Consider the following 72,089-nt stretch of genomic DNA (forward strand, 5'->3'; position numbering starts at 1 on the left):
CAGAGCAGAACTCAAATTACTATAAAAAGACCAGACTTAATGGCCTGATAGAGACTGGAGAAACCTCTAAAACTATGGCCCCTAGACACTCTGTTTACCCAGAACTAAAACCATTCCTGAACCCCACACTTCAGAAAAAATTAGACTGGACTATAAAACAAAAATAATACTCCTGAGGCGTGTGCTTCTTAGTTCAATCAGATACTGGGGACCAAATGGGTGGCTTCTGTCTGGAGAAAGGATGAGAAGGTAGGAAGAGGCAGGAACTGGTTGAATGGACACAAGAAACCTGGGATGGAAAGGTGGAGTGTGCTGTCACATTGTGGGGATTGCAACTAATGTCACGTAACAATATGTGTATAAATTTTTGTATGAGAAGATAACTTGAGCTGTAAACTCTCACCTAAAGCATGATTAAAAAAGGAAAAGATGGTATGACTAAGAGAAGAACAAATGAGGAAATAGATAATAAAGACCTAAACACAAACATATTTACATGTATTTGTTAAATTTAAGTAATACTGAAAGAATACAAATTACAACAAAAGTTTATTTTTGCTTCAGAAAATATTTTTAAAAAACCAATTTTCACAATTGGCATAGAAAAAAGAGACATATATTTATTGGTGGGGTCAATTTGAATACAATTACCAATTTCATTAAAAATATTAATTGTTACTATTTATCCTCAGGGAGGAGCCCTGGTGGAGAAGTGGCTGCTAACCAAAAGGTCAGCAGTTCGAACCCACCAGCCACTTCACAGGAGAAAGATGTGGCAATTCTGTAAAGATTATAGCCTTGGAAATCCTATGCGGCAGTTCTGCTCTGTCCTATAGGTTCACTGTGAGTCAGTGGGTTTGGCTTTGGTCACCCTAAAGGAATAACCAAAGATGTACAAAAAGGGTTATGTACAAAGGTGTTCATCTCCAAAAGATAGAATAATATAAGAACTTAAGGAAGAGGGAAATGAAATCATTATATCTTATGTGAGAAGAAAGTACTTTGAAAAATACAAAAACACAGGAAAAAAGACTGAGAATTGCATCGTTAGCCGGAACCAACTCGAGGGCACCTAACAACAACAAGCATCCTGAAAAATAACTGATAACTTAAGAAGAGGTGTACAATACATATTTATTAAGTAAATAATAATGATATTAATTTTATCCGCTTTAATTTAAAGCAAAAACTCTTTTAATTTTATTCACTTTTTACCAAACACCGCCCAAGATAAAACAGGTCTCTAATTTCAGAAATTATCAAGAGATTATGGCAAATTACTGAAAGGTTCCTGAGAAAGAGATTAAAAGTCTTTTTTCAAAGATCAGGTTATGAAAATATAGTACTTTTATTTTTTCTATCTACTTTGAGTATTTGTGATTAACCTAATGTGGGTTCCACCTGGGCACCTCAGATTTCTTCTGACAATTGTACATGTAGAATGAGACCATCACTTACCTTTAAACTTAACTCCTTTTAAGCAAGCCTGATCTTTTAAACAGTGTATGAAGACAAAATTAACAAAAGGAGACAGTATGTGGTCCGCTAGAGCAAAGAAAAAAAAAAGTGTTTTCTCCTTTAGAGTCTTTAGCAGTCTTGTTTACGGCAACATGTTCACAAACTCTTTTTCTATTATGTATTCAGTTCTCACACCTGCCTCTTTGAAACATAAGCTGAAGGGACACTCTAATGGTTCCCCGAGCTATTTTTTACTGTTCTGTGGACACTTGTAAACATTCAAACATCGTTTTCCCTCAGAGCCACCCAATTAGAGTAACCTCACGAATAAGGTCGCTTACAACACCTGTGTCCTTCAAAAGCTTCTCAAGCAAGATTATTTCAAGAATTCCAAATAGTGGGACCATCACAGATACTTTCGTAAGTTGCCTTAATAAGATTTTTTTTTTTTTTTTTTTACCAGTGGCCCCTAGAATCCTCCTGGCGTGGTACCTACTCTTTGCTCTAAAAAGGAACTTCTGCTTGAAAATATATGCAGGTATTATCTAAACATACTTCTGGGACTGTTTAAAGTAAGTCTCCATATCATCAGATTTGATATGAAAACTTGAAAATGCTGTTTATAAATAGGTATGCTCTTCCCGTAATTAAGATTTTTCTTTATAATTAGAAAACGAGATACTGAAAACTATTTTCAATTACATTACAAACATGATAGAAGTGTTCTATTAAAAAAAAAAAAAGCTGGGATAAATTTAATTTTTAACTTAAATCAACTAGAAATTTGATTCATATATAATCATAGGCAGAAGTTCATTGCATAACATGACATAGAAGTTTTTCCAGAGATTATGAATCAGAGAGGTCCTTGGTTAAAATCATCATTCATTAATTTTATTTTCAATTTCTTTGATCAGAACATATAAGAAATTTCAAGATTTAGTGAGATGCTTAACTCGTTTAAAAGCCCATACTTTCGGCAGGTATTATAAGCAGAATATATTAAATGTCATACGATTTTGAGAAACAGTACATTTTGAGCAAAAGGTAGGTAAGTTTAAAAAAGTTTAGATTTAAGAAGTGGGAAATGTTTTCCCCTTTTAGACTTCTTACATTTCAGAAAATGTTAATTTTACTTGTTAATGCCAAAGGTGTCATAAGCTCCATTGCTAGTTTTTAAGAAAATAAACCATGATAATCCAAAATCTTCAAAACAGTTTCAAAGGCAAAAATTTCTCCATAACTCTAATGTAAAGATCTAAATATTTGCATAGATGTATGTAACTGTCCTAACTGAATGTATATACTGAGTGTATGTTAATATATACAACCAAAGAAATTGAAGTTGTCAATGATTTCATTCTACTTGGATCAATAACCAACATCCATGGAAGCAGCAGTCAAGAAATCAACCTAAGTATTGTTATTGGGAATATCTTCTGCAAAAAACCGTGAAGTGCTAAAAAGCAAAGATGTCGCTTTGATGACTAAGGTGTTCCTGACCAAGCCATGGTTTTTTCAATGGCCTCATGTGCATTTGAAAGTTAGACAATGAAAAGGAAAGACAGAAGAATTGATGCATTCAAATAGAATATAGAATATGCTGTGGACTGCCAGAGGAAGGAACAAATCAATCTTAGAGAACACAACCTGAATGCTCCTTAGAAATTAGGATGGCAAGACTTTAGCTCAAGTACTTCGGACATGTCACCAGGAAAGACTAATCTCTAGAAAAGGTTATCATGGTTGGTAAAGGAGAAGGTCAGTGAATATAAGAGAAAATCTCAATGAGAGGGATTGACATAACAGCTAAAAAAATGGACAGAAACATACCAATGATCACAAAGATGGCACCGGGCTGGACGACGTTTATTTCTCTTATACATAAGGTCACCATGAATAGGAGCCAACTCGAGGGCAACTAAAAACAACAAAAACAACAATCCGACTGTCCTAGGAAAGTATTGTTATAATAATGTGAAAGCAATAATCCTAAAATATTCTACAAATACAAAAATACCCAGATTAGAAGAAAGACTACAAATATTTGACATAAAGAAATCTAGAATTGTTGTTTTTCATTTTTTCCCTGAGAGGATTAAAACGGTCTTATGTATTTTCATTTTGAATGTGAGCTGTGAGGCCATAAACCGTAAAGCACAAACCAGGAGAGGGTCTAACTTGCACGAAGGAACTGGTTTTTAATTAAGATAAAATTTGATTCTGGATGTTTTATAGAATTATAGAGACTGTGAAAGTTTGTGGCATAGATGCGTTTCCACATACCCAAACATTTATTTAATGATGTCTTAAATCCCAGTAGAAATACTTCAGGAAACAGTGGCGGCCAGAGCCAAAATTGACTCTGCGGAGTAGCGATAAGAAGGTGTAAATATATGACTGTTCCCAAGACCTCCAACTTCGAAAAGAGGAATTAATAGCCAAAAAGGATGGATGACAGCAGAATTTCTCAAACATTTGGCACATTTTTTGTCCCAAACCACAAATTGATGTGTAAGCATTTCAAGAAAATCTCAGGAGTAAAAGAAAATGGTTTCTACTTGCTAAAAAAGGATTTCACAATTTGTCACCTTGGAATGGTTCCGTTTCAGTTTTTGTGAGATTTGTTTTTTATGTGTGAAGTGCAGAAATCTTCACCCTTCACGGTGCATACACCTCACCCCGTATTCTCAGAATATTCACAGGAGGATATATACCAGACACTACACAACCAATGCACAGGTAAAAGGGTTTACAAGATTTTCTTGTTATAATTTTATGTATTTCATTTTTACAGGTAGTCCCTGACTCATGACTCTTTTTGTTCTGACCACTCTGTTGTAAGTAGGTTCTGACATAACTAGAATACATCATTTTTTTTTTTTTAGTTTTCATTGCTATTGTCTTTTATTATTATGAGTATCTTTATAAATCCGGCAGTGTTTTGAACAGTAAATCATAAAATTGAACATCTGAGAATGATAAAAAAAATAATAATAATAACATTAGTAAATTACGAGCTACAACAAATTACTAATGATAAGATGTTCAAAAAATAACCCAAAAAATAGACGGTCCTAAGTGTGGTTCATCGTAACTCGTAAATTAGAGACTACTCATATTTAAAAATAGACAGTTTCTTTTAATAAGTAATAGAAATATGAGAAGCCTCTTTGATGCTGATGGCATGTTTTTTCTTGTCACCATGTAAAAGCAGTCTCTTACGCAGCTGGCCCAGATATTTAAATGCCCAAAATCCAATAATTGGTAATTGTGTGCAATCATATAGTATGCATTTTCTTGCATGCTAGCTATTTTTGGGCCACATCAAGGCAGGCTATGCTATTTGCTTTCACTCTGATTTGTAAACGTCTACTTTTCCCTTTTACTTACTGTCCGAGATTTGTTCCTATAAACTAATTCAAATTATATTTTAAACTATATGTATTATTGAAAAATAAAACAACTTACACATAGATATATTCATTCTTTCATAAAATCAAAAAAGGCTGTGCCAATATATTTTATATATATATATTTTGTTTTTATATAGATAATTTTTTATATATATGTTTTTCACATAATTATCTGAGTATAAGCCTCTTGCAGAGAGAAATTAAATCTCCCACTTCATTTTGTATTGTTCATAGTATCTAGAACACTAGCAGATAAAAAGTAGGTGCTCAATATTATCTGTGATTGCCTGACCTAATTAAGGTAGATATATGGCCCAGTGGTTAAGAACCTGGCTGCTAACTAAAAGGTCAGCAGTTCGAATCCACCACCCGCTCATTGAAAACCTATGGGGCAGTTCTACTCTGTCTTACATGGTTGCTGTGAGTCATAATCAACTTGACAGCAACAGGTTTTTCTTTTTTTTCTTTCTGATAGTCAGTAGAGCTAACTATGAATGCCTTTCCCTTTCAAAGGTTTGCTTGCATAATACTCCTCTACTTGTGCATTTTTATGATTTTCTTCCATTTTACAGTTATCTCAATAAGGGGGATGTTATTACTGAACCCTACCCCTCCTTCCCCTCTTCATCAATATATCCCAACACACACACACACTCACACACATAGAGACATATATATATGCATACACACACGGCAAACAACTATAGAAATATTCAAAGTGCCAATTTTTGCTTTATTATTTTGGTTACGTTTAAAAGCTTCCCCTTATGAATATTTTTCTAAACGGGGAGTTCAAAAATATGTCTGTTTTAATACTTCTAGATACAACCAAACACCTCATGGGATTGGTCTACTGGGTTTGAGGGCTTAGGACCGTAGTCTAATGGGGCAACTCAGTCATTTGGGATAATATAGTCCACAAAGACAATATTCTACATCCTAGTTTGGTGAGAAGTGTCTGGGGTCTTAAAAGCTTGCAAGTGCTCACACAGAGCTCACCAGGTGCTCCACAGGAGAAAGATGCGGTAGTCTGCTTCCATAAAGATTTACAGCCTTGGAGAAAGGGTCACATAATTCAGAGACTTCATCAGCCTGAGACTGGAAGAACAAGATGGTGCCCAGCTACAACAAATGACTGCCTGATAGGGAACACAACAAAGAATCCCTGATGGAGCAGGAGAACAGTGGGATGCAGACCTCAAATTCTCTTAAAAAAGACCAGACTTAATCATCTGACTGAGACTGAAAGGAGCCCGGAGGTCATGGTCCTTAGACCTTCTGTTAACCCAAGACTGGAACCATTCCCAAAGCCAACTCTTCAGACAGGAACTGGATTGGACTATAAGATAGAAAATGATACTGGTGAGGAGTGAGCTTCTTGGCTCAAGTAGACACATGAGACTATGTGGGCAGCTCCTGTCTGGAGGTGAGATGAGAAGGCAGAGGGGGACAGAAGCTGGCTGAATGGACACAGGGAATACAGGGTAGAGAGAAGGCGTGTGCTGACTCATTAGGGAGAGAGCAATTAGGAGTACATAGCAAGGTGTATATAAATTTTTGTATGACGGACTGACTTGATTTGTAAACTTTCACTTAAAGCACAATAAAAATTAAAATTAAAAATAAAATAAAAGCTTGCAAGTGGCCATCTAAGATTCCACTATAGGTCTCTACTTGTCCGGAGCTAAAGAGGAAGAAGGAAACCAAAGACTCAAAGAAGAAACAAGTCTACAGAAGCAATAGTCTACATGAACAATGACAGCACCTACCCTGACACCAGAAGAACAAGATGGTGCTCGGTTACTACTACTGACTGTTCTGACCAGTGACTCAATAGATGGTCCCAGGTAAAATGGGAAAAAAAAAATGTATAACAAAACTCAAATTCCTAAAAAAAAGCCACACTTACTGGACTGATAGAGACTATCACCTGAGACACTCTTTAAACTTGGAACTCAAACCACTCCCAGAGGACCCCTTTCAGCCAAATGACAGAGTGGCCCATAAAATAAATAATATCACCTGTGCATACTCTGCTTCTCAAAATATTTATCTAGACAAAAAAAGTAAATATTTACCCTGGACCAAAGATGAGAAGGCAAGGGGGGATAGGGGGAACAGGGGAGCTAGACTAATGGAAAAAGAACAACCAAAATGGAAGTAACTATAATGTCGACACATTGTGAAGAATGTAGCCAATGTCACTGAACAATATATACAGAAATTGTTAAATGAGAACCTAATCTCTTGTGTAAACTTTCACCAAAAATGCAATAAAATGTTTTTTTAAATATGCCTGTTTTGAATTAATAGATATTTTTTTAACAAAATCATGTACATCATAACCTTACCTCAATTTAAAAAAGCATTTAAGATCTGAGTGACTTGGTTGCCAACAAAAATCCATCTTTAGTTTAGGTTTTAAATGGTCATATGTTGGAGGCAATGCAAAATCATATGTGTTTTTCTTAGTTTTCTTTTGCATTTGAACTTAAGCTAGGATATCACTGAACCTCAGTAATCACCATCATAGTTCTTGTAGAACAACACATTTTTTGACAGTCATACAAGTGTGATTTGTACAAAGATGCACTCAGCATTTTCAAATTCTCTTTTAATTTTAGGAAAGAGAATTTTTCCATGGACTTTTTCCCCCAAATAATCTGTTTCACTGGCTTTTGTCAACCATATGATTGAAAGAAATAAAATTTCTATAGCATACATCAACATATAAAATATGTATGTATTATTTTACTTCAGTGGTGGTCAGCATAACCAACAGTTATGAAAGTATATTATTATTGTCTAACCAATCGTCTAACCGGTACAACCAATTGACCATGAAGGATTTAGCCAAACAGGACACACAAAGCCCTCATCTCTCTCTGGTCGCACATGGATTTGTTGTTTGTACCAGATATTGAACTGTGGCACTGTCACATATATGAAATCAAGATAATTATTCTCAGTTAATATACAAAACTAAAATAACCAGTTGATGGTCCTAGGGAAATTACAAATGTGGGAAAATGGTAAAGACAGAAATTTGACTCAGGTTATTCAAAACACACACACATGAAAACACCTGTTCACACACACACACAATCACACAGTTATCTTGGATATTGGTACATTCTCTCACTGAGACTCTTAACTCTAGATCTGCTTTGGCTAAAGAAAGTACCTTTGTTTTTAGGACAAAAATAAACTGGGTGTTTCAAGGACAGCAGAATATAAGGAAGAAGTGAATGGCATATTACAGTGTAAAACAAGAAACCCTCTGTCTGAGATTTCAAACAAAAACAGAAAAAACAATTGTCTTTTCTAAACAAGCTGAATACATATACTCTGAAAAAAATCACTGGAGTCACACCAAAATAGGAAATCACCAGGTAACCAAATTCTAAGCTATGATCTTACTACGAAGCTGAAATACGCTTGGTCACACAACCCAAACATATCCATGAAACAAAAAACACAACAAGCTGTGGAGCACCCACTCTCCCGGCAAATACTTTAACCTCCACTCTGTTCCTAGGCATATGTAAGGCAACAAATAAGAGGCAGAAATGTCCTTCTCTTTTTCACGTATATAAATGTACCAATAACCCATTGCCCTTAAGTCAATTCTGATTCATGGCAACTCTATAGGACACTCCTAGGCGTATACTCAAAAGACTTGAAAGCAGAGACTCAGAGACTTGCACGTAAATGTTCATTGCAGCACTGGTCACAATAACCAAAACATGGAAACAACCAAAAATAACTATCAACAGATGAATGGGTGAAGGAAATGTGGCACATATATGCAATGGACTACTACTCAGCCAGTGAGAAGTTGTGATACACAATGCAGTATGGATGGAACTTGAAGACATCATGCTTGTCAATCACAAAAGGACAAATACTGTATGATCTCATTTATATATAAAAAAACAAGAACAGGTAAATACTTTTTTTTTCAGCCACACAAACAATGACTATAAATGTTGACCTTGCTGCATAGGATACGCAGGAACCAAATAAACTACATCTGTGGAAAGAGATGATGGAGAAGCTCAATATCATTAGTCAAGGCAAGGCCAGGGTCTAACTTCAGAACAGACCTTCAATGCTCACATGCAAGTTCAAGTTGAAGCTTCCCAAAATTAAAACAAGTACATAAGAGCCAAAGTACAGCCTTAAATATATACCCCCTGAATTTAGAGATCATCTCAAGGATAGATTTGATGCACTGAACATTAATGGCCCAAGACCAGAAGATTTATGGATGACAGCAAGGACATCATACATGAAAAAAGGAAAAGCTCATTAAAAAAATAGGAAAGAAAGAAAATCCAAAATGAATGTCAGAAGACACTCTGAAACTTGCACTTAAATCAACTCCAAGTCCAAAATCTTATTTTCTGAATCATCTAAATCAAATATGGATGAGACATTAGGCACAGTCCATCATGGGACAAAATTCGCATTCATCTGTGAATCTGTGAAATCTACGGTACAGGTTATCTGCTTCCAAAATACAGTGGTGGAACAGGCACAAAGCATATATTTCCATTACAAACAGGAGAAATTGGAGGGAAAGAAGGGATGATGAGCACCAAGAAAGTCCAAAACCTAGAAGAACAATTTACATTAGCTTTCAAGGCTGGAAAATAATCCTCTGTTCTCTGAGACCACCTAAGCAATGCCCCCTCTCCCCAGATTCTGGGAGGTGGCCATGCTTTCTGAATTCTGGGTGAAGACTTCTTGGCCCTGAACTTCACTGCCTCCTTCCAGGCTCAGTGGGAAGCAACTCTGATCCCTCGACTTTGGGCGGCCCCATTCTTCCCGTTTATCCAAGTGGTGAAACCACCCTATCAGTCTTGGCAGGGTCTGTTCACCTACCTCTTGGGCATGGCAGTCTCACCTCCTCAGCTTTGGGCTGTGGGCTCATCCTCTTGAAGCACCTGAATGGGAGCCCCACCCTCCAGAATTGAGGAATGGAGTTGTTGGAGATCTGACTGTTTGAAATCTAGGAGGCCATGGCTCCACCCTTTGATACCCAGGAGGCCTTGGCCCCACTCTTTGAGTCCTAGGAGACTGTGGCTCTACCCTTTGAAACCTAGATGGCTCTGCTTCACATTCTCATTCCACCAGTTCTGCTGATCTCTTAGTTGCCCCAGGGCTGGTCTTTTTCTTTTCTTGGAGAACAAGAGATGTAACTCCTTTGGCCTGTTTCCTGCCTGTAGAATTTCCAGAGGCAGACAGCATTCTTTCCTGTTGTCCATCTCTGTCCCCTTCCATCCAAGCTGATGGGTTTTCTGCTGTGGTAGTTGGTTAGATCCATCATTCACAGGCTTAATCCCCCTAACAAAAGATTACGTAGCCATGTCCTTGGTGAAAATTCTAGGACACGTTTCCTTAGTTTGTACAACAGGATTTTCCAGATCTTTACATCTTTTGTTTCTCTTTTTTTTTTTTCATTTTTATTTTAAGTCCATCTCTTTCCTCTCACATTTTTCTATAAGCAGCAAGGAGAAACCATGTTTCCTCTTCAAGATCTTACTTAAAAGTCTCCTCAGCCACATACGCAAGCTCATCACTTAGAAGTTCTACCTTCCACCAAATCTTTGAACATAATTCAGACAAGTTCTTCACCACTGCATAAAAGGCATCACCCTTCCTCTACTGTCCAATCACATGTTTGCCATATTCTTTTAAAGCCTCACCAGAAGCACATTTGACATCCATAGTTCTAGCAACGTTCTGTTGCTGGTGGCATATGTCTTCTCTAAGACGATACAGACTTTCTCTATCACTCTCTTCACTTCCTTCTGAGCCCTCATCAGAATCATCTTCGATGGCCATAATTCTACCAACAATCTCTTCGAGGCAATCTAGGGTCTTACTGTGAAGTACCTCAAAATTTCCTCCATCCTCTACCCATTACGCAATTCCAAAACCACTTCCACATTTTAAGTGTCTGTTAGAGCAGCAATTCAATTCTCGGTACCAAATTCTGTCTTATTTATCTAGCACTGCTATAACAGAAATACCACAAGTGGGGGGCTTTAACAGACAGAAATTTATTTTCTCACAGTTTAGGAGGCTACAAGGCAAATTCAAGACACTGGCTGTTGAGGGAGGCTTTCTTTCTCTGTTGGCTCTGTGGGAATGCCCTTAGTTCCTTGGAGATCACCATAGAGCTTGGCATCTATTGTTCCCCATCTCAGCGTTCTTAATCTGCTCCTTTTATATCTCCAAAGAGATTGACTCAGAGCACACCCTGCACTAATACTGCCTTTCTAACATAATAAAGAAAACCCATTCCAAATGGGATGAAAACCAATATTTAGGGGGGGATGCAACTCAATCCAAAGCAATATCTCTAGGCCTTTTCAAAGTATCTTTATAAAGCACTCTTTAAAATATAATAAAAACTCAAAAATCATTAAAAACTAGAATTTTTAATCTTATCTTCCTGTATTTGCTTACATAAAATTTTAGCAATGAGTTATCATACTCTAGATGACATGTATGCCATCCCGTATCATCTCAAATTACCTTAAAATAATATTCATAACCAACAGTTTCTTTATCTTTATAATCGTGTCCACCCAGAGCCTGATTGTGGTGGTGAAATGATAAATACTGAACATCTCTACATGCTAATCTTTAGGCATTAAATAGAACAGCAAAGATCTATATAATGCAATAATTCTGTAATAAAATTAGGTGGAACTTCCAGAAAATTGTTGGTAAGTGTAGTTCAATGTGAGTGCGACTTTTCAGGTGTAATTAAAGAAGAAATCATTTATGGTTAGAGCCAAGAACTATGACAGCTACTGAAGAAATGCTGTTGTTGGTTGCCGTTGTATTGGACCCCAACTCGTGACTACCCCATGCACAACAAATCCAAATGCAATCTTGTCCTGTGCTAAACCCAAGATGATTTGGTACAGATAGGATCATTGCGGTCCATAGGGTTTTCACTGGCTCATTTTTAGAAGTAGATTAACAAGCCTTTCTTCCTAGTCCTTGTGAGTCTGGGAGCTCTGCTGAAACTTGTTCAACATCATAGCAACACTCAAGCCTCCGGTGACAGATGCCTGATGGCTACCCATGAGGTGGATTGACCGGGAATCAAACCCAGGTCTCCTGCACAGAAGCGTAGAATTCTCCTACTGAACCTCCAATTTCCCCTTCTTACTGAAGAAAAAAAAGTACAAAAGCTAAAGAATAGTTTCTTCAGGATGATTACACTTCTTTTTGATGTTTTGAAGGAAAAAGATCATTGTTCAATAGTGCCAGAGCTGGTTAAATGAACTTCAAGGAGCAAGCTACATGAAAAGGCAACTGTCATCGCCACTTACCTTGTATAAGTAGTTCAACTACTTTAAGCTGTTTTCCAAAGCGAAGGATGCAGTGAGTACAATTCTGTGTGTCTGCTGCTTTGAGCCTATTCCCTGTTAACCTTTCTCTGAAAAGACACACCAAACACTATTTTCAGACAATTGTTCTGCTCAAAGAAACACTAAGAACAAGTAAGCATTTGCACTTCAAGTGTGAAGAACATTTTAATGGCGTTAGAAATAATTTTGCTTTGCTAGCTGCAGGGCTAACAAAAATAACTAAAGAAAATCAGTCTCAAAATGTGGTGAAAAGGTATTTAGATCTATCACTGAACTTTGTTGGGTGTTTTTCAGACCTTTTCTTTCATCAGCTGATAATAAATGTCATGTATCCTTCATTGTCATGTCAGAAAAGAAGAAGTATCTCTTCATTGAGGTGTAAGGTTCTTCATCTTTTCAAACATGACAGACGTTCCAAATAAAAGATTTAAGGCCTAAGATGCTAATCCTTCAAACTCGAAAAAAAAAAAAAAAGTTTCTAAAACATGGATACTTTTTCACAATGACAAATTACCTTACTGTAAGGAAGAAAGATTATATCTTAGCCTCTCAAGTAATAAGTGAAATTACAAACAGCCTGCATTAAAACCAAAAAAAAAAAAAAAGAAAAGAAACCAAATCCACTGCCCAGCAGTCGAGTCAAATCTGACTCATAGTGGCCCTATAGGACAGAGTGGAACTGCCCCATAGGGTTTCTACCACACTGCTGTTGTTGTTGTTAGGTCCCCAGGAGTCGGTTCTGACTCAGAGCAACCCTATATACAACAGAACAAAAAATCGCCCCGTCCTGCACCATCCTCACAATCATTGCTATGTTTGAACCCATTGTTGTAGCCACTGTGTCAACCCATCTCATTGCGGGTCTCCTTTTTCATTGACCCTCTACTTTACCAAGCATGATGTGCTTCTCCAGGGATTGGTCACTTCTGATACCAAATCCATTGCAACTGAGTTGATTCCGAATTTTAACAACCCTATAGGACAGAATTGAGCTGCCCCATACGGTTTTCGAGGGTTCCAGCTGCCGACCTTTTTGGTTAGCAGCCTGAGCTCTTAAAACTTTGCCACCAGGGCTCCAAGCATATATTGAAAACAATCTAAATAGCTAGGTATTGTTTATGCTGTTTAAGTACATCTGCTATTAAGAAACCTAAATTTTGTGATCGAAAATACAAGCACACAAACATAAAACATCTGTCCAATGCACAATATGATTAAATGCCTTACTTGGGGCCATGTTCCACTCAGGGAGGCAGGTATAGCACAATAATACAGAATATGAGTTCTATGCTTAGTTATTCTGGATTTGAATATTTTTTTTCTCACCTGATTCTGACTTTTGGATTTGACCTCTCTTCTATGAATCTCAGCTTTCTTCTGAGCCGGGGATCTCAATTTCTTACAAAAAATAAGTTGGCTGAAAAAGTTTTGTCTAATCTGTAACCCTCCTGGTTTATCTCTTGGAATTACCTGACTTTCTTTTGGTTTGTTTGTTAGGGTACTTTCATTTTTATTATACGCTTATTTTTACTTTATTATAAAACTGTTGAGGCACACTAAAAGATACACAGAATGATAAAATAATACACAAGTACTCAGCGCCCACCTTAAGAAATACAACATTCCCACTTTACATGAAGTTCCTTCCCAGATCTAATCTTATTCCCTTCCCTCCTTACAACTAATCACTGTCCAACCAATGATTATCACTACCATTATTAAACCCCCATTGCCGTCAAGTCTATTCTGACTCATAGCGACCCCACAGGATAAAGTAAAACTGCCCATAGAGTTTCCGAGTAGCGGCTGGTGAATTCAAACTGCCGACCTTTGGGTTAGCAGCTGAGCTCTTAATCATTGCACCACCAGGGCTCCATGTGCATATGTATGTGTGTGTGTGTGTGTGTGTGTGTATAAAATCAGGCATGTCTTCTGCAAATTATTTTTTTTGCTGAATATTGGTTGCCAAGACTCATTCATACTTGTGTGTATAATAGGGTCGCTATGAGTCGGAATTGACTCGATGGCACTGGGTAGCTTGAGTTAGTTTATTCTCATTGTCTTATATAAAATTCAATTGTATTTATATCCATACTCGATCCATCCTCATTTCGATGAACATATTTGTGGCTTCCTCTTTTTTTGCAAACATTCTGCGAAGAATATTGATGTATGTGTATGTGTGTGTGTCTCCTTGGGTACAAAATTTGAGAGTTCCTCTAGCTTACAGTATCTACTTAGAAGTGAAATTTTGGGGAGACAAGTATTGCAATTTTTTCTCTACCATACAGAATTTTATTTACATTTTAAATACAAAAAAAAATATGGTCTTACAATTTGAGATTCTGTTTTTCTTTACATCTTTCAATAAATTAGTATAATTTTTTCACAAAGCCTATGCATAACTTGATTAAATCGACTGAGTCTTAAGTTCAGTATCTTTGTTGGAATTTAAGTGGCATCTTTATATTAAATTGCATTTTGTAAATTTCCATTTCCGAGATATAAATTGATGTTTTTATATGGATAAAGATATAACAAACTTGATCAACTTATTAATTTCATTAACTTTATTATTCAATATGAATATTTTGTCGAATTTTCAAAGTCAAAATTATATAGTCTGTGAAGATGGAATTCTTTTTTTTGTTTCTTGCCAAGTCTTACACACTTTATTGCATTTTTTTCTTTTCTTTTTCCCTGGCTAAGATCTCCAGAAGAATGTTGAAGACAAATGGTGATACCAGACATCCTTGTCTGGACCTGGATTTTAACCAGAATACTTTCAGGAGTTCAACGGTATGTATCATGTTAGCTTTAGGCTCTGGTTAACGTTAAGCTGTTTTCCAAAGTGAAGAATGCAGTGATTCTGGTTAGGAACTGCTTATCATTTTAAGAAATACTCCTTCAATTTCTAGTTTGATTAGAGCTGTTTTGATTTTTTTGAAACCATAAATATGTCACAGATGTTATGGAATCTATTGACATGATCAAGTGTTCTCTATCCTCTCATTTATAGATGTCATGAAGTACGTTAACAAACTTTCTAATGTTAATCTACCCTTGGACTTGTGGAGCAAACCTAAACTTATTCATGAGGAGTTTTTTGTTTCACACTTTGCCAGATTGTAAGTGTTAATATTTGTTTCAATATTTTACAAAGAATTTGCTGAGAATTGGGCACATCTGTGTCTTAATATCAGTGCAGGAGACACTCTAAAGCCAAAATAGCATTATGATGGGTGTTAGTTGCTGTGGAATTGATTCTGACTCATAGTAGTTTCAATCCACCTTAGAAACCCTATGGGGTAGTTCTACTCTGTCCTATAGGGTCACTATGATTTGGAATAGACTTGATGGCAACTTTTTTTTTTTTTTTTGGCTTTCTTGCTGACCCCGTGTGTGCAGAGTAGAACTGCTCCATAGGGTTTTCAAGGCTGTGACCTTTTGGAAGCAGAACACCAGGCTTATCTTTGGAAAAGTCTTTGGATGGGTTTGAACAGCCAATCTTTCAGCTCGTAGTTGAAAGCTTAACCATTTGCCCCACCCAGGGACCAGAATTAGAATTACCCAGCAGTATTACTATCAACACAGGTGCTTCTGCATTTTTTAGTTTCGCAGATTTTTCTGGCTCACTTGCCTTTCTACGGTCCTTAGCTAGAGCAATAAAGACACTTCCAGAGTGCAGAGTTCACGCAGAACACACTTCAGTGCAAGACTAGGAAACTTTATTTATTTTCTGTAAAGATCCTGATATTAAATATTTTGGGCTTTGCAGACCGTATGATCTCTATTGCACCCATTCAAACCTGCCATTGAAGCCTGTAAGCAACCATAGGCAATATGTAAATAAGTAAGCATGGCTGTGTTTCAGTAAAATATTATTTACAAAGGAGGCAGAGTGTCAGATTTGGCCCAAGGGTCATAGTTTGCCAACCTCAGCTTTAGTATGAACTTTACTCTCGGATCCTCACTTACGTCTATAGGCAAGCAAATTGGGAACCCACATATTTCTGTTAACTTCCAATTTCCTAACATTCTTCCTAGGTTTAAAACCTGAGTTTGACTTAGTCACCAGTGAGCAAAATGACATTCTAGAGCTATTGCCTCCCAGTGACTTCTTTAAAAAATGCATTTTTTGTGTCTAAGTGGTTAGGTTATTGGGGATTCTGTTTTGATCTTATCAATTGTTTGCTTGTTTGTTCTTATATTTATCTATTCATTTGAGTTAGCCTTTGTGATCAGGACGTTCAAGAAGAGAAACTTAGCGTAGAGAGCTCTGGCCATTGTGGCATATTCATCACACCTAGACCTTGAAGATAATATATAGTGCATGTGTGAAGACAGGCATTATTGCATAGTTGCAATGTGTCTCCATTGGGTGATAACTAGGTTTTATTATAAAAAACCAAAACCCAGTGCCATTGAGTTGATTCCAACTCATAGCAACCCTATTGGACAGAGTAGAACTGCCCCACAGAGTTTCCAAGGAGCGCCTGATGGATTCAAACTGCTGACCCTTTGGTTAGCAGCCGTAGGACTTAACCACTAAGCCACCAGGGTTTCCGGTTTTATTATATAACCCAATATATGCTATGAGTAAGAGTCTACTCAACTACAGTGGGTTTGGTTTTGGTTTCAGCGGTTATATAAAGTAGCAAGATAGTACTAGCAGTATTATTTAAAAGTGTACCCACAATCTGAATATTAAATCCAGTTGACTTGGTCTGCAAGTACATAAGGCCATGGTTCCCAAACTGTGTGCCAAGAGGCCTTGGGGTGTTGCAGCAAACTCACAAGGGCACAAGGGATGTTTCAAATTTTTAAAGAAAAAAACAATGGTACTCACCACCTATCTATTTATCTACGTATTTTTAATTCTATATTCCTGACTTATTATTTTGAACTCTTTTATAATAAAAACTTAAGTCTTAGTGCAAGGAGCCCTGGTTTCACAGCAGTTAGAGCACTCAGCTGCTAACCAAAAGGTCAGCAGTTGGAACCCACCAGCCGCTTTGTGGAGAAAGATGTGGCAGTCTGCTTACACAAATATTACAAAGATTACAGCATTGGAAACCCTGTGGGGCAGTTCTTCTCTGTCCTATAGGGTTGCTCGCTATGAGTCAGAATCGACTAGATGGCAGTGTGTTATTTAGCTCAGTAAGATTTTCTTTATTTATAGCTTCTCCATTCTAGATTCCTTTTTCTCAGTTTGGATTTCTTATTATTCAGGCCTACCTGTTCTAGAGCTATGTACAATTTCTCCTAAATTTTCTGTCTTCATGCCCACCCTTTGTTTGTCTGTTCTTTCTGAAATAAGTGATTGTGTTGCTCCTCTAAATAATTTCAGGCCTTTAGGCTCCTCCTAGGACCAGAACTTCAGGCAGAATTCCTTACAAGGGTAGGTAATAATCCTTTGGAAGTAACAGTCTAAAGTTCCACCGTCCAATCTATCTCTACGACACACCCAACTGCTAGAAAGTGCTCATAAACCACCATTTTATTACACCGTTACCCTCATCAATAGGTAAGTACTGACATACCGTGAATATGTTCAGATGGACTCTTACCCATGGCCCTGACTGGGATTCATATAACTTCACCTAATTAAACTGCATTTGTCTTTCAAATTGATTTCCGAATATATTTGGGAAAATACACAATATTCCTCCAACACAAAAAGCTCTACAAATAAAAAGTATGAATGAAAGCTAAATTCTAAATACACCCTTCCTGATACCAAATGCATTTGTTGAAAACTACATATGTGCAATCCTGTTATTCAACCTGTAAGGTATAATTTCTAAAAACCTACCTAGGTATAAAACAATCTAGCAACAGAAAAGAGAAGGCTGCATATCAACTGTGTTAATTGTAGAAAGGCAGTATAAGTTGTAGCTACAAAAATTGATGTTCATATTCTAGGATCTGCCTAATTTTTAAACTTTTTTTTTGAAGTTAATAAACTTTAGAGGTTTCCCGTAATGAAAGGGCACCTCTTCAAGAATATCCCTTTCCTTGAGAAAACTGGGGTGTTGTAAATTCCCTGAAGAGCAAATAAACTAGACCTGATCCTAGCCACTTTCGATTCATAACTCAAATATGTGCAGGGAAAAGAATTTTGCTAAACTTTCCAGCTTCATATCAGTCTAAACGCCGTCTTCAATGCCTTTACTGTGTATGTAGCATAGCTCTGCTTCAGTATTCAAGAAGCATAAATTCTCCATCTGGATTACATTGTAGGTGTGAAAGTTTGTAGTTGAAAGACATGTACTTGGCAAAAACTTAAAATTACAGGAAGCTTTTTGAGTAACTGAAAGGTGAGAAATTACTACAGTCAGATCTGAATATCTGATTTCTTCATTTTGAATTTTACGGTTTCCTTTGCAACACTTGAAAACTTAAATGAGTCTAAAATCACTATCATTTTGTATTTATTTTTAAAAAAAAGTCTTTAGAAACATTTTGAACGTTGATGTAGAAAATGATTTCTTTATAAGAGTGCTATAAAACGTACAGAAAAATTTGTGTTTTATAACTTGTAGCCTATTGAGAATCAAGGCCAAAGAAAGAAAAGGGGGGCAGAAGAAGAAGCAGCATTTGACAGAAATGTTTATCCCAATTACGTGAAGAAACATCTCTCTCTCCAATACTCCTCACAAAGCTACATTTCTTTAAATTGCAAAACTTTAAAGCAGAACGCCCAAGGTAAATCCATTCTTCATAGCAGGATTGAATGGTCTGTTTGAAGACGAGCTTCATTCAGGTTCTCCCACTCAGAATGTCCAAGGTAAATCTATCCTTCATAGCAGGATTGGATGGCCTGTTTGAAGACGAGCTTCATTCAGGTTCTCCCACTCCAAATGTCCAAGGTAAATCCATCCTTCATAGCAGGATTGGATGGTCTGTTTGAAGACGAGCTTCATTCAGATTCTCCCACTCATTCTGAGATACAGATACAGATCGATGAGCACCCAGTTGTGTCATTCTCTCCAGGTTTAAGTGTGATCTCATCCACTTCTATACTATGACTCAGCCTGTGACACCAGACCACATCACTCCTCCAACTTATATTTCTAATTCCCTGCTGTACATCTCCAACTGGATGTCTCCTACATAGACATGACCTACCTCATAATAGTCAGATCAAAGCTAATATCGGTACCAATTCCTGTCCAAATAAACCCGTTGCTGCTAGGTCAATTCTGACTCACAACAACCCCATGTATTTCAGAGTAGAACTGAGCCCCACAAGGTTTTCTTGACTGTAATTTTTATGGAAGCAGATTGCTAGGCCTTTCCTCCATGTTATCATTCCCTGGGTTCAAACTACCAACTTGCCAGTGAATAGTTAAACACAAACCATTTGTACCACCCGGAGACCTCGATTCCTGTCCAGGAAAATAGTCATTTGGAAATGATCCTCAACTCTTTTATTTCCTGTGTAAAATGTAAGATCCTGTCATCAAAAGCACTTCTGGGGATCATCCTAGCTCCTGTATATCTCTGAAGTATATGTCCTTTAATTTAAACCAATGATCACTCTATTGGTTTAACCCTAATTATTTCTTACCCTAATCTACAAAACTAACCTGCCAGTTGGTCTCCCTGCGTTCAGTTACCCCTTTCTATTCCCGTAGTGGCTGCCATTTTGTCTATCTAAAAAAAAAAAATCAGATCATGTCACTCGTCTTTTAAAATCTCTGCAGTGTGTCCCAGTTAATACAAGACTAAAAACAAACTCAGCACTGAATAATTAGAAGATCTTAAATGAATGATATTTATAAATATGTAATAATACAAGCAAAAACTGACTTATATAACAATAATGACATTGTTCACAAAGAATATAAACCAAAAATATTTTACAAAGGTGTATCATTTGAGAAAAATAATGTAATTTAAAAGGCAACAAAGATCCTTTTATTGTTTCTGAACAGTCATGTTATTATCTTTAAACCCACCAAAACCCACTGCCTTTGAGTCAACTCTGACTCATAGGGACCCTACAGGACACAGTAGAACTGCCCCATAGAGTTTCTAAGGACTGCCTGGTGGATTTGAACTGCCAGCCTGTTGGTTAGCAGCTGTAGCACTTGACCACTATGCTACCGGGGTTTCCATTATTACCAGGGTTTCCATTATTATCTTTAGTTCCATTAAATTATGTATGCACATTATAGTAACTAGGGAATCCACCAAAATTAGAGAACGTGACTAAAACCCAACCTAACAGGAGAAAGAAAGATAAAGAATGTCAGATTCGAGTGTACAAACAAAATCCTCTAAAGTAGCAAGGCATAGAAAGGTTTGAAGACAAAGGAAAAATAGATACCAAGCAAATGCTAACCAAGAGTCAGCTGATGTAGGTGTATTACTATGGGATAAGCTGGACATCAGAGTAAAATAATAGCAGAGATAAGGTGGGTCTATATAATGATGCAAAAATCCATTAATCATAAATATAACACGTTTAAACTTTTACATTTCTAATATTATTGTCTCAAAATATCTTAAGCAAGGGTTACATGAGGGTGTGCTGGGACACTGACTTCTGGGTGCTGGGGAAGCTTCCCCATGAGAAGGCACCATGTATGCTGGGCCACCCATGCTGCAGGATCCTGCAGAGATAGCTTCCCAAAACCAGAAAGGGCCCCTTTACATGCATTCCGTTAGAGAGGCTTCATGCCATGCAATTTGGCAAAGGGAAAAAAAAAAGTTCTAGGACCACAAGCAAGACTATACAGGGTGGATTTGGGACTCAGAGACAATATACTGTTAACTGGACAACAAACAACAAAACTAATCTAATGAATGTATGAGGAAAACTTCACCCAACACCTGAAGGATATACTTTCTTTGACTCTTTCGTGGAATATTTATGCAAATATAGTAACAAAAATTTCATAGATTTGGAAGCTAAAAGAAAACAAAACAAAACTCAGTCACTCATGAGGAAATTATGATGAACATTTAAAAAAGTTTAGAATTGACAGGGGGAATACTACATATTAAAACTTTAGAATGTAGGTAAAGTGGCTGTTAGAGTGAGATTAATAGTTTAGTTTAGAAAATAAGAAAGGGTTAAAATTAATGCAATATTCATCTAAATTATAAAATTAGAAAAATGTTATACAAATAAATCCAAAGAAAGTAATAGTGAAATAAAATAATAAAAACAAAGGCAGATATAAACTAAGTAATAAATAAAATGGTGAGTGAAATAGAAAACAATGCAAGTAAGGGTCAATAAAATGAAATTTTGCTTCTTTGAAAACGCAAACCTCTGACAACTTAGTAAAACCAATACTTTAAAGAGGGGGGGCAGTAATGTTAGAAACAACATTCTTGAAGAAGGAAGAGGTGGAAGGAGGAGAAGAAAGAAAGGGGGAAGGAGGGGAAGGGGAAGAAGAAAAAAAAGAAGAAGAAGAAGAAAAGAAGTTGAAGAAGAAGAAAGCAGAAACCTGCAATAATAATTTGCAGGGGTTTTCCTTTCCAAATATCAAAACTTACGATGAAATTCAAAAAACTGTGCTTAATATGAAATTGACATTAGAGATAGACAATTAACTTCATGGAATGGAATAAAGAGTTCAGAGACTAATCAAATATAGGTAAAACCTAGATTTATGACAGAGCACCACTTACAAATTGGTGGGGAAAGTGGTGGATTAATTAATAAAATTTTGTTGGGACAATTGTTTACATTCATAGAATAAAATGAAATTCTATTCCTCTTGTGACATCATAAGCAAAAATCAGATTTAGGAGAATTAAGTATTTAAATATGTAAGGAAAAATTATGATCTTGAGGTAGAGAGTGAGTTTTTATATTGCTATTTTAGAAAGCACATTAAAACTAAATTTTTCAAATAAAAAACCAAACCAAACTCATTGCCTTCGAGTCAGTTCCGACTCATACCGACCCTATAGGACAGAGTAGAACTGCCCCATAGAGTTTCCAAGGAGGGCCTGGTGGATTTGAACTGCCGAACTTTTGGTTAGCAGCCATAGCATTTAACCACTATGCCTCCGGGGTTTCCTTCAAATAAAAAAGACACCATAAAAGATATGATTGTGTTGTCTTTTTGTTGCTAAGTGGTAAGAGTTCTTTATGTATTGTGTATATAGGTGGTTTTCAAAAATTTCCCAATCTGTAGGTTGTCTCTTCATTTTCTTGATAAAGTACATTGATGAACAGAAGTTTTTATTTTTGAGAGGTTCCATTTATCTATCTTGTCTTTTGTTGTCCATGCTTTTGGTGTCATATCTAAGAATCCATTGGAGAGGATATGGGGAAATAAGAACCCTCATCCATCGCTGGTGGGACTGTAAAATGATGCAGCCATTGTGGAAAACAGTTTGGGGGTTCCTCCTAAATTACATAGAACTATCATATGATCCAGCAATTCCACTCCTAGGTACATACCAAAAAGAATTGAAAGCAGAAATGCAAATTGATACTTATAAACTGATTATCTATTGCAACACTATTCACAATAACCAAAAGGTGAAAACAACCTAGATGTTCATCAGCAGATGAATGGTTACACAAAATGTGATATACAAATACAATGAGATATTGCTCACCCATAAAGAGAAATGAAGTCCTGATACATGCTGCAACATGTATGAACATTAAAAACGTCATGCTGACTGAAATAACTGAATCAAAAAATGACAATTATTGTATGATTTCGCTTCTATGAAATAGCTACAATATGCAAGTACGTAAAGACTAAAGTTTACTGGTGGTTACCGGGGGTGAGTAGGAGGGGGGAGGAAAGGAAGAGTCAATGCTTAGAGTCATTAGCTTCTGTTAAGGTCAATGGAAAATTTTGGAACATATGCCCAAACCAAAAACCAGTTACCATCAAATTATTTTGACTCATGGAGACCACACATGTGTCAGAGTAAAACTGTGCTCCATAGTATTTTCAATGGGTGATTTTTCAGTAGATCACCACGCCTTTCTTTCAAGGTGCCTGCGGGTGGACTCAAACTGCCAAATTCATTATTATCACTTCTAGAAAAGGCACAAACTAGTTCTCAGTGACAAGAAGTGTAGCACAGGTTGACAGTAAACCATAAGGAAACTACATGGGATGATGGAAATAGTCTGACTTGATTTTCACAGTGATTGTCTGTAATATATTCATTTTTTTTAATTCCTCATACTCTTCTTTTAAAGCGGGTACATTTTGTTGTATGTAAATTTTATCCCAATAAGATTCTTTTAAAAAAGAAAACCATAAAATGCAAAGAAAACAAATTTTACATAAATTTCTTTGAGTTTTTTTATATCAAAAACATGAACTTGCTTAATCTGTTGAAGTAAAATAAAGAAAAATTGTATGCAAAACAGCCTGTATCCCAAATATCTGATATCGAGGGGGAAAAAAAACAAATAAAACTTGGAAAAACTTTTTGAAACTGTTTAAGAACAAATTAAAAATAAAACAAGCAACTTGTTTTTTTTGGAATCAAAAAACTTGATAATTTGAAAAATCAGAGTCACTTATTATTTCTAAAAACATCTATGTTGAATAAGGATGATGTTCAATACATGTAGCACCAAAAACTGGGAGTAATAAAATCATGTATATCTTCAAAAAGTCAAACATGATTTATTAACTTCATCGTTCAACTAACAATAATAATTAATGTAAAATGTAGTGAAAGTTATAATCTATTGTTTAAAAATAAAGCATTTAAAATATCAAAACTACAAAAAATTATGACAAAAAACACAATACAGGACCTTAATTTATGGGAGCTCGCACTTTTTAAAATTAAGACACTATGAGCATAAAATAATACCTGTGACAATGGATTGTGTCACATTGATTTAAAAACAAATCCAAAAAAAATTAAAAATAAACACTAATCCATGAGTATACAGTAGTATTCATAAAAATAGAAAAGAGGCAAAAGGGAAGGCCAACTAATATAGAGAGGAAATTTAAATTAAAATATTACTATATCACAAACCTAAAGTAATAATTGATTTAGACAAGGATTACCCACTGATGCTAGATTCAATGGATGAAAAGTAGTCGCATAATCTAGACTATTCACATGAACTGACATTATCACCCCTAGATAACTCACTGAGTACAAGGAATAAAGGAGAAAATGGAGTCTTACAATGGATTGATCTTGTGGTCATTACATTAAACAAGTGATCAAACTCCCTGCCACTGATAGGGATGATATCTCTACTAAAAAAAAAAAAAATATGTTTTATTTTGCTGCTAATATTTAGCATGTATCTATCACAAGGAAATAAATAGATCCAGAATGAGGGTCATTTTACAGAATAGATTCCAAGACAACTTGACTGGTCTTCCAAATAATTCAGTACAAGAAAAATATAAAAATGTGAGGAAACTGGTCATACTTCAAAGTGACTAACGAGAAAGTAATAATTTTTTTTTTTTTTTTTTTTTACAAGAAAGAACCAAATATAATATCTAAACCTTGACTTGGGGTAATTTCGTTGATTTGAAAATAGACTCTATATTAGATAATATTATATGTTTACTGCTGGTGATCTTAGGTATAATGACATCTGACTATGTAGAAGATAAATGTCATTCTTAGGTGTGTGTATGGGTGAAAAAGAGGGAAAGACAGAGAAAGAGAGAGAGGGAGAGATAAAATGTGGTAAAAGTTTAACAAACAGTTACTTTTTAAGAATTATATGCTGATTTCACTATTATTTCTACATTCCTGAAGTTTCAAAAATTTCAAGATTAAAAATATTTAAAATAAACAGAAATGAAGTAAAAATGCAGATAAAAAAGTAGATAAATTATTATCTGAATGTTAACACTCTGTATCTAACGCTGTAAATCAAGACACGAAATAGTTGAAGGAACTTAAAAAATGAAATAACATAGTTGTATTAGTGCCATATTAATTTATGTTTGCGCCGGTTTCAAAATATATATCTACTGAACCTAAAAAGCTAAAAAGCAAGTTTTTAGAAAACATATCAGTGAAGTAAAATTCCATTCATTATTTATGAACTCCTCTAAATAAAAATTTTAAATGAGAAACAGTTTGATGATACTTTAAAGTATTTTCTGTGGTGGTTGAAGATATCTGAAATAATATATCAAACTTTATTGTCAGTGTTTGGGAAAATAACTTCAATGAAAAATATTGATATTAAAATGTGTGTGTGTTTTTAAGATTGCAATCAGGGTAATGTTAATGAAAAAGTCTTATGTTTCAGCCAAAATTTTAAAATAATCTGGATGTTTTACTTTAGCACTATCTTTATCACAGTATTTAACTCTCCCTGAATAATGAAATAATAGGTAAAAGTTAATAACTCTCTTCTAATATTTACTTGATAAACTTTATATTTGCTACCCTACAACAGAAGCCCTGGTGGTGCAGTGGTTAAGTGTTTGGCTGCTAACCAAAAGGCTGGCAGTTTGAATCTACCAGCCAGTCCTTGGAAACCGTATGGGGCGGTTCTACTCTGCCCTATAGGGTGGCTATGGGTCAGAATCCACTCAATGGCAATGGGTTTGGTTTTGGTTACCATACATCAAATAATCAAATACAGAGAACTAAATAATATCTCTCAGGAGCTGGAAATTCAAATAATACAATTTGGAAGAGTATTTGCACTCAGATGGGCAGCTTGTAGTGCCACAGTTTGGAAATTATGCTCAGTCTCAAACATATACTTTCAGAAATTATCAAATGGTTAATAAATATTTGGGATCAGCTTCAATATATATTCTTTAGTAAAGGTTTTAATACTTTCTTTAGATTTACCAGAAAGTCATGTTTCATTCCTTAATGCTGACAGATAATTCAACTGCAATTAAGGGTACTTTAACATTTAAAATGAAAAGGAAACTGAAAGAAAAGTAATGACATGTCAAAATGGTCTATGGTGGTGGTGATGGTGGTGGTTGGTGGTGGTGGTTGGTGGTGGTGGTTGGTGGTGGTTGTGGTTGGTGGTGGTGGTGGTTGGTGGTGGTGATGGTGGTGTGGTGGTGTGGTGGTGGTGGTGGTGATGGTGGTGGTAGTTGGTGGTGGTGGTGGTTGGTGGTGGTGATCGTGGTGGTGGTTGGTGGTGGTGGTAATGTCAGAGCCTGTCTAACTTCAGGGGGGATTATGTGAATCAAGATCAGCCTAAGGCTGAGTCCGATGAGGTGGAAGTCAGACATACCTATATCCTCCAATCTTCTTTTCAGTATTGACACAGCTATTCTCCCCACAGCACTCTTTACTTCTTTGCTGAGTTTGGTAATTCATTGCAATAGTCACACAAAACTCACAGACCATACTTACAGTTAAGTGGTTTCTTAAGGAGCAGGGTACAACTCAGGATCAGGATCAAGAAGTAAGTAGGGAAAGTCTTCCTCTGTCAGAGCCGCACAGTTTACTCAGCTCCTCTCAGCCATGCAGACCTCCTCTGTCTTAAGAAGGGCTTCCTTTTGGCCCCCTCAGGACAGTCTTCTCTTGCTGTCTTCAGTATTACAGCCCCCGACCCGTGTTACAGCTCTTTGAGGCGGTTCCTTGCCTCCTCTCTCTCTGCTTCTTCTCTTTTGTCTCTTCTTTCTTCCTCTGCTTCTTCTTGCTGCTTCTCTTCCTGTTCCTTTCAGTCTGAAAAGCCAGTGTGGTGGTGGCTGCCTATGTACACAACTTCTTGTCAATTTCAAGGCATGGCCCCTCCCAGTGGGAGCCACAAAATGAACAATCCCCTCTCAGTAGACCACATGCTTCATTTACATAGTAGGCTATAGTCACCTCATTTGCATAGTACGTAGACACTTCATTTGCATGGATATATTGACCAATCCCTGCCTATCACAGGATAGGCTGCAGCCCAGGATCAAGCAAAAGTCAAGTTGTTTACAGCTTGCCCAGGAAATGTCAATCAACCTGGACAAAAGTAACAAACCCTCTAGGGTAGAAACCTAGGGCAAAGGTAACAACTCAGGGCTTATGGGAAAAATTTCTCAAGCAGTTTTCCCAAAGAACCAAGGTGAAAGCTACCTAAAGGAACTCATTTTATCACATGGCTGTGTTAGAAACTCATAGACTCTATGGCACTGGGTTTTTATATTAGAAAAGAAATAAGTGAATTCATAATTTGAGCTCTGGGTATCTATATGCCCCTTTTTTTGTTTAACAGCATGACGTTCTGCCTTAATCCTCTAAATCTGAAGATGCCGTAATTCTGGCATCACGAATAGCCTCCACTTCAAACAAATGAAGGTAACACTTATCTAATTTCAATTAAAACTTAACCTAGAGAGGTGGGACCAAGATGGCTGACTAGGTAGAAGCTACCTCGAATTCCTCCTGCAACTAAGACTCAGAAAAACAAGTGAATTGATCACATACATGACAATCTATGAACCCAGACCATCAAACACAAATCTAAAGAGTTGACCTGAGTGACAGAGGAGCAAAAAGCTGCACCTGAAGCAGTGACCGCTTCTGGAACTGGCGATCCGCGCCACAGCCTTGAGCCCTTGCAGTTCCCAGGAGCCAAGTGGCAGGGCTGATTGTGGCTTGTTGAGGTGGGGCAGGCATGGGGCACAGCCCTAACCCCTAGCCCCCTGGGGTAACCTCCATAGAGACTCAGCCAGTGCAAGAAGGCTGCACACTGATGCAGCTAATGAGAGAATGAGCAACCGTGGGGAAGCAGCGACTGTTTTCAGACCTGAAGCCAGAGACCCAGTCAGAAAACTTTGGCGCCGGGCTTTGGACTGGGTGCAGGGACGCTGAGCACAGCATCCTGAGATGGTGCAAACACGGGACGCAGCCCTAGCCCCCAGAAGTGACCTCAGGGGAAGCTCAGCCAGTGCACACAGGCAGCACAGCAACGTGGCTGAAAGGGGGAGAAGTCACCAGGAGGCAGCGACTGGTTTTGGAGCCTGGAGTACAGCATCCCAGCTGGGAAACCTTGGCACTGGGCTTTAGACTGGAAGTGGAGGAACCCACCACTGCTTCTGAGACAGCACAAGCACAGGATGCAGGCCTGACCCTTGGAGGCAATCTCAACCCAGCCAACACACACAGGCTACACACCCTTTGGGAATCTTAGATAAAACTGTCATAACCAAGCAAGATAAGTAACATTGTCTGTATTTCTGGGTGCTACTCTCTCCTATCTATCTGGTCCCTCCTCTTCCCTTCCCAGGTGGCTTCATTAACATTGAAATTTCTTGGGCCAGAAAGTGAAGTGCTCTGCGGTTCTTCTTTTTTTTTTTTTTTTGTCTTTTCCTAACCCATTCTCCTGCCCTGAGAGAAAAAAAAGAAGAAGAAGCAGCAGCTACAAAAGCCCAAGGCCAAAAAACCTTCCCTGACTTCCCGAAATTGGGTTAAAAATACAGAACCACCTCCAGCCAAGCATATGAGATCCACAGTCTTAGGCTTTCATCCCTACAGGCAACAAGGTGGCTATTATAATGCAAAGGCATTCTGATAGGGATCTGACTGCAATAGTGTTAGCCGATTACTGGAAAGACAAGTTTCCCAGGTCTGATATCTCTACCTATTAAACAGAGCCCTCACTGACCCACAACAGGGAACTGAGGGCTGAAGCTCCATCCAAACCACCTAGCCTCCTGCCATAGGGGTCTGAGGATAGTGACACCTACCAATCTGTAGAGGTACATCCATTGGGTGCCTCGAGTACAGCTGCTGAGCCCACCCACCAAACTGCTTAAGGAATAGAGACACACCTACCTCACTGGCACTTGGGGGAAACCTGTCAGCATCCTGCCCCCCCCCTTGAGTGTGACTCCCTGTTGCTACTAGAATCTGGTGCACAAACTATCACCAATACTCATCTAAGTGAATAGGTGACCATCTACACCACACACTTGGTGATCCAAAATCAGATTCCACTCAAGAATAGTGAAAGGACTCTTAGGCTTAAATATCTGGTAACAGCCCAAACCACCTGGTAATAGGACATAAGTGATTCAAAGGCTATAACAATCAAGACAGCACAATCTAGTAGCCCATCTACGTATATTGAAAGAAAACAACAAGATGAGACTCAATGAGCAAATATAAAATAAATCATTACAATATCTTATTGATGGCTCAGAGACACCAGTTGATGTCAAACCACATAAAGAAGCAGACCATGACTGCTTCTACAACTCCCCAAATTAAAGAATCAAAATCTTTCCCAAATGAAGATACAATCCTGGAATTGCCAGATACAGAATATAAAAAACTAATTTACAGAATGCTTCAAGACATCAGGGATGACCTCAAAAATGAAATAAGGCAATCTACAGAAAAAGCCAAGGAATACACTGATAAAGCAGTTGAAGAAATCAAAAAGATTATTCAAGAACATAGTGGAAAAATTAACAAACTGCAAGAATCCATAGAGAGACAGCATTCAGAAATCCAAAAGGTTAACAGTAAAATCACAGAATTAGACAACGCAATAGGAAGTCAGAGGAGCAGACTCGAGCAATTGGAATGCAGGGTGGGGGATCTGGAGGACAAGGGAATTGACACTAAAATAGCTGGAAAAAAATCAGATAAAAGAATTTAAAAAAATGAAGAAACCCTAAGAATCATGTGGGACTCTATCAAGAAGAATAACTTGCATGTGATTGGAGTCCCAGAACAGGGAGGGATAACAGAAAACACAGAGAGAATAGTTGAAGATCTGTTGGCAGAAAACTTCCCTGACATCATGAAAGATGAAAGAATATCTATCCAAGATGTTCATCGAACCCCGTTTAAGGTTGAGCCAAAAAGAAAATCACCAAGACATATTAGCATCAAACTTGCCAAAACCAAAGATAAAGAGAAAATTTTAAAAGCAGCCAGGGATAAAAGAAAGGTCTTCTACAATGGAGAATCAATAAGAATAAGTTCAGACTACTCAACAGAAACCATGCAGTCAAGAAGGCAATGGGATGACATATATAGAGCACTGAAGGAGAAAAACTGCCAGCCAAGGGTCATATGTCCAGCAAAACTCTCTCTCAAATATGAAGGTGAAATTAAAACATTTACAGATAAACACAAGCTTAGAGAATTTGCAAAAACCAAACCAAAGCTACAAGAAATACTAAAGGATATTGTTTGGTCAGAAAACCAATAATATCACATACCAACACAACACAAGGTCACAGAACAGAACATCCTGATATCAACTCAAATAGGCAAATCACAAAAACAAAATAAGATTAACTTTAAAAAGAAAAAAATGCTCAAAACAGGGAATCATTGAAGTCATTATGTAAAAGATCACAATAATCAAAAAGAAGGACTAAATACAGGAGGCATAGAACTGCCATATGGAGAGAGAAACAAGGTGATATAGGACAATACAAGTTAGGTTTTTACTTTGAAAAATTGGGATAGATAACCACAAAGAGGTCTAACAATTCCATAACTCAAAATAAAAACCAACAAAAACATAACGACTCAGCAAACATAAATTCAACTACTATGAAAATGAGGAACACACAATTTACAAAGAAAAACATCTCAGCACAAAAAAGTAAGTGGAAAAATGAAACTGTCAACAAGACACAGAAGAAGGCATCAAAATGACAGCACTAAACACACACTTATCTATAATTACGCTGAATGTAAATGGACTAAATGCACTAATAAAGACACAGAGAGTCTCAGACTGGATAAAGAAACATGATCCATCTATATGCTGCCTACAAGAGACACACCTTAGACTTAGAGACACAAACAAACTAAAACTCAAAGGATGGAAAAAAAAATATCAAGGAAAGAACAAGCAAAAAAGAGCAGGAGTAGCAATATTAATTTCTGACAAAATAGACTTTAAAGTTAAATCCACCACAAAGGATAAAGAAGGACACTACATAATGATTAAAGGGACAATTGACCAGGAAGATATAACCATATTAAATATTTATGCACCCAATGACAGGGCTGCAAGATACATAAAACAAACTTTAACAGAACTGAAAAGTGAGATAGACACCTCCACAATTATACTAGGAGACTTCAATACACCACTTTCGGAGAAGGACAGGACTTCCAGGAAGAAGCTCAATAGAGACGCGGAAGACCTAATTGCTACAATCAACCAACTTGACCTCATAGACTTATACAGAACACTTCACCCAACAGCTGCAAAGTATACTTTTTTTTCTAGTGCATATGGAACATTCTCTAGAATAGACCACATATTAGGTCATAAAACAAAACTTTGCAGAATCCAAAACATCGAAACATTACACAGCCTCTTCTCAGACCACAAGGCCATAAAAGTGGAAATCAATAACAGAAAAATTAGGGAAAAGAAATCAAATGCTTGGAAACTGAACAATACCCTGCTGAAAAAAGACTGGGTTATAGAAGACATTAAGGAGGGAAGAAAGAAATTCATAGAATGAAAACACTTCCTATGAAAACCTCTGGGACACAGCAAAAGCAGTGCTCAGAGGCCAATTTATATCGATAAATGCACACATACATAAAGAAGAAAGAGCCAAAATCAGAGAACTGTCCCTACAACTTGAACAAATAGAAAGCAAGCAACAAAAGAATCCATCAGGCACCAAAAGACAACAAATAATAAAAATTAGAGCTGAACTAAATGAATTAGAGAACAGAAAAACAATTGAAAGAATTAACAAAGCCAAAAGCTGGTTCTTTGAAAAAATTAACAAAATTCATAAACCATTGGCCAGACTGACTAAAGAAATACAGGAAAGGAAACAAATAACCCGAATAAGAAAGGAGATGGGCCATAACACAACAGACAAAACTGAAATTAAAAGAATCATATCAGATTATTATGAAAAATTGTAGTCTTAACAAATTTGCAAACCTAGAAGAAATGGATGAATTCCTAGAAAAACACTACCTACCTAAACTAACACAATCAGAAGTAGAACAACTAAATAGACCCGTAACAAAAAAAGAGATTGAAAAGGTAATCAAAAAACTCCCAACAAAAAAAAGCCGTGGCCTGGACGGCTTCACTGCAGAGTTCTACCAAACTTTCAGAGAAGAGTTAACACCACTACTGCTAAAGGTATTTCAAAGCATAGAAAATGATGGAATACTACCTAACTCATTCTATGAAGCCACCATATCCGTGATACCAAAACCAGGTAAAGACATTACAAAAAAAGAAAATTACAGACCTATTATACCCCTCATGAACACAGATGCAAAAATCCTCAACAAAATTCTAGCCAATAGAATTCAACAACATATCAAAAAAATAATCCACCACGACCAAGTGGGATTTATACCAAGTATGCAAGATTGGTTTTATATTAGAAAAACCATTAATGTAATCCACCATATAAATAAAACAAAAGACAAAAACCACACGATCTTATCAATTGATGCAGAAAAGGCATTTGACAAACTCCAACACCCATTCATGATAAAAACTCTTAGCAAAATAGGAATTGAAGGAAAATTCCTCAACATAATAAAGGGCATCTATGCAAAGCCAACAGCCAACATCATTCTAAATGGAGAGAGCCTGAAAGCATTTCCCTTGAGAACGGGAACCAAACAAGGACACCCTTTATCACCGCTCTTATTCAACATTGTGCTAGAGGTCCTAGCCAGAGCAATTAGGCTAGACAAAGAAATAAAGGGCATCCGAATTGGCAAGGAAGAAGTAAAATTATCTCTATTTGCAGATGACATGATCTTATACACAGAAAACCCTAAGGAATCCTCCAGAAAACTACTGAAACTAATAGAAGAGTTTGGCAGAGTCTCAGGTTATAAGAGAAACATACAAAAATCACTGGGATTCCTCTACATCAACAAAAAGAACATCAAAGAGGAAATCACCAAGTCAATACCATTCACAGTAGACCCAAAGAAGATAAAATACTTAGGAATAAGCTTACCAAAGATGTAAAAGACCTATACAAAGAAAACTACAAAGTACTAGTGCCAGAAACTAAAAAGGACATACTTAAGTGGAAAAACATACCTTGCTCATGGATAGGAAGACTTAACATAGTAAAAATGTCTATTCTACCAAAAGCCATCTATACATACAATGCACTTCAGATCCAAATTCCAATGTCATTTTTTAATGTGATGGGGAAACAAATCACCAACTTCATATGGAAGGGAAAGAAGCCTCGGATAAGTAAAGCATCACTGAAAAAGAAGAAGAAAGTGGGAGGCCTCGCTCTATCTGATTTTAGAACATATTCTACAGCCACAGTCGTCAAAACAGCCTGGTAGTGGTACAACAACAGGCACATAGAACAATGGAACAGAATTGAGAACCCAGATATAAATCCATCCACATATGAGCAGCTGATATTTGACAAAGGACCAGTGTCAGTTAATTGGGGAAAAGATAGCCTTTTTGACAAATGGTGCTGGCATAACTGGTTATGCATTTGATAAAAATGAAACAGGACCCATACCTCACACCATGCACAAAAACTAAATCTAAGTGGATCAAAGACCTAAACATAAAGACTAAAATGATAAAGATCATGGAAGAAAAAATAGGGACAACATTAGGAGCCCTAATACAAGGCACAAACAGAATACAAAACATTACTAAAAATGGCAAAGAGAAACCAGATAACTGGGAGCTCCTAAAAATCAAACACGTATGCTAAACTAAAGACTTCACCAAAAGAGTAAAAAGACCACCTACAGATTGGGAAAAAATTTTCAGCTATGACATCTCCAACCAGCGCCTGATCTCTAAAATCTATATGATTCTGTCAAAACTCAACCACAAAAAGACAAACAACCCAATCAAAAAGTGGGCAAAGGATATGAACACACACTTCACTAAAGAAGATATTGAGGCAGCTAACAGATACATGAGAAAATGCTCTCGATCATTAGCCATTAGAGAAATGCAAATTAAAACTACGATGAGATTCCATCTCACTCCAACAAGGCTGGCATTAATCCAAAAAACACAAAATAAGAAATGTTGAAGCGGCTGCGGAGAGATTGGAACTCTTATACGCTGCCGGTGGGAATGTAAAATGGTACAACCACTTTGGAAATCTATCTGGCGTTTTCTTAAAAAGTTAGAAATAGAACTACCATACAACCCAGAAATCCCACTCCTCGGAATATACCCTAGAGAAATAAGAGCCTTTACAAGAACAGATATATGCACACCCATGTTTATTGCAGCACTGTTTACAATAGCAAAAAGCTGGAAGCAACCCAGGTGTCCATCAAAGGACGAATGGTTAAATAAATTGTGGTATATTCACACAATGGAATACTACACATCGATAAAGAACAGTGACGAATCTGTGAAACATTTCATAACATGGAGGAACCTGGAAGGCATTATGCTGAGTGAAATTAGTCAGATGAAAAAGGACAAATATTGTTTAAGACCACTATTATAAAATCTTGAGAAATAGCATAAACTGAGAAGAACACATTCTTTTGTGGTTATGAGAGTGGGGAGGGAGGGAGGGAGGGTGGGAGTGGGTTATTTACTGATTAGTTAGTAGATAAGAACTACTTTAGGTGAAGGGAAGGACAATACTCAATACATGGAAGGTCAGCTCAACTGGACTGGACCAAAAGCAAAGAAGTTTCTGGGATAAACTGAATGCTTCGAAGGTCAGCGGAGCAAGGGCGGGGGTTTGGGGACTACGGCTTAAAGGGGACTTCCAAGTCAACTGGCAAAATAAATTCTATTAAGAAAACATTCTGCATCCCACTTTGAAGAGTGGCATCTGGCGTCTTAAACGCTAACAAGCAGCCATCTAAGATGCAGCAATTGGTCTCAACCCACCTGGATCAAAGGAGAATGAAGAGCACCAAGGTCACACGATAACTATGAGCCCAAGAGATAGAAAGGGCCACATGAACTAGAGACTTACATCATCCTGAGACCAGAAGAACTAGATGGTGCCTGGCCACAACCGATGACTGCCCTGACAGGTAGCACAACAGAGAACCCCTGAGGGAGCAGGAGAACAGTGGGATGCAGACCCCAAATTCTCATAAAAAGACCAGACTTAATGGTCTGACTGAGAGTAGAAGAATCCCGACGGTCATGGTCCCCAAACCTTCTGTTGGCCCAGGATAGGAACCATCCCCGAAGACAACTCATCAGACATGGAAGGGACCGCACAATGGTTTGGAGAGAGATGCTGATGAAGAGTGAGCTACTTGTATAGGGTGGACACTTAAGACTGTGTTGGCATCTCCTGTCTGGTGGGGAGATGGGAGGGTAGAGAGGGTTAGGAAGTGGCAAAATGGTCAGGAAAGGAGAGACTGGAGGGAGGGAGCGGGCTGACTCATAGCGGGAGAGTAAATGGGAGTGTGTAGTAAGGTGTATATAGGCTTATGTGTGACAGACTGACTGGATTTGTAAACTTTCACTTAAAGCACAATAAAAATTATTTAAAAAAAAAAAACTTAACGTAAAGCAACCCAGATTTATATGTCAAAGACATCAAAATGGTATACAAATAGGTCTTTGAACTGAATTTAATACATCAAGCTCTGGCAAGCTCAGGTATTAAACATGGAAAAAAAAAAAGAAAAAAAGTCTCAGATATTTTTCACTGTGGATCAGGATACATTTCTTTTTTATTCTATCTTGAGGTCCTCGGAGATTGAGAAAGCTAATATATGAATGGCAAGATGATAATAACATTTTTATATCTCCCGTCTCCAAGGAACTCAAATTCTTTATAGTAATAATCTTATTAGTTCTCACAGTATCCCTGCAAGGTAGATAGGTGAAAAAAATATAATAATCACTTTATAAAAGAAAATAGAGGGGAAATTTGCAGAGTCGAATGTAAATGAAAAAGAAATATTTTTACCTTTTGACTTTGATTATAGTAGTTTAACTTTCTGGCCTGCTACTTTATTAACTTTGAGCTTAATGTTTTGTTTGTTTGCTTTTCCTAATTGTTAAACTCATTGTGATGGTTAAGGTTGAGAGTCAATTGGCTGGGCCATGATTCTCAGTGATTTGGCAATTATGTAATGATGTAGTTTGGCAATTATGTAATGATGTAATTTGGCAGTTACATAATGATGTAGTCATCTCCCATTTTGTGATCTGATGTGAGCAGCCAATCAGTTGAAAAGGGAGTTTCCTTGGTGGTGTGGCCTGCACTCAATATACATGGACATTGTGTCAAAGCTTGCATGCTCTGGATCCTGTCTCCAACTCCTCGTCCTCTGACATCCAGTTCTTGGGACTTGAGCCAGCAGCCTTCCACCTGACCTGCAGATCTTTGGATCTGCCAGTTCCTGCAAAACTGTGAGCCAGCAGACTTCTGCCCGACCTGCCAACTTTGGGTTTATCAGCCCCCTCAAACACCTAAGTTAGGAGAAGCTTCCAACCTGACGCCTGACCCATGGATTTGGGATTTGTTGGCCTCCACAACTGTGTGAGCCATTTCCTTGAGATAACTCTCTCTCTATATATATGCTTCACTGGTTTTGCACTTCTAGAGAACCCAGCCTCACACACTCATTAAGCAACATCTTACTAAAACTACCCATCTACATTCCATTAAATTTATAGTCATCAATTATAATTACATTTAACTAAAACAATTACATTTGTAAGATTTTTCATTAGGCAGAACTATGAAATATTAAGACCTAAAAGTGTTCAACATTACCTCATGCACACAATCGAACATCAAAAATGGACATAATGAAAGAAATATTCCAATGAACAGAACACTTAACGAGAAATTCAGGTGGATTCACTACGTATACAATGTTTCATCTAAAAAAGAATGAGATAAGCATTTATACCACATGTCAAAATATGGAAATGTATCAGATATTTTATAATTATATTTTTGTTGGATTACTGAAAAAATAAATTTCATAGTGAAAATTTTAGAAAGCACTAAAAATTCCATGAAGAAATTATAATTATAAAAAGCATAAAAGTCTTTACATTTAAACAATTCTTGTAAAATATTGGCATATTAAAATTCAGGTTATTGTCCTTACCCAGACACATATTTTAAAATTTTATGCTGTACATATCTTGCAATCATCCTGAATATACAATTTTGAAAGCACATTTAACCCAACATTGTAAGTTCATTTAACTTTAGAATCTTCATTTCTTTTTATATTCTCTATTTTTTGAAATTTTAAAGTATTAGAATAATATTGTTTCCCTTACCTTATCAGGTTATTTTTGGAAAATACATTTTTGTCTTATTATCCATTCATTCATTTATCTATTTTTAATTTCATTTAAATTTATGCATATGCAATGTACACACACTTGTGCTTCTCTTCTATACTTGTCAAGAAAGGAAGTCTATATGTATATGTAGTGTGATCTACTGCTTCTGACAATCTCTGTATTATTAAAATATGAACTCTTTAGCATATTTATAGGTAATTGGGTTCCACATTCTCTTCATTCTATCTTATTAATGCTGTACCCTGTTGAACAAGATAGCTTATTCAACAGGATACAGCATTAAGGCACATGTACTGTTGATTTTTTTTACAAACAAATCTATAAGTAATTGTTTTGTGATATTTAAATTATTTTTAGCATTAAGAAATTCTTCAGCTTATTTTTCAAATATTGTTCTTGTTGTTGGGTGCTGTTGAGTCAATACTTGCTCATAGCAACCTTATGTACCACAGAATTAAACACTGCCCAGTCCGGTGCCATCTTTACAATCCTTGTTATGCTTGAGCCCATTGTTGTACCACTGTGTCAATCCACCTCATCAAGGGTCTTCTTCTTTTCTGCTGACCCTGTACTTTATCAAGCATGATGTCCTTCTCCAGGGACTGATCCTTCCTGACAATGTGTCCAAAGTATGTAAGACGCAGTCTCGCCACCCTTGCTTCTAAGGAGCATTCTGGTTGTACTTCTTCCAAGACAGATTTGTTTGTTCTTCTGGCAGTCCATGGTAGTATATTCAATATTCTTCACCAGCACCACAATTCAAAGGCATCAATTCTTCTTCGGTCTTCCTTAGTCATTGTCCAGCTTTCACGTTCATATGATGAGATTAAAAATACCATGGCTTTGGTCAGGCACACCTTAGTCTTCAAGGTGATATCTTTGCTTTTCAACACTTTAAAGAGGTCCTTTGCAGCAGATTTGCCCAATCTAATGTGTCTTTTGATTTCCTGACTGCTGCTTCCTTGGGTGTTGATAGTGTAGCCAAGTAAAATGAAGACCTTGACAACTTCAATCTTTTCTCCATTTCGTGATGTGGCTCATTGGTCCAGTTGTGAGGATTTTTGTTTTGCTTATGTTAAGGTCTAATCCATACTGAAGGCTGTGGTCTTTGCTTCAAGTCCTCTTCACTTTCAGCAAGCAAGGTTGTGTCATCTGCATAATGCAGATCGTTAATGAGTCTTGCGCCAATCCTGATGCCCCGTTCTTCATATAGTCCAGCTTCTCAGATTATTTGCTCAGTATACAGACTGAATAGGTATGGTGAAAGGATCCAACCCTGATGTACACTTTTCTTGACTTTAAACCAATCAGTATCCCCTTGTTCTGTCCGAACAACTGCCTCTTGATCTATGTAAAGGTTCCTCATGAGCACAATTAAGTGTTCTGGAATTCCCATTTTCCTCAATGTTATTCATAATTTGTTATGATCCACACAGTCGAATGCCTTAGCATAGTCAATAAAACACAAGTAAACACCCTTATGGTATTCTCTGCTTTTAGCCAGGGTTCATCTGACATCAGCAATGATATCCCTGGTTCCACGTCCTCCCCTGAATGCAGCCTGAATTTCTAGCAGTTACCTGTTGAGAAACTGCTGCAGCTACTTTTGAAAGATCTTCAGCAAAATTTTGCTTGCATGTGATACTAATGATACTGTTTGATAATTTCCACATTTACTAGGATCACTTTTCTTGGGAATAGGTATAAATAAGGATCTCTTCCAGACAGTTGGCCAGGCAGCTGTTTTCCAAATTTCTTGGCATAGATGACTGAGCACTTCCAGCACTGCATCTGATTGTTGAAACATCTTAATTGCTATTCCGTCAATTCCTGGAACCTTGTTTTTTGACAATGCCTTCAGTGCACTTTGGACTTCTTCCTTCGGTGCCATCAGTTCCTGATCATATGCTACCTCTTGAAATGGCTGAACATTGACTGATTCTTTTCGGTATAACAACTCCGTGTATTCTTTCCATCTTCTTTTGATGCTTTCTGCATCATTTAATATTTTCCCCGTAGAATCCTTCACTATTGCAACTCCAGGCTTGAGTTTTTTTCTTCAGTTCTTTCAGCTTGGGAAACACCAAGCATGTTCTTCCCTTTTGGTTTTCTATCTCCACTCTTTGCTCATATCATTATAGTACTTTACTTGACCTTCTCAAGCCACCCTTTGAAATCTTCTCTTCAGTTCTTTCCTGTCTTTTCAATGAAGTGTATGAAGTCCTCAATGTCATTCCACAACTTGTCTGGTCTTTGGTCATTAGAGCTCAACGCGTCAAATCTATTCTTCAGATGGTTTTTTAAATTCAGGTGGGATATACTCAAGGTCGTACTTTGGCTCTCGTGGACTTGCTTTGATTTTCTTCAGTTTTAACTTGAACTTGCATATGAGCAACTGATGGTCTGTTCCACAGTCAGCCCCTGGCCTTGTTCTGACTGATGATATTGAGCTTTTCCATCTTCTCTTTCCACAGACATAGTAGATTTGATTCCTGTATATTCCATCTGGCGAAGTCCATGTGTATAGTCGCCGTTTATGTTGGTGAAAAAAGATATTTGCAATGAAGAAGTCACTGCTCTTGCAAAATTCTATCATTCGATCTCCAGCTTTGTTTCCATCACCAAGGCCATATTTTCCGACTACCTGTCCTTCTTTGTTTCCAACTTTTGCATTCCAATGAATAGTAATTATCAATGTATCCTCATTGCATGTTCAATTTCAGACTGTAGAAGCTGATAAAAACCTTCAATTTCTTCATCTTTGGCCTTAGTGGTTGGTGCATAAATTTGAAAAATAGTCTTATTGATTGGTCTTCCTTGTAGGCTTATGGATATTGTCTTATCACTGACAGCGTTGTACTTCAGGATAGATCTTGAAATGTTCTTTTTGACGATAAATGCAACACCATTCCTCTTTAAGTTGTCATTCTCAGCAGAGTAGACTATATGATTGTCTCATTCAAAATGGCCAATACCACTCCATTTCAGCTCACTAATGCTTAGTATATTGATGTTTATGTGTTCCATTTCATTTTTGATGATTTCCAATTTTCCTAGATTCGTTCCTTGTACATTCCAGGTTCCGACTATTAATGGATATTTGTAGCTCTTTCTTTTCAATTTGAATCATAGCACATCAGCAAATGAAGTTCCCAAAAGCTTTACTCTATCTACATAATTAAGGTTGACTTTATTTATTTATTTTTTTTACTTTGAGGAGGCAGCTCTTCCCCAATCATCTTTTCAGTGCCTTCCAATCTGGGGGCTCATCTTCCAGCACTATATCAGACAGTGTCCTGCTGCTATTTATAAGGTTTTCACCGACTAATTCTTTTCAGAAGTAGACTGCAGGGTCCTTCTTATTAGTCTGTCATAGTCTGGAAGCTCGGCTGAAACCTGTCCTCCATGGGTGACTGTGCTGGTATCTGAATACTGGTGGCACAGCTTCCAGCATCACAGCAACATGCAAGCCCCCACAGTATGACAAACTAAGAGAAATATGGAGGTATCAAATAATAATTACCTGTTTTGTTAGAATGATATATGAAATTATCAAATAACACAGAAAATTTGAAGAACTTTTAAAAATCATCTAGTATTCTGCCTTTATTTAATGGAATTAAATTGTATTTTATTTAATAGAAGAAATGGAAGTTGGAATAAAACTGAAAATAATCAGATAAATGTTCTTCATAATAACATACAATAGCTCTAAAATTAATCTAATAAAAAAGACGCAAGAGTTTGTAAGTTTAGAAAGTTATTAGTTTTAAGAAACTGCATCCTTCAAATTTATAAATTATGTTTTAATCTTCGATTTTAAATTATAAGTAATTCACATTCTTACCCTCATCTCATTTCCTAATATTTGCTCCTCATAACGATGTTGTGTTCAATATGTCAATTTTAATAATATTTATGTTAAGCTTGCTAATTATAATTTTCAAAGCTTATAAGGGTCAAGTCTATATCTGTGTGGATTCTGAGATCACTGTTAGTCATTTCATATGGTTCCTCTCCATTTCTGGGTACCATTTTACTTTGGTATATCTCTGAGTGGAGCCGTGGTGGCACAGTGGTAAAGAACTTGGCTGCTAACCAAAAGGTTGGCATTTTGAATCCAATAGCCATTCCTTGGCAATCTTATGAGGCAATTCTACTCTGTCCTATAGGGTCACTATGAGTTGGAATCATACCTCTGAGTTGGTTAAAATTTCTTAGAAGTTAGATTTTTTTAATCTCCTGGATTATATATTCTTCAGGATTTTTGTATTTGAGAGACTATCTGTATTTTGATACTGTATTCAAAGGTTTAGTATAAAATTTGGGGGTCACAGTTTCTCCTAGAAATTTATAGACAGGATCAACTACAATCTGACATTGAATGTTGCTGTAGAGCATCTAAAGGCAGCTTGATATTTTCCTTGTCCGAGTCTTAGTTATCTAGTGCTGCTATAATAGAGATGTATTATGATTAAAATTATTATATTATTATTACCCTTATAGATTATTATTATGTACAACAATTATAATTATTAAGAATAAGTATAGAGATATAAGCAGGTAGCTTTAATGAACAGAAGTTTATTTTCTACAGTTTAAGAGGCTAGCAGTCCAAATTCAAGGTGCCATCTCTCAGTATATGCTGAGCAAATAATCCGGGAAGCTGGACTATATGAAGAAGAACGGGATATCAGGATTAGAGGAAGACTCATTAACAACCTGCATTATGCAGATGACACAACCTTGCTTGCTGAAAGTGAAGAGGACTTGAAGCACTTACTAATGAAGATCGAAAACCACAGCCTTCAGTATGGATTGCACCTCAGCATAAAGAAAACAAAAATCCTCACAACTGGACCAATGAGCAACATCACGATAAACAGAAAAAACATTGAAGTTGTCAAGAATTTCATTTTACTTAGATTCACTATCAACAGCCACAGAAGCAGCAGTCAAGAAATCAAAAGACGCGTTGCATTGGGTAAATCTGCTGCAAAGGACCTCTTTAAAGTGTTGAAGAGCAAAGATGTCACCTTGAGGACTAAGGTGCACCTAACCCAAGCCATGGTATTTTCAATCACATCATGTGCATGTGAAAGCTGGACAATGAATAAGGAAGACCGAAGAAGAATTGATGCATTTGAAAAGTGGTGTTGGTGAAGAATATTGAACATACCATGGACTGCCAAAAGAATGAACAAATCTGTCTTGGAAGAAGTTCAGCCAGAATGCTCCTTAGGGGCAAGTATGGCGAGACTGTGTCTTATATAATTTGGACATGTTGTTAGGAAGGATCAGTCCCTGGAGAAGGATATCATGCTTGGCAGAGTGTAGGGTCAGCGTAAAAGAGGAAGACCCTCAACAAGGTGGATTGACACAGTGGCTGCAACAATGAGCTCAAGCATAACAACAATTTTAAGGATAGCTCAGGACCGGGCAGTGTTTCGTTCTGTTGTGCATAGGGTCGCTATGAGTTGAAACCGACTTGAGGGCACCTAAGAACAACAACGTTTCTCAGTGAAGACTCTCTCTTTGTTCTGGGGGGAAGTTCCTTGTCTCTTTTCAACTTCTGTTCCTGGGTTTCTTTGTGGCCAGGTGGCCTGTATCTTTCCCTCCATTTGTGCTTACTTGCTTGCACAATTTCTTCTTTTACATCTCAAAAGAGATCAATTTAATACACACCCTACACTAATCCTTTCCCAAATGGGATTATAATGATAGGCATAGGGGACGGGATTCACAACACATATTTTGAAGAGGCACAATGCAATCCATAACAATTTGGCAACTAATCTTTCCTCGCTAAATATTTGTGGGTTCCTTTTTTCAGCAATGAACTCAGTTATTTTTTCAGTACACCTGCTAATGTTGTTAGGTGCCATCAGGCCAGTTTTCAATCAGAGTGACCCAATGTACATCGATGTACATTAGAATGAAACACTGTCTGGTCCTGTACAATCCTCATAATTGTTATGCTTGAACTCATGGCTGCAGCCACTGCATCAATCCATCTTGTTGAGGGTCTTCCACTTTATTTCTGACCCTCTTCTTCACCAGGCATGATGCCCTTCTCCAGGGACTGATTCCTCCAGATAGCATGTCCAAACTACGTGAGACAAATCTCTCCATCCTCACTTCTAAGAAGCATTCTGCCTGAGCTTTTCTTGCAAGACAGAATTGATCGTTCTTTTAGCAGTCCATGATACATGCAATGTTCTTTGCCAACATCTTTATTAAAAGGCATCAATTCTTTGGTCTTACTTATTCATTGCCCAGCTTTTGCATGCATTGAGGCAATTGAAAATATCATGGCTTGCATCAGGCACACCTAAGTCCTCAAAGTCACGTCTTTGCTTTTTAACACTTTAAGGAGGTCTAATATAATACAATGTAAATAAATAAAATTATTTTTGGTACAGTGACTCTGTATATCCCTTCCATCCTTTCATGCTGCTTGAGTCATTCAATATTTTCCCTGTAGAATCCTTCAATGTTGAAACTCAAGGATGAATTTTTTCTTCAGTTATTTCAGCTTAAGAAATGATGAGCACGTTCTTCCCTTTTGGCTTTCTAACTCCAGGTCTTTGCACATTTCTTTATAATACTTTGTCTTCTTGATCCACCCTTTGAAATCTTCTGTTCAGCTCTTTTACTTCATCATTTCTTTCATTTGCTTTAGCTACTTGAAGTTCAAGTTTCAGAGTCTTTTCTGACATCCATTTTGGTCTTTTCTTTCTTTCCTGTCTTTTTAATGATCTTTTCCTTTCTTCATGTATGATGTCCTTGATGTCATTCCACAACTTGTCTAGTCTTCAGTCATCAGTGTCCAATGCATCAAATCTATTCTAGAGATGGTCTACAAATTCAACTGGGATATACTCAAGGCCATATTTTGGATCTCTTGGACTTGCTCGAATTTCCTTCAGCTCCAACTTGAACTTAAAAAAAAAAAAATTATTTTATTTTTTATTTTTTTTTATGAGCAATTTATGTTCTGCTCCTCAGTCGGCCCCTGGCCTTGTTCTGACTGATGATATTGAGCTTCTCCATCACCTTTTTCCACAGATGTAGTCAAGTTGACTCCTGTGTATTCCATCTGACAAGGTCCATGTGTATAGTTGCTGTTTATGTTGGCAAAAAAAGATATTTGCAATGAAGAAGTTGTTGGTCTTGCAAAATTATATCATGCAATCTCCAGTGTCATTTATGTCACCAAGGACATATTTTCCAACTGCCAACCCTTCTTCTTTGCTTCCAAATTTCACATCCCAATCATTAGTAATTATCACTGCATCTTGATTGTATGTTTCATCAATTTCAGACTGCAGAAGTTGGTAAAAATCTTCGATTTCTTCATCTTTGGCGTTAGTGGTTGGTGCATAAATTTGAATAATAGTCATATTAACTGGTCTTCCTTGTAGGCGTATAGATATTATCCTACCACTGACACAGTTGTACTTCAGAATAGATCTTGAAATGTTCTTTTTGATGATGAATGTGATGCCATTCCTCTTCAATCTGTCATTTTCAGCATTGTAGGCCATATGATTGTCTGATCCAAAATGACCAGTACCAGTCCGTTTCAGCTACCTAAGGCCTAGGATATCGATCTTTATGCATTCCATTTCATTTTTGACAATTTCCAATTTTCTTAGATTCATACTTCGTACATTCCACATTCCAATTATTAATGGATATTTGCAGTCATTTCTTCTCATTTTGAGTTGTGCCACATCAGCAAATGAAGCTCCCAAAAGTGCGACTCCATCCACGTCATTAAGGTCTACTCTACTTTGAGGAGGTAGTTCTTCCCCAGTCGTATTTTGAGTGCCTTCCAACCTGAGGGGCTCATCTTCTGGCACAATACCAGACAATATTGTGCTGCTGTTCATAAGTTTTTCACTTGTCAGTTTTTTCAGAAGTAGACCACCATGTCGTTCTTCCTAGTCTGTCTTAGTCTGGAAGCTTCATTGAAACCTGTCCACCATGAGTGACCCTACTGGTGTTTGAAATATTGGTGACATAGCTTCCCATATCACAGCAACAGGCTAACCACCACAATACTACAAACTGACTGACTTATGGTGAGATGTGTGGTAGCAGTCGATTACAGCTTTTCCTGGGATCTGGAGGGCCATTTCAAACTGCAGTTTCAGGTCTTCCTACATTTCAGGTATTTTTTTCTACTTTAAATGTTTCTTTTTCGTTTACTGTCACATTTTTAAGTCATATGTAATGTACTATTGATTTTCTGGCTCTGTTATGTTTGTCCTATTATATATAAATTTCACATACATCATTTTCCAAACTTCTTTTACTCCAGCCTTTCCACCATGTATCTAATTGCTTTTTTGTTTTGTTTTATTTTGTTGTTGTTGTAGTTTTTGCTTCAAGTATGTTTTTTGTGTTTATAATACTTTCTTTCAATTCTGTTCTGAGATATGCGCATTTGCCTGTCATCATATTCTGTTATCATAATTCAGCATTTAATAAACCAAACCAAACCCACTACCATCGAGTCAATTCCGACTCATAACGACCCTATACGACAGAGTAGAACTGCCCCATAGAGTTTCCAAGGAGTGCCTGGCAAATTTGAACTGCCAGCCTCTTGGTTAGCAGCCATAGCACTTAACCACTAGAGAAACCAACATTTAATACCTTGTAACGTAAAATAAATAAATAAATAAATTTTTAACTATTATTTTATTTCTCTCTCCTTCTTACCTTTCTAAAGAGCAATTGTTGAATAGTTCCCTGATACAATGGACAGCAAGTTTTGGAAATCTTATCTGTCTTTGAAATTTTTTCTTCTGTTTAGGATCACTGAGAAATTTAAAAGTATATACATATTTTTCCCAGTATTGTTACATAGGCCCCATACTGCTTTCATTTTATTCTTTTTGTTGCTTTCAATGTGGACACAAGGGCAATGGACTAAGTATGTATTCCTTATATTATCTTTAAACAGAAACATTTTGGTGTTTTCTTAGGTTGAATTCTTACCTAGGTTTTATTTTGCCATGACAATATATTCAATATTTTCCACCTGGAATCACTTTTATGTAAAAATTAATTTTTTGTCTTGTCATGTAAATCTACTAGAATACTACTTTTATAAATTTTCAAAAGGTTTAAAAATTCAATTTATGAAAGAAGTATATTTCTGTTACAGGCCTTCTGCAGATGATATTAAAGACAGTCCATTTCTCTTCAATCTTTATTGTTCCCTATTGCAACTACTAAAATGTTACCTGAAATGTTTTCATGTTGAAAAATCCCTGTTGATATTTTATTGTAAGTATTCAAAAAACTTGTAAAGAGTTGATAACTGATATAAGAAGATCATTACTGAATAAAGAAAATGTGTGCTATATTACTGTTTAAATTCAACAATGAAAAGAAAACAGATCAGAGTGGATGAAGTAATTCTTATGAAGGAACTCTATCATGATACTAGAGTATTTTTTGATACAGTATTTTAAGATTTATCCTCATAGGAGCTATAATCAGAATGCCAAAAGAGGTAAGTTCCGTTTACATTTTTAGGTCATTTAGCTCCATTTTAGAGTATCATTAAAAATAGATGTTTATCATGACAACGAAACTTTTTTTGTAGGTGAAAATACAGTTAAGAGAAACCAGTTCTGATAAATTGGTCAATTCAAATTTTTCCTGATACCTGCTTTATTTATTTTTATTACCTCACTGAATTTTGTTTTTAGAATCTGAAATTAATTTTCTGGAGTTTACTTCCAATAATGTTTTCTAGGAATCTTAAAATTTTCTGAAATTTTTAAAATTAAAATGTATATATATGTATATACAATTCATGTTTAAATCCTGTAATGGACTTCCATAGGACTGGAAGGAAGTCAACAATCATAACAGTTCTCCTTTAACTCAGCATTATTCTGGACATCCAAGAGCTAAGTTTCAGAAGGCAATGGTGATGTGTTCTACTCCAGGGATTTTGGAACTCCAAAATATAGTGAAAGAAAATGCCTTTGTATTAATTATGAGTTTGACATTGCTCCAGATGTCCATAGTACTTGATGTGTAAGCCAGATGCCCTGAGTGTCCCTGCCTCCACCTGTAATCTACTGCTCCAGGAAATCAAAACCCCTACTGCTGCAGGTGGGCCATGGCAGACGGCCAAGCTCTCTCTCCTGATACTTTTGCTGCCCTCTGGGGAGATGCGTAGGATCATTACACAGAAACGTTTGTGATTTCATTAAAGAGTGAATCACCAAACTTCAATGGGGGCCTGTTAATTGATATTTAGAGATATAAATTTATTTTAACTGCCAATGAAGGTACTGCCATCCCCTTTTTACCTAACCCTTTACAAAAGCTGTACATCCTAGCAAAATTTTTTGATTAGGCTTGCCATTTTTAAAGTTTTCTGATGGTTTTCAACTTAATGAGGAAATATACTTCTACTAGGACATTTCTGAAAATTGTTTTAAGAAGAGTACAAACCCTTCAAATCTTTAATTATATATAGCTTCTATTGACTCTTCACCCAACAGCTCAGAAAGTTGTTTCATTATTACGCTGTCCTCCAAGAATTCTGGAACTCTGAAGTTTTGCAGAGTTTTGCAAACTAATATGTTCATTACAGAAAAACAATATTTGAATCTAAATGTGTTTTTCTGGATTTTATTTAAGAAAAAAATAGCTTTTTGTCTTAAACTCTGTTGTCTGTAATAAGTATTTCTGCAGTTATTTTCTAAATATTTATCACTACATCAATTAATAAATATTTATACATGAAATTTTTTGTTTCCATAAATATGGTTTTAGTTTTGGTAGAAGGGATTTTTATCTGACAGACTATAAATAAATAGAATATGCATAAAGAAATTCTCTGCTTAAAAAACAAACTCAAGAAAATATATCACTTCAACTTATCCTCCCTTTTGGCTGTATACAATTTTATAGCTGAAAACATATAGTTTTTTTTTTTTTTAGCTGATTAAGATTCTGTACTTTTGATGATTTTTTCATCGCAATGGCAACTATGATGAATAAACCAGCCTATAAATCCTGAAATGAATGTCTTCTTGAAAAACAAATCTGTGTTGGTAAAGACTATTCTTTTACAAATATAAATAAAGCAAATACATGTATTTCCCAATTTCTGTTTATTAACTAAATATATATCTATTTTAATGATACACTTATGACATAGTATTATTGTTGGCCTTATTTAATTGCATTCAGTAAGAGTTAAAAGAGCAAAAATTTTAAGCCACTAATGCCTCCAATTATTTCTTTAAAATTGTTACAAGTCACCTTTCATGTTTTTAGCTTGTGAAGAGTTGTTTCCAGTTATTCAAAATGCAACCTCCATTCACATACCACCAAACTTTACACGCATTAAAAAAAAAAAAAAAAATTAAGCAAAAATAAGAGTAGGTAAAATTTTCAAAAAATCAAATATTTTCTTATGAAATATGCTCTGGGAAATAAACTTCTCATTTACCACCACTGCTAAAACATAAATACTAGTATAGTTATGAAGTTACAGAATCATCTTCAGCTAGGCTCAATTTTCTTATTTATAATTTAGTTACTTAAAAAAATTGTTTTGTAAATGTACATTCTAAGGTCTTATGATTACAATTCATTTCTTTTAATATCTTTCTGAAAGATCTGGATCCATTTATTAGGAGAAATTTTTTTTATTTTTAATCATTTCTATCTCATTATTCTTCTGAAAGAAACCTACGTCACTGGGCATACAAAGTCTAAGGTCTAGAATTCAGTTTGTCTTTATTCTGTTTAATTGAATATACTGGTTATCCTAAAGTTAATAGATAAGTCAGACCCAGATTATCAGAGAATTAGAAAATTAACAAATTAGAGAATTATAATGCTTTTAACACTACAGTCAATGTAATGCAGAAGTCACTTTAGAAATGTGAAGCGTTGCAAAGTCATCACTATGAACAATTATTATTATAGCTATGTAGACATCAAAAAACCAAAACCAAACCCAGTGCCTTCGAGTCGATTCCAACTCATAGCGACCCTACAGGACAGAGTAGAACTGCCCCACAGAGTTTCCAAGGAACGCCTGGCGGATTTGAACTGCCAACCCTTTGGTTAGCAGCCCTAGCACTTAAACACTACACCAAAGATGTTATAATTAGTGGACTAAATTTAATCTGGCTATCTATCTTATTTCGAATGATGTATTTAACATTCTCTAAATCTGTATATTTGTTTGTTAGTGTTTTTTGTTTGCAAAACATACACTCCAGGAAAAAATCCAGTTTTGCTGCACTTGAATTACTATGTATGAGTTCACCATGATATCTTCTTTTTACTTGCATCTCTTCATAAACTGGCTTTATCTTTTTTTAAAAAAATGATTGTTAATGTATCTTCTAATGAAGAGGTTACACAATAAGCATGCCGTAATTTAGGAGAATCCAATCGCCATGAACTATGCCCAGGGAGTAGTTAAGTAGGGGCAATAAATATAATTACAGCACTCTTTACTACATTATATATAACTCAAGCTCATATTCCTTAATTAAATATTTTTCTAAGTTCATAGGATATTTGATCTTGTGTATCAAAGTTCAATTAACACTTTGCAGGAAAACATATACTACAAATAGTTGACGCATGTACCTACAATTCTTATGGCCTCTTTGGAAATTTGTGACCTGAGTGAAATACCACTGCTCAGGATGTAAAGTTTCGTTTGAACCCTGTATTCATAACCTATTTCAAATAATTGAACTTTATAACAATATGGTAATTTTCTATGAACTTGAGAGTTAAACATCTAAGTTCTGTTACTATCTCTACTTTTATGCTTCTGAATTTTCTTTCTAAAATTTCATTTTAGTATTAAGTCAAAATCACATTTATTTCCTTTATAAATGCCTCAGTATCAGATTCTCAAAGTATTTTAAATTGTATTAATACTTTATTTCCAAAGGAGAGATTTTACTTCATGTTTCAAAGTATTTTCATATCTTTTACTACTCTTGTCAGCTTTTGTTGCTGTTGTTGTGTGCTGTTGAGTCAATTCCAACTCAAGGCAACCCTACAGAACAGAGTAGAACTGCCCCACAGGGTTTCTTAGGCTATAATCTTTACAGGTGGAGATTGCCAGGTTTTTTCTTCCATAGATCTGCTGGCGGGTTCCAAACTCTGACCTTTCTGTTAGCAGCTGAGTGCTTAAGCATTGCACCTTCAGGGTTCCTTGTGTCAGTTTTAGACAATTTAAATAAGGAATTTTTTTCATTATCAGTGATACTAATCTTATCAGGACTTACTAAAATAATGTACAAAATTAGATTTTGCTAATAAAGGGAGGGCATGTGCATACATTTGTTTCTTTGTCAATACAGCTGATTTATAAACCCTGTACTTCATTGATTTATGTAGGCACGTCATGTCTCATGACCATCTGCTTCATGCTTCACACTGTGCTGTATTATGGTCTAAATAAAGATATCAGTAAGGGCCTGACCTTGAGGTTTTCACACAATCTGTTAAGAAATACAAGAATGAATAAATAAGTGCAATTTGAGGAACAAAATGCTACCGTAGAGTTATACTCACCTACAGAGAAGGTGTCCTTTGAGTTGGATCTTCTAGAATGAGTTGGACTTTGACAGGTAAAGAAGATGATAAAGGAAGTCCAAGTGGAGAGAATGTATGTGTAAACAGGCAGAAACATAAAGACCTTGGCCCATTAGAGAAATTGCAAGAAATATGGATGAGCTGGCTTGCAAGAAGACAGTAGGTGAAATAATACTAGGAATAATCATTTAGTTTTATGTCATATAATCTGTTAAAAAGTTTATACTATATTGTATAGAAAATGTGGTAAAACTTGAAAGGTTTTATGCCAAGAAAAAAATTACCAGATTTTTTTTTTTTTAAATGGGGGTGGAGGGTGGGGAATCAGTCTGGAAACGAATACAAGATGGTTTAAAAGGAGAAAAAGAAACTAAAAGTAAGCTACACAGATTATTGCAGGTACTATCTCTATTTTTCTAGATGATAGAGATAGTAACTTGGAATAATAGATGGTAATGAGAATGGAGGAGCCCTGGTGGCACAGTGGTTAAGAGCTCAGCTGTTAACCAAAAGGCTGGCAATTCAAATCCACCAGCTGCTCCTTGGAAACCCTATGGGGCAGTTCTACTCTGTCCTATAGGGTTGCTATGAGTCAGAATTGACTCAATGGCAAAAGGTTTGGTTTTTGGGTAATGAGAATGGAAGGGTGCTGATAGGTTTGGGAGATATTTTTTAAGTAGGATCTACTCATAAGAATCTTTTCTGTTCTTGTGTTGTCAATCAGACTGAGGAAGTTACGTTTAATCCTTGATCTGATAGCACAGAGATAGATGTTTTGGCAAATATTGACAATATTGAAATATCTTCCCAAGTTTCTTCTCATAAACATCCATAATATTATAAGGGATGGATAAAGAGTAAAGGGGAAGATAGAGATACTAGAGGATTTCATCTAGGGAGAAAAATTTCTGCTGCAAATTGAGGACCCATTTTATGCTTATTAACCCTTGGTATTTTATGATATTCAGTATCCATCCATTTTAGACACCTTTGCATGTTGTGACAAACTAAAAACATCTAGATTTCTGTCTTATTTGAAAATTTCCCACAAGAGGTGCTGAATCTAGAGGCACATTGATCCAACAGAGTATATTAAATGAATTAGTTAGGACAATTAGCAACAATGGTTCACCCTTCAAAGTCACCTCTTCTAAGTGTCATGGAATGAAAGAGGAGAAAATGTTGCTCCAATCTTAAACCTTCTGATAGTATTCTTATGAAAAAAAAAAAGAGAGAGAAACACGAAAATGGTTTGCTCGTCAAATGTGGACTGATTAGAAGTGGCAGGAGAACGTTTGCGATTGAAGTTTTTTCTCCTGTGTGGATAATAGATGGTTGTTCCATTAACTGGGATTGAAATTAAACAGAGGAAAATTGTTCTAGGGACAAATAAGTCCATCTAGATGTATATTTTGAGATGCTGAGATGTCTACAACATTCATATTGGTATATTGTTCAGTACGAAGTTACGTGTGTGTATGCATCTTAAGATAGTTTCATAGTTTTATAGTGTTATGTATTTGTGTCTGAGAATTTTGTATTTGTTTCTATTACCTGACTATACATGTCTATGATACCATGAGAGTAGATGGCCTTGCCCAAGGGGAATATGCAGATTCAAGAAAAAAGAATCACGGGAAAAAAAAAAAAAAAACACTTAAGAAGTAGTCAGATATAAAGTAAGTTAAAGGAATTGAGAAGAAACTGGTCAGAGAAGTACCAGTAAAAGAAAAATGAAGAAGCCTTAGAGCCTCTTTTAAGAAGACAAAATTTTTGTAAATACCTATTGATCTGAATAATATTGAAAAACAATTTTGAGCATTACTCTTGTGAGGCAAATGGTGCATCTATGGATGCAAAAATTCGTCTATATTTTCTGATATCCTTTCGAACACACAAATTTGCTTAACGAGATTTTTACATGCAAAATTCTTGACTGGTAATAAATTGAAGGCTATATCAATCTATATTTTTCTTGATCACTGAAATAACATTTTAACTAACTAATAGCTATAGCTAACCATCTGTTTAGGGCGAAGAGTAGACGCTTATGTGACAAAAAGTGAGTTTGTCAGCTTCACCAGTAATCAAATCTCAGAGATTGCTACAGTAATAATGATGGTTTATAAATCAAAAAATAAGTGGAATAAGTAGGAAAACTGGAACTGAGATGAAGAACTCTGTAGCATTTGATTAGCTGCCAGGAAATGACTGATTTTCTGTTAATCAAAATGGAAAAGGCAATCAGGTGGGCTTACAGTGTATACAACCACAGATTCTGTGATATGTGTTATTCATAATTTAATCTCCTTGTTGATAATTAGCATTGTGAACACTCAGCATATATTAATGGTTTACAAGTAAGAAATCACAAAAATGTTAGAGGTTCAAGTGATCTCAAAATAGCTTGAGGGACTAGCATAAAACATGGCACTTTTTAAAAATAGCATGCCTGTTACAATTAAAAAAAAAAAAAGTTACAATTAGAGCCTGTTAAAAGCAGTGATTGAAACAAATTGCACTAAGCTCTCTTATCGTTGGGCTTGGAGGACATCACTATTAGAGCTCTTAAATTTTTCCAATCTCTTTCTTCCAGTCAAAAATAAAATGAACGAATGAGAAACAGATCAAATACTCTCTGAAAGCGGACTCATAATTTCTAAATTGGTCCAGAAAGTTTGACAAACTAAAGACACATGGTTTTCTATCAAGATCTTGATTTTCACATTCATCAAAAGGGGAAATAAGGTATTTCTCCTTTTCTGAAGATGCACCTGTACCAATGTGGATTACAGAAATAATGACCATTCTTTGGTCAACCAGTGCTATGTAACCGCCTCAAATGTCTTTTTGTAAGGGTCTGATATCCTGAAATTCACAACTTACACGCAATCAGGACCCATTTGCATGGTTCACTACCGTGAAATTGAACTATTATAGTCAGCTGTGTACTCCATTCACATTAAAACCCCAAGTTCTAGTAATTTTTAGATACCTTCTTCATCAGGAGATGTTGGTGATATAGTGTTAAGAGCTCGGCTGCTAACCAAATGGTTGGCAGTTCAAGTCCAGCATGCACTCCTTGGAAACTACATGGGGCAGTTCTACTCTACAGGGTTGCTATGAGTGGGAATTAACTGGAAGACAGAGGGTTTTTTTTTTCTCTTCTTTTAATTCATCCTACCTTGACTAAGGCCACAAAATTTAGTTCTATTTCAGAAATTTGTTTTTTCTTTTCTTTTTAATTTATTAGACAAAATATAATTTTAATACTTTAATGCCTTTACTGTCATTGAAAAATTAAATATAATTATGTTTTGATTCAAAAAAAACACACTATAAATTTTGAATGCAAATCTTGTATTTTATTGATTATAATGCAAAAGGCAGAAGTGGCAAAATTTGAATCTGGTTCAGCTCACTCTCCTTATTTAGGAATAACAATCACTAACCTTGCTTCCGGAACTAAATGATTCCAGGAGTTATCAGCAAACTATATACGTGTAACTCATCACAAAACTTTTGAACCTTGTTGTAAGTGCATTATAGTTTCTTATCACCTCACATCAAGGATAACAATTACAAACAACTAATTCTTTAAAATACCCTTTCCTACATATCTTTTTTTTTTTTTTTCTTTTTCAACATATACCTGCATTTGCTAGATTGCCAGGATGCCACTGTATATTCGGTTCAGTCTTTGGGACTTTAATAGTGAAGTTTTTTCATCTTGGCACAAGAATAAGGAGAATGTGCCCTTTGACCCAGAACTCAAGAGTCTACGTTGGCATCCACACAAGAAGCTCTTCAAGATCTTTTAAGGTGACAGAAGCTACAGCAGCAGGAGACCTAGCATGAAAGTCTGATGAGATGCCTTTTGCACTCTGAAGCTAGCCGAAGTAGAGTCTTCTTTAAGAAGAGGCTGCTCCCTTGTAAGGCCTTTCAAAGTTAGGATGGAATCAAAACACAATTTGGTGCACAAAACTCTGCTTAGATAAATTCCCTGATATTTTTCATATTGCCTAGAAGATGAAAATAATGAATAGTAATTGTCTTTTACTAATTATATGTGTGTATGTTGTATGCTACACACACACATACATAATATTCCAACCAAATATCTAACCAGCTGCTGTATTATTATCCCTTTAATTTGAAATTTATTTACTGCTAACAGTTTATCTATCTGTTCATAAGGATAACTTCCATAAACATGAATAATTGATCATATATTAAATACATTACATTTGTATTCAAAAACTACAAGAAAAAAGCCCTCTTTCTTTCACATTTCATGTTGTATAAAAGAGACAGATTCCATAATTATCTCCTACATGACAATAGGACCCCCTGCTAAAGTTGCCAAGTGATTATTGATTTTTGAAGCCGTATTTAAATTTTAAATAGAGCCACTTAACTTCTATAGAGAATTTTGGTTTAACTTTTCTTATAAAAGCAACCATGATCAACTCTTTGAAGATGACACATAGTCCTGGGTCAGCCTTCACCACTTCTGTGGTTTGATTCACTGAACTGTGACCGTAACTTCAAAAGAGTAGGGACGACTTGGAGGCAGTTCAATAGACAGCAATAGAACCAGACAATTTTAGAGCTGGGAGAGACATTTGAGATCAATACAACCTCCAGCTGCACAGAAGAAAAATAGATAGGATGAAAGACTGGGGGAAAAAGCTAAAGAAAATATTTTTGAAGCAAAAATTATTGGTTGTGTTGAACGAGAAGACAAAAAGGCACCTTCCTATTACAAATATGTAGATAAAAATACAATATAAGGATACCTTTGCCACCACCAAACACTATGCACACACACAAACACAGAAGCCCACATAACAACAATGCAAACACCTTCATGTTCAATCAAGATGCATGGTTGTGTTTCCACACGCAAAATGGATGAGTCTTATGCAAATGATGAGTAATTGCCCATGATGTGAGCTGTTGCTCACACTATCTGAAAAGCTTTAACATCAAAATCTTTATATTTCAGGGGCAAGAAATACTGATTAATATTTGTATAGCACTATTTAGAATAGTCGGAATCGACTCGACGGCAGTGGGTTTTATTTAGAATTCAAAGCACTCTTTTATGTATCTCATTAAGTTGACATAATAATTCTAAGGAGTAAGTATTGATACCCACATTTGCCAGACACAGAAATTAAAGGTCAGAGAAGATATAATTTTACAAAAATCCTACAGGTAGGATTTTTAACAAAATCCATCTGACAGCATCAGAAATCAACTTAGGTTGCTCAGAAGATTCAAAATAAAAATAATTTCTTAGTGTCTAGTCAAATGAGTAGGAAACCCTGGTGGTGTAGTGTTTAAGTGCTACAGCTGCTAACCAAAAGGTCAGCAGTTCAAATCCACCAGGCTCTCTGTGGAAACTCTATGGGGCAGTTCTACACTGTCCTATAGGGTCACTATGAGTCGGAATCAACTCGATGGCAGTGGGTTTAGTCAAATGAGTACTTTTTTGCAAGTAGTGAAATGTGATGTAGCGTAAAGAAAGATAATTAAAAAAGTATATACAAATGTGGAAATATTTCTAAGATTCTTAAAGTAAAAAGCATGATATAGTGTGTTCAGTGTGCTAGATGAGTGTGTAAAAAAAGAAAATAAGAATATATACATGTAGATGTTTATACCTGTAAAAAAAATAACCTCCAGAAGAATACAGAAAACACTAATAATTATGGTTGCCCGTTTATTCTCACTCAGGGAAAGGACTGTACAGGTGGGTAATGAGAAAGTAAATTTTTATTCTATGCATTCATGTAACTTTTGATTTCTATTTGATTTTGCATTCAAATTCTTTGATTACTCGATTCCTTTCATAGTAACAAGAGTATCAGAGCAAGCAAGGGTAAAAAGAAAATACTTTCATTTATTCCAGAAATGTTGATTAAACGACTACGGTGGGGCAAGAACTGTACCAGGTACTGGAGAAAAAAAAAAAAGAATGACAATTCCTATACTTAAGGAGCATACAGTCTAGTGAAAGCCGCTGACGAGCAATCACGATTTAGATTTAAAACTTGAATGACTGAGAAAAGAAAGGTACGTAGATAGAAACGGCAAAGTCAAAAGGGAGAAACACTTTAAGAAATAATGCAGCTGATAGTTGATATTTGTAATTTGATGAGAAGGATTTATGTGAGTTGAAAATTCCTCCAATGAGTGGATAAAAGATTGATATTTAAAAAGAATTCCCAAAATGAACTAAGAGTGTTATTTTAAAGCTAAAAATCTAGTAGAGGAAACAAAAAAAGAAGGGAATCCAGAAAAAATCCTGGGAAATATTCGCATTTATTGAGCTTAAGACATTTTCACTTTTATCAAAAGTTTCTAATCAAAATTCTAGTCTATAGAAATAGTCTTGGTAAAGGTAAGATTAAAGTATTTTTCAAATATAGCTAAACAAAAGACTTAAAAAAAATCTCTGTCAAAACTTCCAGCATCTTTTTAAATAATAATAATGAAAAAGAAAGCACCATAGTATGATAACTACAGACCATGACAAGATATTCCTTGAGTTGTTTATCTGACATCTGTTGAGACGTCTGGTACCATTTTCTGATTTAGGAGACAGGAAATTTGAAGCTTCTTTGGATACAATTTTATTCAGGTAAAAATGACACTTTGATTCAAATCCATTTTCTTTTATTTTTGATCATTCAGAAAAATCATTTCACAATGAATATTAATACTTCCCAGAGCCAGCTGGTGGAACACTGCTCATGAGGCCAAAGTTCCCAGTTTAATCCCAGGACTATCATCAGGTTCCACACAGAGGAAGGCTGTCACCCGTGCACCTCTTATCATGTCCAGCTGTCTCCCAAATTTGACACTGGGCACAAAGGGACCTAGGCGGGAGAAGGTGAACGTCTGATGAGGACTCATCCTCCATTAAAAATGGCAGATATTTCTAACCTAGTTAATCTTACATCTCACAGCATGAGAGTCTGTGAGCTCCAGTAGCCACTTGTCCTTGAGGTTTTCCTTTTTTTTTTTTTTTCATATAAGACAAGATTATTCAAAATAAATATTTCACAAATGCTTCAGTCAACCAGGATAAAGGAAAAAACCAAGGTGATACATGATAAGCGGGGTTGAATTCTTCCCGTTCCTCCTAGCTGTTGCTCTTGTCAACCAAACAATGCTGTGTTGCTTCTGCTTTAAAGCTGAACATAAGTTTACCATGCAGGAAAAGACACCCACAAACACAAATTCATTTCAGACTCTATCACAGGTCCTGCCAAGCATAGAGCTTACAAGTGTAACAATGGCAGCTGTTCCCACTAGTCAGAACAGCTGGGGAAAACAGAGCTCGAGTCATTATCTCCCAGATTGATCCGCTGGAAGAATGCCCAAAGTATCAACACTGACACTGAGTGATGGCATTTAGACTCTGATAACCCCTTTTAAGTTTCTGTTTCGCCTTGCCAAAAGAAATTAACAATATCACTCAAAAATACAAAACATCTCAGAATTATACCAAAAGTGGAGGTGCAAACCTATTTCCTTTTGCATATTTTGAGCTGCCTGTGTTCGAGACCAGCATAAGTATTAGTCACTCCATTCCTTTGAAAGGTCAAAATCTAAAGCAGACTCATTTGTTGGGGGAGAAGTACTAGAATTAATATATTATTGATGTTAGTCATGAAATTAAATCCATTTGTGATACATGCTTTCACAGTTACAGATAGGCACTCCCAATGGCCTGATGGCCAAGGATAGAGGAACATCTTGTCAGTCAACCTTATGCTCTGTCGGTACGAATTCTGATGATAAATTCAGAAAATAAGCTAGGTTTACAAATAACTCATGTATATCGGATAACATATCTATGCATGACTTTGCAAGAATCAAGTTGAATATAAAATAGTAAAGAAATTATCACCTCTTCTTGTATGAAGAAGCTACAGAAGTGACAAAGATATAAGGCAAATATGCAAAAGAGTATGTCCTAGAAGTCTAGTATAAAGAAAACCTAAGGATGCAACAGCGGCCTATGGTATGTGATGGATTACTCTTTCCTTATTTTGAATATGGTCCAGTCATTTTTTTCTGAAGGTATGAGCAAGCAATTGTAAATATTCTAATTGTGAATTGTAATTGCATCTAAATGTAATAGAAGACTCCAGAAAAAGACTTAAGGGAAAATTGAAAAAAGGACAATAAATTGGGTACAGAGAAAGATGCAATTTAAATGGATTCAAGGAGAAAAGAATCATAAATTCAATAGAGGAAAAAGAGAATAAAATATTGTGTACATAACTTTGGCTGCAAAAAGAAAATGAGTTTGTTTTTTTTTTTTTTTTCTTGTTCTTATCATAGAGGAAAAGGCGACCAACCCAGGCATCAGGTAGCTTCAGAGATTATTTTCGTACCTGGAGAATGGGTATAAAAGAATCTATTCTACAAGAATTGGATATTAAGAGAAGTCTTTCCGGAACACAGAGTCAGGGCCTGAACAGGAGGACTCTTTAACCATTCTGCATCCCCTACTGCTCTTGGGATTCTGCTTACCAGAAAAAGTTAATCCTAACACTTTGGATGACCGATGAGGTTACTATAACATAGATGATATCTTGGCATAGTAAAAGAGCATGAATTTTGGAATCAGAACCTGCACTCAAGTCTCAACTTAGCCACTAAATCATAATTGCTAATGTCTATCAAGTGCCTCGTATACGCCAAGCAATCTTCATGCTCTACATGGATTATTTTCTTACAAATTGTGCCAACGACCCTACGAGGTATTATTATTATTACTCCACTTTACAGATGAAAAAAAAAAATTAGGCACAGAGAAGTGCCTTGACTGAGATCACACAGTCAGTAAGTGGCAGTGCTAGACCATAAAATATCTCACTTCCCCAAAGTATCAGCAGCCGTTGGCTTTGGAAAAGTCCCTACGCTTTTCAGCATCTGGCTTTGCTCCTCTATACAGTATGAGTGAAATCCACTTAGAGGAGTATTACCTGTTAGAATCAACTTCATTGCTTTCTGCGTAATATAAAAAACCAACCAGTTGCCACTGAGTCAATTCCAAGTCATGGCAACCCCATCTGTTGCAGAGTAGAACCATGCTCCATAGAGTTTTCAAGGCCGTGACCTTCTAGAAGCAGATCTCCAGACCTTTCTTGGTGGCACCTCAGGGTGGTTTCAAACTGTCAACCTTTTAGCTAGTAGTGAGAGAACTTAGCTGTGTGCACCCCACCCAGATACTTCTTCTGCATAAAAAAAAAAAAAAAAACAAACTCCTTGTCCTTGAGTTGATTCTGACTCAAAGTGACCTTATAGGACAGAGTAGAACTGCCGCATAGGGTTTCCAAGGAACTGCTGGTGGATTTGAACAGCCAACCTTTTGGTCGGTGACCAAATGAATGCTTAGTCACTGTACCACCAATGCTACAGTGGTTTGATAAGGGTTGACATCATCATGACCATTATTAGAGATTTTCTGTAAAGGATTTAAGAGAGAAGACAGGACCCATGCCCTTCCCAAACATCTAAAATCAATAAATTATCTTAATTGCTCTCCATTGATTGGGGGAGGGGGTTAGGGGAAGGGGTCTACCGTAAAATAATCTTCTGTTTATCATAGTATCAAGGAGTAGCTACTTGCTTTGAGCTCCACGGCTTCTAGATATAACTGTTAACGGAGTGACTTTTTCTTCCCTCACATTATAAAACAAACCAAGAAAGTTCACATATCAGATACTAAAAAGGAGACAGTTAAGTCCAGACATGGAAAAGAGGCTGAATGGCTGATAATTATTGCCTGGCTAGGTTTCTCTCTGCTGTGAGTTTAGCATCATTGAAGAGGGCACACATTATAGACAGGAAGAGAAAAGTGTGTAGTGGATTTCCTGATGAGGAAAAAGAATCAAAGATGGTGCTGGCATGCTTTGTTGTATACTCTTTATGTAAAAGTGCCAGCACCTCCATTACATTGTGATTGGGTCACCAAAGGAGGCATCCCCAAGAATGCAGAAATCATGGCAAGGACTGAAAGGGGGGAGAAGAGAGGGCAAGAAAAATAAATGACAGCTTTAAAGAGTAACAATTATAAAAGTTATACACTAAAGACATGACAATAGAATTCTATGCAAATTCAACTGCATTTAAATGCAAATTCAAGGTATATTTTAATGCAAATTCTTACATAGCCCTCCTGCCTATTTCACACATTTGGCTGTGACCTTGGTAAGACCTTAGCAACAATTCCTACCTAATGTTTTAGAACTGTTAGGTCAAAAAAAAAAAAAATCAATTCTGGCCTCCTTTCCAAGTGACAAATGAGGTTTGGGAAGGGAGAAGAAGCGATTTCCTAAGAATCTGAAATATTTAGGAGAGGCCAGAGTAAGTCGTTTTCCAGGGCAGTTCCTAGTCTTGGGTGGGCTGGTATGGATTTCAGAGCTCTTAAACCAAAACCAAACCAGTTGCCATCTAGTCGATTCTGACCCATAGTGATCCCATGAATTGCAGGGTAGAACTTCAGTCCATAGGGTTTTCAAGGCTGTAACCTTTTGGAGGAAACCCTGGTGGCACAGTGGTTAAGTGCTACAGCTGCTAACCAAAAGGTCGGCAGTTTGAATCCACCAGGTGCTCCTTGGAAACTCTATGGGGCAGTTCTACTCTGTCCTATAGGGTCGCCATGAGTCAGAATCGACTCGACGGCAGTGCATTTGGGTTTTTTAACCTTTTGGAAGCAGATCACCAAGTCTTTCTTCTGAGGTGCATCTGAGTGAGTTCCAACCGCCAACATTTTGGTTCGTAGTCGAATGTTTAACTGTTTGTGCCACCCAGGAACAGGAAATCCCAGCATCTACCCAGGGGCATGATGAGCCTGAGGAACAGAGCTGACCCTCCTTGGGGCTGCGAATTCTTTTGGAAGAACCTGCTGTGCATTGCAAGGGCAAGTGCCAATGCTGTCCTTTCCTCAGTGAGAATGGTGGGTCAAAACAAAACCAAAAACCCGCTACCGTCAAGTCGATTCCGACTCATAGTGACCCTAAAGGACAAAGTAGAGCTGCCCCATGGGGTTTCCAAGGAGTGCCTGGTGAATTTGAACTGCGGACCTTTTGGTTAGCAGCTGTAGTTCGTTCTTAACCACTACACCACCAGGGTTTCCTGAATGGTAGGCTGGGACTCCATTAAAGTTATGTTAAAATTCTAGGTGTGAGGTCTTAGGCAAATAAATGACTTCACATCTAGGAGCCTTAGATACTCAGATATAAGAGCTCAACTGCTAACCAAAAGGTTCGCAGTTCAAATCCACCAGCTGCTCCTTGGAAACCCTATGGGGGGCCGTTCTACTCTGTCCTATAGGGTCTGTGTCTTAGTTATCTAGTGCTGCTATAACAGAAATACCACAAGCAGATGGCTTTAACAAAAAGAAATTTGTTCTCTCACAGTCTAGAAGGTTAGAAGTTCAAATTCAGGACGTCAGCTCCAACAGAAGGCTCTCTCTCTCTGCTGGTTCTGGAGGAAGGTTACTGTTGTCTATCTTCCCCTGGACTAGGAGTTTCTCAGACATAGGAATCTCCAATTCAAAGAACGCCCTCTGCTCCCAGCTTTGCTTTCTTGGTGGTATGAGGTTGCCCTGTCTCTCTACTTGGTCCTCTTTTTTATATCCCAAAAAAGATTGGCTTAAATTGTAGATTAATTTTGTAGATTGAGTCTACATAAATCCCACTAATCCCACCTCATTAACATCACGGAGACAGGATTTACAACACATGAGGAAAATCATTTCAGATGACAAAATGGTGGACAATCCCACAATACTGGGAATCATGACCTAGCCAAGTTGACAAACATTTTCGGAGGGACACAATTCCATCCATGACAGATGCTTAATTGCCATATCTGGCTCAGAGAAGGTACTCAATGTAGGAGCTATCATGGTCATTATTATTATTGTCACTATTGTGATCTCCCACATTTTTATTGCCAATTTATGATCATACAAGCTATTCACCACTTGACTAAGTCTTCTGTGTGTGTGCATGTATATGTGTATGTTCTTTAGGCACTAAGTGTCTGAAAAATAAATTCCTATCAGCTTAAGGCCTACATAAATTAATTTCTACTATACAATATTTATTATAATATGTGCATGATATTTGTTCAATAAATGTTTATTGATTGACTTTCCAAGCTTCCTGCTTTACCTTCATAAATGTCTGTTTCATATAATTTTCTCACTAGTTTTTTCTTTTTTTACTTTCCGTTTTATGTCATTCATTATACTTTTTCAGTGTCTACACATTTTTAGCTATTTTTAATTATTCAGAAATATTTTAACCTTAATCTGCTACAGAAAGAGTTTAGTTCAAGTACTAAGGGATTTGTAGTCACTCAACTTGTTAGGATAGACCTGGCTGGGACCTGGGATAAGAAACATGATAGAAAGAATACAACTGGAAATTTATGGAGAGTAAGGCCCAAGTGTTTTATGTCTTTATAAGCCCCACAGTGCCCTTGCAGCCCAGTAAACTCTGACAGAGTAAATGCTGGTTGGAAGAGTGAGTGAATCAATGAATGAATAAGCAAGATTGAGGAAGCAACAACCATCATTGAATATCCTGCTTCTTCTAAAGGCATCCAGAGTGATCATGTTGCCTTACTGAAGACTCTTCGGAGCTGCCTAACTGGGAAAGCTTCAGTTTGATAAATGACCTGGGGGCTCATAGTATTCTACGGAGCAGCCTGAACTACATCTTGAAATTCTACAGTGTTTCTAGAGCTTTGTGAGAGTTGCTCCAGACCTGTGAAGGTAATTCAGGGATGTAATCAGCCAAGGTTTTAAGCAGACGCTGGGAGAAAAGAAGGCAAGAATACCACACAGTTTAGATGATTAAAAGCGAGAGATGTAACTATGAAAATTAGCAGTTCATTGCATTTCTCCTTCAGTAAGAGCAACTTTGACCAAATAGCAGACTTGATCTATGAACAGACAAGTGGTCCAAATCACACATAATAATTGTGTCTTCAAGTAATGAAGTAAACTACCCTTTCTGAAAAAGACAATCTTACCAACATGTTAACTATCCCTTTCATGACTCCTGGGACATATTGCACCCACCTACTCTTTCCACCTCTGGAGTTTACTGGGAAGCTGACCATATGTTCTTTCAACCGGTGGGCACTGGTGTAACTGATTAAAATGGAAGCAAACTATGGTTTTTACAGGGTGTTGTATGGGGTGATGCTGAATCAATTTTTTGGTAAGTAAAAAATGGATTTTGATAAAAAATCATTTGGGACACATATGTCCCACTGGACTCTGAATGGTAGAATGGAGGGACACATATGTCTTTCTAGACTTAGAAGGTAGGATTGGTGGGATGAGGCAAGAAAAAAAATCCACACTATCTAACAAAACTTCAAACACACTCAGTGATTCGATAAGCATTCCATTGATGAAAACGCATGGTATCAACGAAAAGTTCAAAGCAGAAAACAATTGGGTCTTGAAAGAGTTGCTGTACTGTATCTACAAAGAGAACCCTGTATGAGGGTATAATCATCCATGCCCAAAGGGGGAGCTGTCACCTATTTTTGTTTTTTATAATCTGTGGGTTCCCTAACTCCACAAGTTTCTCAATCCATAATTTTCAAATTCCCATTTGGTCATTTTCTACTATCTCTACACTACTTTAAAACCAAATAGTTCAAAATATAAAAATTTTAGTAATATGAATTTTAATCTCTAGCTGGAAAAAAAATATGGTTCATAATACACATTTTTGCTCTTTAATTTGTTGTTATTGTGCTTTCTTTTTTTCTTAACAAAGGAGAAAGAGGAGAGAAAGCCAGAGGAGACAATTGCATATTCTAAGTGTTTTATCTGAGCATGAGTTTAGAGGTTTGTTACCGTCCCTAGTGGAAATTCGTTTTCATCACAAACCACCTCACAGTATGGCACAATTTATCATGATTGTCATTCTCAGCTCAAGAGAGAGCAGAAATAGAATATGAGAGACTCTGTGCAGAAGGACTTCTGTGCCCAAGTGCATGGGTAAATCTCAGCAAAATCGCCTTCATCACTGCATACTAGCTGCTGGTCATTTGTTCTCATAAATCAGTAATAGGCCCCAATGTCCCAACTTAGTGTTTCAGTTGACTGGAATGCACATTAAAAAAAAAAAAAAAGAATGCACATTAAGTGATAAATATTTGGGAAAAAAATCACTTGAAGGGCATAAACTTGTCCCTCAAAACTCAACAACTACAATATTGTATGCACTTCTAATTCTTTAGATTCTGACTCTCAGCAATCCTGTAGGCAGTGATACCACTAGGGTTGGTGTCACCCAGTGAGGTAACTCGTGGTGTCACCCCCCCATGCTAATTACCACAATATTGTAGCTAAAACATCAGAAAATTTGACAAAATCGTTGACACACAAAAAAAAACCTATGGCAATGACAACAACAGTGCGTGCTTGTAATTAGCGCATGCAGATGAAACCAGGAGATTTGAAGGATCATTTAATTAGGTAATAAAGACAGCTCTGACCAGAGCACATTAGAAGGTTCAAAATGTAAATTAGCATAGAGTTTTAGCCTTGTAGGTATGTTGATACATTTAAGCTGGGCTTATGAAAAAAATTTTGCTGTTATAAAAATATATAGGGATATTTTTATTAAAAAATAATAGATTTTTATTTTTATAAAAATATAAACCAAAAAACCTGTTGCTGTTGAATCTATTATGACTCATAACCACCTTGTAGGACAGAGTAGAACTGCCCCATAGGGTTTCCAAGGAGTGGCTGGTAGATTCGAACTGCCAACCTTTTGGTTAGCAGCCAAGCTCATAACCACTGTACCACCAGGGCTGCAAACCAAATTTCTGCTGAAACACTACACAAAAATTTTACAGTCATTTTGTTGCCACCCCCTCTGACAGTATCACCTTGTACAGTTTGTACCCTCTGCACCCTCTTAGTGACGTCACTGCCTACAGGACAGAGGAGAACCGCCCCTTAGGATTTCCAAGGCTGTAATCTTTACAGAAGCTGACTGCCACATTCTTCTCCGGTGGAGCAGCTGGTGGGTTGAAACTACCGACCTTTTGGTTAGCAGCTGAACGTTTAAGGACTGTTGCACTAAAATCCAAAAACCTGTTGCCGTTGAGTCTATTCTGGTTCATAGAGACCCTAAAGGACAGAGTAGAACTGTCCCCATAGGGTTTCCAAGAAGCAACTGGTGAATTCGAACAGTTGACCTTTGGTGAGCAGCCGAATCCTTAACTACTGTGCCACCAGGGCTCCACTGTTCCACCGGTGCTCCTTAATTCTTTATACAGGCAAGACATTTCACATTTAGTTGTTCCCTTTTTCTTTCTTTTCTTTTAACTGCATTTTAATGTCTCACTTGTGTTTAAACTTCTGTCAGAAATGTTGGCTTGGACCAGGGTTTTATCTTTAATTTGGGGAAGGGGAGGAAAATAATGCCTTAAAAAGAAGAAGGAAATTCAGTGAGTTTTTTCTGCAATTAACAATAAAGAAGTCAGTTAGGATGCCTTCTGGAAATTTCCGATAGATGGAGGTAAGGTAGACCAACAGCAGGCAGCAAATGAAAACTGCACTCGGCAATTTGGCAATCCTTTTTTCGTGACGAACTATCCAGTAGGCAACAATTTTGTCTTTCTTTAAACCTGGATAATGTCCTTGTACTTTGGCTGATTTTGATCATTAGCGCAACTGCACATACAACTGTCAGTTAAATTAACTTCAGTCTGAATTCATGCCTACTTTCCTACCTCGTTCTACTTAAGTACTTTCAGAAAGCCTTCTCTTCTTGGAAAAACATGGAAACAAAAACAGAAAGGAAAGTTCCAAATTTTCTAGTTCAATTTGTCTCTCTCTCTTCCTCGCACAGCGTGTGTGTATGTGTGTGTGTGTCTCCATCATTACACGGCATAAAGTTCAGTCATCTGGTCTCCTCACTTCATTAAGTACTTTTGAATCTCAAGTCTATCTCTCCAAGCCACATTTTTTTTTTTTTTCTCCTAACCAGTTTCTTATACTGAGAACTCTATCTGGCTAAAACACACACATATTCAACATCTTTAAACAGAAAGACCGTGGTCTTATCCTCAAAATGTGTTCTGCCTTTAAAAAGCGTATCTACCCCGTTGTGCCTTAATCTTTTCTTTCTTCTCTTTTTTAACTTCCACTGTTACCCAGTCATCAAATTGCCCTCCGTAACTTGTCTTGAATCAGTGCACCTTTTTCCCCATCCCTGCAACATTTCAATTGAGGACTGTCTCACATCTCCCCTAGGTTATGACAACAGCTATAAAACCTGCCTTCCCATACCCATTCTTACCACTCTTAAGTTCCACAGTGTAGTTAGCCATCTTTCTGAACTGCAAATGCTTTGATGTCACTCGTCTAGTCACCCTATAACGACACTACATCGTTCACAGAATCAAGTCCAAAGGACGTGGGGTGGCTACCAGAGTCTTCATGATTTCTTCTCTACAAACCTCTCTGATCTCGTTGCCTATCTCATCCACTAACCTCGTGGAGTCCCTGGGTGGTGCAAACAGTTGATGCACTTGCTGCTAACAGAAAGGTTGGAGGTTCGAGTCCACCCAGAGGCACTTCAAAAGAAGGGCCTGGTGATCTACTTCTGAAAAATCAGCCATTGAAAACCCTCTGGAGCTCAGTTCTATTTTGACACACATGGGGTTATCTTGAACCAGAGTCCACTCCATGACAACTGGTTACTGCTCCACTAACCCTGAGCCCTAGTATTTGCTGCTCACAGTTCTCTGAACCAGCTATGATTTCTCTTCCCTCTTATATTCCCTCTACCTGGAGTGTTCTACCACCTCCTCTGGTTTAAACTCTTTCTCAGCTCTCACTGTAGAGATCTGGCCTTTTAAGAAGCCTTTTGTAACACTCCCCTCACACTCCCACCATGAGCACTGCGGCATCTTGTTTACTCTTCAAAAGCACTTATTGCAATGCTGGGTTACTTTTCTGTCCTGCCCCCTCTATACTAACAGCTACTTAAGAGCAGGGATTTTGTCTTTTTTAATTGTTGTTTATCATTGAATCCCAAGTGTACAACAAAACATCAAGACCATAGTTGGCGCTCAATAAATATTGCCCAAAGAATGAATGGGTGAACAGAGGAAGATGCCTTAGGAATCTATATTACAGGCTGGCTATTCAAAACCTCTGAGGTCATTGTGTCAGTGATTTCCTGGGGAAATTACTCACCCTGATTGAGTAGCTTTAGCTTCTTTACCTTCAAGGTAAATATTTGATGACAATAACCCCAATTTCTAACTGAATGTTGTTGAGGTGGTAACAAGAATTCTATCCATGTTTTTCTTATGCCGTGTTTTGATGATAGGTAAATTCAGTCTTTTTATAATTATAAGAAGAAACACAAAAAAAATTCGCACTTTGTCAAAAGTATTTACAACTCAACACTGAAAATAAGAAGTGTCTTTTAGATCTCTTTTACAGCTCTTAACGTAGACATAGATAGGCTGTACAATTTTAATATCTGGAATTTGTATAATCATAAGAAGTAGTGTAAGCTAACCGTTGAGAGCATAAATTTTAGAATCAGACCATTAAAAAACCACCCACAGCCATCCAGTAGATTCCGACTCATAGTGACCATACAGAACAGAGTATAACTGCCCCACAGGGTTTCCAAGGCTGTAATCTTTATGAAGCAGACTGCCACATCTTTCTCCCAAGGAGCAGCTGGTGAGTTTGAACTGCTATCCTTTCAGTTAGCAGCCAAGAGATAACCACTGACCTACCAGAGCTCCTTTAGACAGACTGAGGTAAATAATGTTTTCTCTGTGTGATTCTTTATACCTCAGTTATGAATAAAACTAAGCAAATTATAAAATTGTCCCTTTATTTTTTAGTTTATTTTCTACTGCTATGAGTTTGAAGGCAGCACCAGGACAACATAGGAAAGATACAGGTGCTTAAGAAACATTTATTTAATGGGATTGCTTGGCGCTTAGGTGATAACAGAAAAAGAGGATAAGGGGAAAACGTACTTTAGGAAAATAAAGAGAAGTAAATAAAACATACATGCATCCAGCGCCTACAATGTACCCTTAAAGAAATGGATTGACACAATAACCATAACAGTGATGAAAACATACCAACCATAATGAAGATGGGGTGGGACAGGGCAACTTTTCCTTCTGCTACACATAAGGTCTCCATGAGTCACAGCCAAGTGGATGACAACTAGCTGCTGTGAACAATTATGTACCAGGAGGTATACCAGCTGCTTTTGTGTGGACTTTCTCACTTAATCGTCACCACAACGCTATATGGCACACTTGTTAGTTTCATTTTACAGATGGGTGTCTAACTTGCTTGAGAGTGCCCAGCTAGTAAAGAACAGAATGAGGATTTGAAGAGAAGTCAGTCTGACTCAAGAAGCTCTGTCTTATTGTACCATCACAGGCCGCTGGGGCTCATTCTAGGCCTGAGAACTACAGACCTGTCTTCAAGGTCCAGCTACAGCTGACTTTACTCAAACCAATTTATTTTGGACCACTGTAGTTTTTCAACTTGGAAAATGCTTATTAGTGGATACTGAATTTTCGCAGGTAAAATCATAACAATAAAAAACAACAGACTAGGGTTCTATTCACAAATATTATCATCTTAACACAACTGGCTACATTGTTAGGATTTTTGCATCACCTGGCTTGGAATACTAGCCCATGTACAAAGATTAAATGCTTTAAACTATAATATTAAGAAGTAGAATAAGTATTATGGTCAAGAACTTTTCATAAAATGATAGTATAAATAAAAAAGCAATTTTTAAAGATTAGACAAAAATTTGTGTGCAGATTATTATAAGATTTTCTAAAATCTAAGACATTTATAAAAATCAAAAAATGGGCTAGTTCTAATAAACAAGCTGTCAAAGTAACGAAGTGATGAATTTCTTGTGTTGTAGGATTGACTTCTTCATGTTAATATGGGTTTGTTATATTGTAGAAAATTTTATGACTGTTATTTTTTACAAAAGAACTTCTCATTCTGTAGAGATTACATTAATAGAAACAAATAGTTACTTGAATTCACAGTCCAGAAAAAAATGTGGTAATGCATTCAGATTATCAGTTGACAATGACATTTATAACATCCAATCCTCCCTCCTGAGCATTGTATTTCATGGGTGTTCAGCGTATTTCTGAGATGAGCCATGCTACAAAAAAAAAATGATGACATTTGTTCTGTTCTATTAAAATAATTCAGGAAGCACACAGCAGCTCCTGGGATGAATTTCTTGGGAAAGAGTGGAGGGAGTTTTAATATTATCTCCCAAATATATTTGTACTTCACGATATTTATTACATAAGCTCAACTAATAAAAAAGTCAAATATTTAGAGCCTACTGAGGCTTTATAGTTTGACTAAAAGCATGCCATTGTAAGAGGCTTGTAGAGTGAACTGCTTGCAGAGAGACACCCTGTTAATGTTCACATTTGTATGATAAATTTGCCACCCAGATCCCTTGGTAAAATCTCTCTGAGGTACACTGAATAAATAAAAGTGATTCAAGATGCACATAACTAATAGAATCTTCTTTTTCATCTGTTAAAAGGATGTCACTAACTGACCAGGAATATATCACTTCATCAGCTCTAAAAACTTTAAAATACCAGTGAAATATATCATAACCAAGTGCACTCAGTCAAGGTATGGTTTAAAAAAAAAAAAAAAAAGGATTCAATGAATTTTATTTTCATCTATTCAAATGTCTTATGAACACTCAATGGGAGTAAAGGTTGTAGATAAATTTCGGTAACAGCATCTATGCCCCTGCCATGTTTCTGGCTGTCTTAGTTATCTAGTGCTGCTATAACAGAAATACCACAAGTTGATGGCTTTAACAAAAAGAAATTTCTACTCTCACAGTCTAGGACGCTAGAAGTCCAAATTCAGGGTGTCAGCTCCAGGGAAGGCTTTCTCTCTCTGACTGCTCTGGAGGAAGGTCTTTGTCATTGAACTTCCCCTGGACTAGGAGCTTCTGAGCTCAGGGACCCCAGATCCAAAGGACATGCTTTTCTCCTGGCACTACTTTCTTGGTGGTATGAGGTCCCCTCGTCTCTCTGCTTCCTTCTCTTTTATATCTCAAAAGAGTTCGACTTAAAACACAACCTAATCTTGTAGGTTGAGTCCTGCCTCATTGACATAACTGCCTCCAATCCTGCCTCATTAACATTATTGAGGTAGGTTTTACAACACATAGGATAATCACATCAGAAGACAAAATGGTAGACAATCACGCAATACTGGGAATCATGACCTAGCCAAGTTGACACACATTTTGAGAGAACACAGTTCAGTCCATAAGGCTGACCATACCTGATCCTGCATGCCTGGCCTTATGCTTACATGCTAAAACTCATGTTTCAGAAAAAAAGTTTTATAACATGCCCAGGGTTTATTTGTGTGAATGAATGGATAATTTTATAGGTAATAATTCTGCTTTATGTGACATTATAAACACATGGCCCCAAAATTACTTGTTAGTCTTCCTATTTAGAAGTTGGGTACATGCTCCCTTGCCTTGAGTCTAGTCTTTGGGGTTATTTGAGTGATAGAATATGACAGCAAAGTGGTACTTTGCTAGTTTCTGTACCCTAGAGGCTGAAGACACTGGCAACTCATGTTTCCTATCCACTGGAATGCTAACACTTGGCCTCCAAGGAAGCCCTGAGGAGAGACCCACATGGAGAAGACCCAATAGCCAACACCAACTTTCCGATGTAAAGGAGCCATCTTGGATGTGAATACTCAATCCTAGTTGAACTGCCTTAGCTGTTGCCAAATGGGACACAGATGAGCTTTCCCCAGGAAGTAAGGTTCAGATTCATGGGCAAAGTTAAAATCAATGTTTTCATTTTAAACACTTAGTTTTGGGATACTTTGTTATACAGCAATAGATGCTCAGAACACTTTTAAAGACCAACTTATATATTAAGCAC

Source organism: Loxodonta africana, chromosome 23 (assembly GCF_030014295.1).
Source record: "Loxodonta africana isolate mLoxAfr1 chromosome 23, mLoxAfr1.hap2, whole genome shotgun sequence".
Taxonomy (NCBI): Eukaryota; Metazoa; Chordata; class Mammalia; order Proboscidea; family Elephantidae; genus Loxodonta; species Loxodonta africana.